General features: G+C 44.3%; 1 protein-coding gene across 1 annotated transcript; it reads left to right on the top strand.

Moving 5' to 3' along the window:
• Nucleotides 1–44,143: 44,143 nt before the first annotated feature.
• LOC144173393 (uncharacterized) lies at nt 44,144–45,143 on the top strand. Its single transcript, XM_077701842.1, has one exon. The coding sequence runs from the start codon at nt 44,282–44,284 to the stop codon at nt 44,954–44,956; it is 675 nt and encodes a 224-aa protein (XP_077557968.1). The 5' UTR covers nt 44,144–44,281; the 3' UTR covers nt 44,957–45,143.
• Nucleotides 45,144–72,089: the final 26,946 nt, after the last annotated feature.

Below are 72,089 nucleotides of genomic sequence, written 5' to 3'. Positions count from 1 at the left end.
AGAATGCGAAACAATGGAAGTTAGATCTGTTTCGGGTTTTTCATTTTTATAACTTGCTTCCTTTACTGCAAGCATCGTGGCATATTGCGATATTTTCTATATTGTCCGGGTGTAGTTTTGTATTTCTGGAATATTTGCATGAAATACCACTTTCATTGTATGCGGAAAAAGGTCCTGATAAGAATGCTTGGCGTCTGAGTGGAGTCCGTGCTATTGTTGATTTCGCATTGTTTACTGAACCGGTGTTCGGACCTTGCATCAGTCTCTCATCTGTGACACTGCTTAAGAAGGAATTTGTTTTCTTTTAAAAAGCGATCACTTAGGTCGTTGGAAGTTTTTGAGTGTGAGTATGTTTATCTGATGTCTAGCACACCACAATGGCAACGTTACTCCCTGGGCCCGTGCATATTGTCGTAATATTTGTTTGTGTTTATACATTATAAAAATTAGTTGCAAGCATCATTCTGGATGTCTGCTTCTACCGTCGTTGCCCTCAAGTGTTGTTTAGTATGGTTCAGATTGACCAAGGCGTTTTGTGCACAGGTAATGATGTTTTTCCCAGTGCCATATGCCATGCCCCGGGTTATTCCCCTATCGACCTTCCCCGAGGAAGATGCTGACTGATACACGCATGAGTAAATTAGGGGTGACTGTTCAATTCCAGATGAATCTGGCGAGCAAAGACTGTCATGTTGGTCAGCGTGTGCTGGACAGGGCTGCTGGGCGTAGGGGGCTGCTTCTTTTGCAGATCTGATGTCGCTGGCTTCCCAGGCAAGCTGAGCCGGCAATCTAGTTTGGCCGTAGGGACCACGAAGGCCATCCGTTCTATCTGTTACTGTATTTATTTGGCGTGATTCCGCATAGCCCGTGCTGTTCGGTTGGAGATGTTATACGAGCCCTATACGCCCACTGTTCAACGCAGGAAGATAACCACACCCTTCATCATTCAGTCCAAGTAGTATGTGCACAGCAAATACGATTATGTTATCCAGCGTTCGCTGGATTGTGCTAATAAGCGGACAGTTTTCTCCCGGTGGATTTCTATTGCCCCCATCTTTACTGCTGACTGCATGGTAATCGCAGTGATTCTTTTCATATAAACCCATGAACTCAAGTACAGTTATGTCTAGTGACCGTGAAGGCCGGGCTTCAGGTTCATGGCGCCCAATCGTATGTTCTTTGAAATCTCGTCAAGCCATCCTAGAAACTCATTAAAGCCGTGAGTGTGGTCATCATTGTATCGCAACTACATGTGACGGAGATTCGCAAGTGCAATGGTGTAAGACGCGTCATTCGCTGGGTGACGGATGATCTCATTTACGTGACGCTGCCTCAATGGTATATAGATCATTGGGGCCAAAGATGTTTTTGTCAAAAGAACAGCAGCATACAATAAATTTCCATAGAAATCACCTCGTGATTGCTATAGCCAGAGGGTATGCATTACTCGGATAATGCAGAAGGTAAGATTAACTTCCCTGTTTTCCGGATAAATTCGCTTCGTCCTTTCATAGCAAGTGGTGCAAAACTCCGGTTACGATTTGATACATTTACTGCCTAGAGGTTTGGTTGTTGCTTTTCTATCATGTGGACGAGGCTTTTAATTTTTAAATTGTTATATGCACGCTACTGCAATTGTGCCTTATAACCACTCAAACACAATGAAAATAGGGTAAATAACTCATCGACCGTGTGAGAAATACAACAGTATTGTGCACAGGGATAAGTGTAAGGAGACATAAAAATAGCGCGCTGAAGAATTTGTGGAGAATTTTTTTACCTGTTCTGTCATTGCTTGGCTTCTTGCAGCAATGTCAGTGACGTCCACAGACATAGAAGTGGCGTAAATTGCCACCATAACTTGTTCTGACACTGGTACGTCTTTATCAAACGCTGTGTAGATGGTCATGCAGACAACACCGATCACAAGCGAAATCGACATCGTGATGCCACGCTGCCAGAGTTCATTCAGACTGTTCTTCAAACATCTGATAGTCCATAGGTTGATGGTTATCTGGTGAATTGTCTTTAGTCGGGCTGAGGATGCTGCGTGCACGCTGGTTTCCAGGCTACGTCGAAGTAACTGGTGCTGATGCCGAATGTACATAAGCAGTACCTCTAGAGAGGGCCTGAGGACAACAATGTGTACCATGTCGTACACGTAGACCAGAATATTTGCCCCTACAAAAGCCAGTTTGAAGAGGAGGCGGACGACACTGGTGAAATTTTGGCTGCTCAGAAATGTAAAAGAAACTTTTGACCCTGCCCAAACATTTGCAATAAAAGCTAAAAATATACCACGGCAAAGAATACACTGAACGAACGTTTGCTTGCAGCGTCTTTGCGGCCGAAAAGAAACTAATTTCTCGTATTTCAGTGATTCCTTGAAAAAGTCTAGCAGTAAGGTTGATCTAGTCAGGAAAATGTAAATGTTTAGAAACAACCTAATGTGAACAAGAGCATAGGTAATAGCATATACATATGTGGTAAAAGTTTGAACTTGATAAAGAGCTCCTACGGGTGTCGACAAAAAGTAGAGCGTTTCACTTGATAAAAAAAGGATGATGCAGAAAGCCGAATACAGGCCATAAAACGTCAGCCATTTGACGTTCATATCTTCCTCCTCCTGACTGTAAAGGCCTTGAATGAACATCAGACCACATAATTTGCACATGAAGCCGTACCATTTGAAATGTGCAGCCATAACGGATGGCATGATTCTTGCTTATCTGTTTGAAGTAATAAAATACCTGCTGCAGTAATATTATGTCCACTGTAAGTGCTTCAAAATTTTTAAGGTTTTGCCACCTGCAAAGAGTAAAGGTCACTTTAGGCACAGCTCTTAAAATCTGCAACATTTTGTTAAATGTCAGGGTTTGTGCAACATTCCATTCAGCGCAACTATAAAATCATGAAAATAGATGTGAAGCACACAAGCCGACAAGGCTTGTTTGCGGTGCGGAAACAATTTTCAGTGATGCCTTTTAATTCTACTCAGCAATATGCCACAGCCTATTTCTGAAAATGCAGCTTAACAGTCGTAATCTTTCTGAATTGTATGTAAAAGAAAATTCAAGCACATTTTTTATGCATCTGTACTTTTATAGCGCAATTTTTTAAGTGGCAATACATGTGTAATTTTACACAAACATTTCCGATCAAAATGACATTCCTTTTAAGGAACATTCACAACTGCGAGGTATCGACTGATACCAATTTGTTGCAACTGCAAAATACCGCATGTAATTACGCCGTGCCATGCACCCTGCTATCTAGGGTATAAGGTGTTGGCGTATTTCAAAGGCCAAATAAAGCCGAATGCAGAAACATTTCGTATAGGGGAATTCTTTAACTATATGCCATGCTTCCAAAATAGCGTAATTGCACGCAAAAAGGCGATATATTCCTCCTAGCCTGGAAGCAGGGTGCAGTTGTTTACCGCTTTTTTATTTGTTTTTTTTTTTTGTTTCGCGGCAGTCCTCTGGAATTCAGGGGAAAGGCATATGCAGAGGTTGCTGTTTTGCACAAACAGTTTTGAACGTTTTTTGATACATATCGCAGGTATAAGTGATCTGCAACTTACCGGTTTACAGATGTCTTAGCAGAGATTGATGCATAATTTGTTCCTAGGGGTTTGTAATACGCCACGGGTATGTCATTTTTTGGGCAGCCTACTGTTCATTTGATGAGCCTGTAATAAAGCATCCTGCTGTAAACGACATTTCCGAGCATTGTCTAGTCTGTTCCAAAAGTAATCAATGGCGTGAGGCATCTGTAATTCCCAAACCTGGCTTTTAAACTAGTTCGTTCTTTGAATGCTTCTTGTGGGTGCATACAGACGGTTTTCTTTCAAAGCGATATTTTGACAACATTATTGATTTACAATCATAGCCCTTCTGAGAGAATACACACAACTCTTGCAGGGGTTTCTCACCCTTGATAAACGGGTAAAGTGCGTTCACTGTCAGGATGAAACTCTTTCGCGAATTTTAGACGTGTTGATTTACACTTTCTTTACTGGCTTCTAACAGCATTCTAGTCTATTTTAGCAATTTCTTGAGACAAAAAAAGTTGTAACACATTTTCTATAGTTGCGTTACCAACTAAATACGGAAGTATAACCACAACTTATTCTCACTCATCTTGCAAATAAATAGTACCGGCTTAAATTAATGGTGACAATTTCGGTAACATCAGTAACGAGGAGTATGTACAAAAAGGTGATACAAATGTACCTTGCTCTGCGTATCGTAAAAAATCGATCGATATATTCGAACTTGAATGTATTCATGTGGATAAATCAAAACTTGGGTATATTCATACAGAAAGTAGCACAAAAAAATGACGTATTTTAAAACTACATCTGCAATGACCAAATAGAGAAGAAACATGTTACTTACTGATTTGAGATCGGGTCCTATGCTAATGAAAATTGTTCCTGTTCTTGCCGTAGGCAAGGTGGGTTGCTTCAGTGGTGCCGCAGCAGCAACACAAAAACTTTTCAAGCCATGCAACGAATTATGCCTGTGGCGTTTCCTTGAGCCATATTGTTGACGTGTATTGTTTCGAGAAAACTCTTTATCGCCAAAACGACTAATCATGGTTCCGTTATGATAGCGTGATTTATGTCAGTTGTCTCCAGGAAACTTGATGCACCCATTTTATTCTCGGTAATGGGGTGTTTTCAAATGGGCGGGATGGGTAAGTAGCGACTAAATTCATGCGATCGTGGTATCGATTTTTAGAAAATGGACACTGGAGCACAAAAAAGTGGCAATCGTTTAAATGATACAGAAGGGTTTGGCACGGTACCCAGTGCTACGTTTATAGCTACCGTACCCCTTTTGGACATTCTTACTGTTCTAAATAGAATTAATTTTATTATCGCAGATTTGTGTGGTTGAGTTGTGGGTGGGGTTGGCAAAATATTGTAAAATCGCATCCTAAATCGACTAATTCTCTTCACGAATTTTTATTTGAGGTGCAGGTGTAAGAAATGGCAAGTTATTACTATCTGAATAGTGGCAACTTTAGATTTCAAGTTGGGTGCCCTAACGCTTTCCTAAAACAGCTCGCAGTTGGCATGTGGATGGTAATGCACGACAACGAAATTGAATACTTCTCTAGGAAATTGAATCTCTGGGCTTTATGAATAAACCAGCGTGAAACTTTTCCTTGCTAGTGATTTCCAAACAACCTGTGCCCAGAAACAAGAGACCGCTGCAGTGACAGTGCATTTCATGACTTGCTAGTAGATGTTGGCTGACCATAAGCTTCCTTCTCGGAAATGTGTTCAGCACCGTGTTAATCCTCCGCGTCTACTGTTTACTCTACTACCTTCTAAATAACGTGTACATTTACGCAAGAGGAAGTATTTACTGGCTGTTAGGTAACGTGGCCGCAGCACAGACTCAACAAAAAGGTCGTGAAGAAGCTGTGGACTGTTATGCTGTTAGTGGCCACCCCCAAGCATTTGACTACACTTTAGTGTCGCCCAGAGGAGACGTTACCCTTTTGACCTCGTTACTAATAAAATAATTTGGAACAACAACTAAGAGAATCGCCAAAAAGATCTAAAACATGTTTTATTTTTAAAAGGACAAATCTAATACACGTGATTTTAACGCGCATAAGCATCACCCTCATCCAGTGGCCATCAGATCATTATCCGGGATTTTATATCCACTGCAGGACGAGCTAACCTCGCCCCAGCGCTTTGAATCGCTGCCCAAATTTATTGTGCTACCAAAATGGTTTACCTACCACCGCAGGTGTCAGCAGTCTTTATCAGTCTTCCCATACATCCACTATAGTCTCTTTGTAGCCATGCCGTTAGCTGGATGGTTCACCGGCTGTCTCTTTTCCCCATTATATGCCTGATGAAAATCTACAGCCTCTTGTATTAGCTACAATATCTCCCTCCATGAGTCGGCTGCCCAGTGGAATACACTTGTTTCTCCTTTGTGAGCGCCGCTCCTACCACCTCTGACTTTCATTGGTCATTTGTCTGTGCTGGGATTTTCATTAGGTATTTATGAACTCTGAAATTTTCTGTTGCCTAAGTCCTTAACAGAAGTACGTACAGGTCTTAACCATTAGTTTTGTTGATAGAAATCGTGCATTTGTATTGAAAATGTTTGTCGAGTGCACTGCGGCCCGAAGTACGCGTGTAATTGTACAAGATTGATAAAAAGCGCGCTCGCAATAATTGACATCTTCTATTATTTTTATTTAAACCAAGGCCGAGGCGATGGGTGTGTCTGCTTAAAACCTTTCGTTTCCTGATGTTTATGAACCGTAGTGCGGAGCTGAAAGGATTCAGTTCCCCAAGCGTTCTCTGTAGGTCTGCTCTCAAGTCACTGAAGATGCTGCGGTCATGCGGAAATCTCGGTCGGGCCAAACCTTTTCTATTTACCCTAATTTCTCACTCCTATTAACCTACGTTTTCAAATAGGGATTTCCTAAGGGCAGGAAACTAATTTTAAAATAATGATGTCTGGTTGTAGGGCGTCATTTCTGCGAAAATTATCACACACGTGTAGTTGCCGTCTAACAGTATTGTTTATACTAGTGTCACTAGATAAAGTTCAGAATATCGGCACTCTTTTCTCGTATTGTTCCGTGCCACCGCCATGATAATTGGTCATTCGCGGGCGACGTCATCTTGTTGTTTTTGCGTTTTTGTCGATCAACTCTGGTAGACTTACCCTGTCGTTCCTGCTCTGCGGCTGCGCGTGACTGACGCCATTACGAATGCGCCTAAAAGATAACGCGTGTAAAAAGATTTCAGCAGCAGAAGTATGTCCAAAGATACGTTTTTGCTGCATCTTTTGTAGTGTTGTTTACAAACGACCCGGTCGAAGTTAGCGCCGAGGCCTTAGAAGCGGCAATCTCGCAATCCCACCTGTTCACTCGCATGTGTAAATCTCAGGTGTACCTACCGTCATTAATCATCACCTTGGTGAACAGTGTTTATGTTCAACCTAGAAGAACCAGATGTATATAACCGTTCTGTCACTCCGATATCTTTACGGTACGCTTGCGCATTTTTACCGCGTATTCAGAGCCATGTTTTTACACATGTCGCAGCCTGATTGAGAAACAGCCATAAAACTTTAGTAGACGCAAGTGTTCGTCAACTCCGTTAAAGGAAATGAAACTGCTCTCTGCTATCAGAGTAATAGCGGGACACAAGTCTTGCTCGTTCTCATGGTGTGTCTGTTGTGCAAAGATCCACATTTTCCCACGTTTCCTGTCTGAACAGCAAATGTGTAGTTTTGTGGAGTTGTTCTCTAGTACCACCTGCACACGAGCTGCTGGTCTACCTTCCGGCTTGTCCTCTGTTTCTTCCGACACGTGGCGCTGCAATAGCAAGAGTTGTACGAGACAGTTCATGTTGCTGACACGTTAAAATTGCCTTAGTAATAACGCAGTTCTCTTCATGTCCGTTTCGGGACGGATAACCAGGGATGGAAGGCAAAACCCACTAAAAATCTGAATATTTATTGTAGTATTAAGATATCCTAGCACTCTTCGCGAACGTCCCCACAAAGTGGCGTCCTCTAATGCGCCCCAGAAGTAATTTACAAAAGGCGCCAAACGTGCCCCCGATGTGGCCCCACACAATCACTGGAAGTTTCGTGTTACACACAGTGGTATTTACGCTGCTAATATTTCTTAAAAAACGCGCATAATGTTTATTTCTGTAGTTACTTACCGCATATTTGATTGCCTTTTTCTGTGGTTGAGTATATGACACAATGGCGCTGCGTGAGTTTTTATTTTTATATTTATGATCCCTTCAGGGCCCGAAGGCATTACAAAGAGGAGTGGGTAATACACATACAACAAAAAATGACAGTAATGAGGAAAATTAGGAGCAATATAAACAAGAAACATTTTCTAAATATGCAATGTTAGCTGCCAACTCTAAGGTGAAAAACAAAGAACTTTATTAAGCAATTATTAGAGGCCGGTAAATTACAAAACATTCTTAGTGTACAATGGTAGCTAAAGTGTTTTTGAACTATACGGGGTTTTCTATTCAGGTTCTAGAGTCGGGACGGCGATTCCACTTCCAAAATGACAGAGAGAAGGTGTTAGCATGTACAGTCTTTGTCAACATTTTGTGGGCCAAGCCGGAAACGCGCAGGCTGCAAAAAATGCAATGTACAAGCTTACGCCCCGAGCGAGGCTGAAACATTTTACTGAGAAAAGCTTGAGAAAAGACCTTCCATTCTTACTACCTTAAAATATTTTTTGTCAAATTTAAAGGCAAAGCCGATTCTTTAAATTCTTAGGTGGTCAAGAAGGCTTAGGATTGGCCCACAGAATTTCGACAAAGGGTGTACATGGGTATCCTGACTTTATTTGCGTGGTCTGAGCGTCAAGAAATGTAATGAGGTGCGGGGATGAGTTCGCTGCGTTGCTCAGGGTAATAGAATATTTTATGAGAAAGACATGGACGAACAACTTTACGACGAGACGCCATGAATGATAGGTTAAGACTAGATTACGCACGCATGGCGAAATGTTCATTAAACTCAGGTCGACCTTCTAGCATTTTCTTTCCGCGCGCGTATTTGGGTTTTGTTTCTGAAATGTCCCAGTGATATTTGACGCCTGAAGTCCACTGTGTAAGTAGCATTGCCTCTCTTTTCTCAGAAACCACGCAAGAAGCGATAATTAAAAAAAATGAAACAAAAACTTGGAAGTGGTAACCGCGGTGACCCTGGTTAATAAGCAATCAGATTGTCCCTTTTTTGCTAGTCAGACTCAAGCCGACCTGCGCTTCGGTTTCAAAGGGCACCAAGGCGACCAAATTGTGAAATTTATTTTCATTTTTGACGTACATGATGTCCCTTCGCAAACATATGTTTACCAGAAGATTTATTTCTTGCGGTTTTAGGTAACACATAAAACCTGCTCATTCCCATGTCGTTCTTCGAAGGTGGAGAAAATGCAAATCATTATAGAAAGAAAATTTAGGGTAGCAATAAATGAACAGAAGGCGTGGCGAGAAATCTGTCACCCAGGTACGATGTTTGTGTCCACTGTTCAGCATTTCCCTTCTCCCTTCATAGGAGCAGAAAGAACAGTTGTGGCTGTTACTGCTGACAGCTATCTTTAAACACGATATGAGAAGCGTTAAAACCAATAAAATACCGAAAAAATGTTTTTAGGCCCCTAAATCTAGCCTAAAGTACATTACTTCATCTTATTCACTCCTAATCATTTTTCCATTGTTGATTTCGCCTTAAACCACTCAAACATGTGATAAATATTAATTCATAGTATTAAAAACCTGCCCTAATTCTTTTCAGTGTGTGCTAATCCACGTTAACCCATCATAATCTCCCTTGTTTCATCCCACGGACTCAACCTCTGGCAGACGGTACTGCGCATAATTACACGTGAGATGTTTTAGGGGTGAAGCATACTTCTTATACTCGGAAGTTTCTCGGGTTTGTATGAACTAATCGGCAGAAATTTTGGAACGTTGTTAAAATGCGTATTTTGAAGTCAGTGCCCTTGAAAACCAGAAATTGCGTTTTAGTTACGGAAGGTCAAACGGGAGATCTTTTAAACAACACCACCACTGTATCATTTACCAAAATTAACCGACTTTGTTTCTGTTCATTTCTTTTTAGCCCGATGCTAATTTTCAACAAATGGAGCCCATATTAACCGACTGTACGCGAATCTGCAAATGAATACACTACTCAGAGATTTCACATCTGTCCGGACTTGATGGTATCAAGTACAAATTTCTGACCAGCAGCAACAGTGAGGAGTTGTTTTCGAAATAAGCCAACTCCACCTAAAGTGAATTTGAGAAAAGGACGGTTGTTATTTGCCGGACCAAACTTCAACTCTGTCGAAGCTAATATATGCAATGTTTTATATGTCAGCTGGGGAAAGTTTACAGCCACAAGTGAATAAAAATTACGCAGTGAATTTGAGCGCTATTTAGATGATAAGTTCTGATTCGGCTAATATCGAAACAGAACACTCAACAACGTGTGGGTACGGGTGAGTTGGTAGTGCATTATAACTTTGTTGAGCGCAGTAAAGAAAACACAGGACGAGCGATACCAGTACGAGGGCTATACTTGCAAACAGCGATGGCGGTGAGCTTTATAAGAAAAGAAGGTTGTACAGAAGAACACGGAAAAGGGCTCGTAAACTTGGAAATATAGTTTAACAACGTGTGGGTAAGAGCGAGTTTACGGCGCCAAGAATACGCTTATGCACTGCATCATTCACCCCCCCCCCCCCCTACCCCGGGTTTCATGTTTGGGAAATGGCCAGGGATTTCTTGTTATACTACTTACCCAGTGAGCCGAAGGTTCTTGGCTCTATTATTGAACCACGTAAACAGGACTTCCTCCAACTCCTCGTGCAAGGTGGTCCTAAGGTTATATTTCTTCGATGGAATTTCATAAGAAGTGCCATGAATGATGGCGTTGTTTCCTTTAGGACTGTGGCAAACATACTGGTCTGGACACCGTGGTCTGTTTCCACGGGACTCCTGATGTTATCTAGTCGAGCTCCGCAAAAACTAAACTACATGCCCCATTTTTTTTTCTCACAAGGCGCAATAGTCTTCGTGGCATCCTGACAAAACAGTTAAAAAGTCGCTTCATTTTAATTGTGATTGTGTCTGCAGATAAGAATAGGCGCTGAGTCGGTTTCGTTAGTTCTAGTTCATATACTCATTCAGACGTATGGGCACCTGCGAGGGAATCCGAGTTTGTTCTTTACACCTGATAAATCGTAAGATCGAGTTCCGTTAGATTGAGTTTTTAATGTATTGCAACTAACAAACTCTGCCATTAATTTAAACTTGCCCGTATATTCTCCTGATCGTACTCCGTCTGGCTCCGTTACAAGCTATAAGCAGCTCGGCATTCATATATCTGGTTAGCTTTCTTGGCCACAAATATAGAATACGTTATTAATCCAGATCACGGCTCGGGTTTATTCGCCAGTACTTTTCTCGGCACCTGTGTGCTAAACGTTCTACTGCGAAAACCCTCTCCGCATTGAAAGTAGAGTATGCTTCTTCGGTATGCTGACTACATGTTAATTACCTTATCCATAACAGGTTAAACAGAATCGCTCTTAAAACGACGATAACCTTAATAGGTTAGAAACAACTGAAACGAAACCAATGCCGGGGCATCGGGGAGAATTAAAGGCGCTAAACAAGCCAAAGTAAATCTGTAGTAAGGGGTCCTTCAGCATTGGCAGTTGGTTATCTTTACGACGTGCTGCGTCTGGCTCTGCGAAATTCCAAAATACGTCAGCTCAGGACTCCGCTTTTGGATGCAATCACTAATCGCCGCGTGGCAGGAGAAGCCTGATATTCCTGGAACGACCGTCTATATAGGGTCTTCAGTAATGAATACGGTCTTCATGATTACAACTGCCCTTACTGCGATAGCTCACGTGTCGTTTGAGCATTTTTGGTAAATCAGGAGATATCGAAAAACTACCAGTAAGTACACTGTTCCGGGAATTTGCCGGAAATTATCGGGTAAAGCGGAATTGGCCCGAAACAGCTCATATTATGAGGGCTGTGCATGGTTTCTAAAGGAACAGCCAAATATTTCTTTTTGTATTCAGCTTTACACTGGCCGAAGAAAGGCTGCATATTCTTTGATATTTCTTCCTTTAAAATCTTCGGTGATGTTAGCGCGTGCTGGAAATGATTTCAGACGAACTGCACTGTAAGGCAGACGTCCCGCCAAATACTTAAGAGTCTATCTCTCTAGAACTTCATGTCTGACCTCCGTCTGATTTCTCAAGGCGGGTCTAGTGGTACGGCTGGTTCGAAGTGATTGAAGTGCCTTGCCTTCGTCTTTGTCCCCGATCTGAGGTTTCATGTTGATGATATTGCTAAAACAATTTACGTATCTGGGGAATATGATTCGTGCAGCTCAGGAAACACGCAAATATGGGGCTGTTCTGGAGTATTTTTTTTCTTGGTGTAAGATGTAGGCCCACATTCTTCTAGTGACGCCGGGGTTATGTGCTACGTAACAAGGCGGAAATCTTACTAGTGCTACGGCTTTTGAGAAAAAAGAGAGGAAGTAATCTTAAGGATCAAACCTCTACCTCCCAGAATTTTTTGCGTCATTGAACGTCATTCCTGTCTGATTAAACCAGGACGTTTAGGTACAGAGAAGATAACCAGAAGTCGAACGCGTTGGAAGCCATGCATACACTCACCGACATAGTAAAATATTCCCAAAGGAAAACCTACATGCGGTTTGGCTGTGGCAACCACACAATATCATGCAAAAGCAGCATACGTTCATGCCTTTAAATCATTGTTCTTTACGTGATTGTGGGTATGCGATGCCTGATGATGTGTAACACATCGAGAGGGTTGACAGGGGGCATATTAGATTCAAATCAGGCGGTGTCTGAAGTGTCGTGCTTCATGAGCATGCTTCATGACCTTCGTGCCATGGCCTTCGCGGCATGGTTCGTGCTTCATGGCCATGCTTCAATGCGCAACGGGCAATATTGGAAAGCCTGTTTACAAAAACCAAACGACACCGATGATGTCGGCTTCATTTCTGAACAGAAATACATTGCTCCGAATACATTTCTTCAGGGGCAATATGTCGCATTATATCAACATATAATGCGACCCGGGACGTTTTTCTATATTCCTAATGCGTTTTTCTATACACTGAATGTGTGGCGCACAGTTTTACGATCCTGATTCTTTCAGGGGCCGGCGCACGGTGGCGCTAGGGTCGGGGACGATTCTTATACGCTGCATCCCAGCCATAGCAAGCTTGGCTGTAAACACTTCGGTTTACGTCGACGCCCAACCATGCGTGGTATCCGGTAGTTTTTATTGTATGATTGAGCAATAGGACTCAATTGAGTTTGTTGCACCTAAAGAAGAAAGGCTATGAGGACCGGGGCCTATAGGTTGATGCCTTGCTCTTTTATCCTCTTCACATAGTGAAAGATTTCTTCCTTTAACCTTAATAGATCCTCTAGGTTGCCGCCATTAAAATTTAGTGCGTGCTTCTTTTTAGGCATTATTGATGAAACGTCTACAAATCTGGTTGCAATAAATAATCCTCATTTTCACTATTCAAGAAACAAAGCTGTCTGATTACCCGGGATGTCTGCCAGTGGCCACGAGCTATCCATTTAGGAGGCCCCGCCCATTTTTTTGAAAGGCGACCTATCCATTAAGACGTGCGTTCTTTTGTTCAAAAGATGAGAAAGTGGGGCAAAAATCTGTATCTATCAAAGAGCAATGATGGCCGCCTTAAGGAAAAGCTAAGGAAAGAAATTTTTCGCCTCCATTCTAAAAAACATTTCACGGTTTTGTGCACCCCAGAATGGAATTTTATGAAGAGTACTGTACAGGGTACAGCGCAGTCTGTGCTGATTGCACCACGCAATTTGGCAGGTTGGTTCTTTGCTGATACTGCCGTCTGTTTTCCCGAAATAAGAAGGCCTGTTTCTTGTGTTTTTTAGACCACTTTTATAAAGTACCGTGGCACTTTGGTTCCCGCACTTTTAGAACAGATTTGCTCGTCCGGAGGGTAACTTTGCTCCTCTGGTGCTCGGAAATATAACGATAAATGTGAGATGCGGTTACATTGAAGCAAACTCCTTCATTTGGCTTTTTAAATAAGTTGGGATATTCTATATGCGTTGTGGAAGATGCAGAGCTGCGAATACCGAACTGTACGCTAGTTCGAACGTAGCACTGGCAAGCGTCTCTTTTATATTTATGACAGGTTCATCCTTACGACTTTTCATTTTCGAGCTGTATATAAAGTTCGAATGGGCCACTTCAGAGATTTTGGATGGAGTAAGGTATTATTTAAAAAATATGAAACCAGACGGCTTAGTGCCAGGGCGTGAAGATGCGCCGAAAATACTCCACGTTGGTCTACAAACGGCGGTGGTTATGCTTTCTCTGGTTTGGACCAGAATAACAGAATATGTGATGACTGATGCAGACAGCTGAAAAGAATAACAAAATATAAATTTTTTGTTAGACGCCCTTTTCGTAATTTAGTAACAATTTCTAAATAACACAGTTACCGTGTAATTTGGCTGTATGAATATTCGAGGCGTAATTATTAGCAATTCAGAAAGACGGTGGTTTTCGACATACAAATACAACGCATTGATATTAACACTGAGTATTCGTCATTCAACAATAGCCCTAAATGTTTTGGTAGTCTACGATATCGGGTCGTCGATAGCTCGGGGTTTCTACTTGAGAAGGAGGCAAGTGTATGTCATCCGTAGGCACACACGTCTTGCAGAGTAAACTCCACGAAGATGAAACTTCAAATTAAATCCGTGCATCAAACTGGAAATCCATAGCGTAAGACGGAAAAATTTTAAACGCGAAGTAGCTTCAGGCACCGCAGCTGCAGGTCTACTAATAGCGCAGTACTGAAAAGGAATATGGCGGCAGCTTGTGATTGCTCTCCCTTTAGAAAACTCCGTCGTGTGAAAACGGTGAAATATTCTTGGGAGCCTGAAATTGATTGTGATTTGTGCTGTTTAGATGGGCCACTCTAAAAAGGTGATTTTTTTTACTTCAAAAGGAAACAGCGGTCACAGCCCCAAGAAAAGAAGTACGAGCTAGCGGAAGCACCCAGGGAATGAGAATACAACAAAAGCACTGCGTTTGTTACTTTTTATAATATAATTATTCTCTTGCCGTATTCAGCACCCTAGCATACAAAATGCCCGCAGAAACCCTAGATATTGCTCCGTTATGGCAGACGTCCAACGTATGGTTTTCGAGGGGTTGGCATCTTTCGAAAAAAAATTGCTTGAGTGTGCAACGTAACCTTTATATTTTTTTACTCATTTTTTAAGTGAAGGTAATGCTCTTTCTATACCATCCTATCTGATAACGTAAATGATCATGTTATACGGAAAGAGACCGCGGTCTTCGATGTGCTTGGAGATGCGGTTGTTAATAACATGTGTTGCCACTTTGCCTATGAACGATGTGAGCGAGATCGGTCTGAGATTAGTCATGACTGGAGCGCGCCCTGGCCTCGGGATCAGGATGACCGACGCCAGCTTCCACGACTCTGGAACCGCGCCCCGTTCCCATATGCGATTTATCTCCTCCGTAAGAAATGTGATCGACTCGTCATCCAAGTTGCGTAGAAGTCTGTTCGAAATTCCGTCCGGACCCGCAGCAGAAAGTCCGTTGAGGGCCGCGAGGGCCTCCCTTTCCGCGGGGACGCTAGAGGGCTAGTCCAGAGCGGCCATTGGGGGACCTCTGTAAGGCAGGTAGTCCGCATCATCCGAAGTGTCTACAGGTAGATATCTGTTGGCTAGCGACTCTAGTATTTCCGAATCGAAATTGGCCTGGCAGGCTGCGTGTAGTATCTTATTGACTCTTATTTTCTTCCTCTGTTGCAGTTCCTGTTTGGTCTTCTCTAATAACGGAATCGGAACGCGTCGGGGAGAGCGCAACGCAAATGGCTTAGCTCTGTTTTGAAGACGAATGAGGTGTTTACAATAGATTGCTCTGAGACCATTGAAGACGGACGGGAATTCCTGCTTAGGCTTGATGGCACGCTGAACGTTGTTGATGCAGGTAATTAGGTGCAGTTCTTCAATAGCAAGCTTTCAAAGAAGTGGACGACGCACTTCGCCAAGAACGTAGGTATCTTGAGTTCTCTGGTGACGTTGATGCGATAGTTGTAATCTAGCGACTGCCTGTATTGTCAATGGTCTCCCATCGGGCCCGTGGAGCTGTCGGCGTGGTTTAGATAGAACCGGCCTTCGCTCGAGTTGTCTACACGTTTCAGGCGGTATCACCGTCTCGTCAGTGCCCGCGTAAACCTTGAACTTCAGGGGACGACCTTGGACTATTACTGTTGCTTCCAAATTTTTTGTCGACAAATAGCTCACCGTGCCCAGGAATGCACTTTCGGTTCTAACACTGGGAGATTGAACTGCGTCTCCACGTAAGGAATGACAAACAGTTGCATAGTGGAACTTCTTGACTTGCATTTCTCATTCCGTGCTGCGAAAGCAGATCCTTGGTGACTTTCTCGCCCGCAGCAACGGCAAAACTTGTTCACGTGCGGAGAGGATGATCTAGTATTCTTACTACTAGAGCCAGAGAAGGGCTGGCGAGAGCCCTGTGACTTCTCCTGGTGGGCAAAGCCCACATTTTGGACGCTTGGTAGAACAGGATTCAGCTCTGCCCGTTGCTGTCACCCCGTTTTGCCTTGCGGCGTTGCGTCTAGGGATTTCTGTAACGTCAGATCTCGGTCAAGTTGCAACTTCGCTGACAGCTGTCTGTCTCTGATGCCGATGACTAACCCATCACGGATAAACTCTTCCTGCAGGCTGCCGTACTCGCAGTGTTTGGAAATAGCGTGAAGGGCTGTTACGAATTCTCTTACAGACTATGTCTCCTGTTGTACCCGAGTGTTGAAGCGCGCTCTTTAGAACATGACGTTGCGACGTGGAATGAAGTATTTGTCAAATTGTTCCATCACAGGGCTGAACGTTTTGGGGTCCTCAGTTGTGACGTTGAAGGTGCCAAAGATGTCCTCAGCCTGGTCACCCATGATGCACAGCAGGGCGTCGACTTGGTGTTCTTCAGGCTGTGCACTGAGTTCAGAAGAGCTACGATAACGTTCGAAGCGCTTCTTCCATTCGGGCCACTCGTTTGGCGACGAGAAGCATAAGGCTTCCGGGGGTTGTATCGTGAAGGAAGCCGTCGGCGCTGCGGAGGTGGGTGGCGTGGTTGTCTGAATGCCGGCCGTTTTGTTTGCTGTGTTGTCCAGGTTTGATGCCGTTCCAGGAGGATTCTTCCAAGCAACTTTGCTTCCGGATGATCGCGCACAACTTCGGACACCATGTTAAATACGACTTTGACTGGAGTACGCAGAGGCGACGAGAAGGGTGACGCCTCGTACAGCGAACACGGTTTATTACCACTGAGCGTTCTAGTCTTCTTCTTTCTCAAGGCGCGCGGTTGCAGCTCCGCGGCGGCCGGCCGTACAACATCTACAACAGCTCAGCGAGAGAGGGTGCAGTGGTCTCGCAAGTGCGTCTTCTTCTCTCTCCCGCTACGGGAGATGAAGGGGAAGAAGGCTTCTGCTGTGGCGTTTATCTGCTGATGTGTTTGCGCGAACCGCAGAACTTGCGTGGCGACGGCAGTACCGTTCTCTGCGAGCCCCGTTGACGTTCGGTACTTCACAAGAGAACCACTGCTCCGCTGTTGCAGCAGATTTTACACTAGGTGGCACTGAGATTCTTTTTGCTGCGGTGGCAGTGGGCTGTTGCATTCATGACCCAGAAGGTCATGAAAGTCTGCGCTACGATGGCACGGCAGTATCGCGTGTAAGAATCGAGTTCAACTGGTATAAATCCAGTCCAACCGGTCATTGTTTCTGGGTAAATAATGCTGGGTGTAGAAAATACGCTGCGGCCATGGACATCCAAACATGCGTAGAGGCACGCATGGAGGCTTTGATGAGTATAGCGAGCATTCCATGTACAGGAGTAGCAAAGCACGATTACATTAAAGGGGTCATGCAGATAAAATACAAGTTTGTTTTATTCGAACGATCTCGTGTTTTGTGGCGCCCTTAGAACATTTCCTACACCAAGCGATGCTTTATGCCCTAAGAAATTGTACACGTTCCTCTAAAAGTTTCACTCTCCCGCCTAATCATGTGTTTTGTGACGTCTTCTGCGATGGCGTAACAAGACCGGGTCTGCAAGCGAACGTTAGTGTGCCGTTAATCTCTGCCGCATACTGCGACATGGACGGGCTACAGCGGTGTCGCGGGCGTGTTAGGGTGAGCCTAGTTTACCGTCCGCCCTTTTAGATGACGCCACCCTTCTGCTTGAGAGCCCTGTTAGCCTTTGGTTTTGTCCGAATGTCCACCTGGATTTTTTTGTTACGGTAGGTAGTAAATCGTTTCGGGAAACATGAGGTATGCTCGACAGACAGGGTCACGTACGACAATGTCACTGATGCCAATTCGCCTGTGTCATGCCAGACAACCAAACATGGCTTAACTGCTGTGCAGCTATAACAAGCATAGTGCGCGCAGTACCAACGCAAGCACTAACTCGTATTTTTATGTTGTCTTCTTCTTTCATCCCGTCCACTTCTTACCCCGCCATTCTCACTGCTATGAAATGAATATACATTAAAGTTGAGCGAAAATACATCGAACTGAAAGCTTTTAAGGTATGCCTAATTTGCGCATGCTTTTGCCGGCCTCAGCCAATCGCATAGCTGAGAATATGACATCATTGGCTCTGTTATGGCAAATGAGCTAGTTAGTCGCATGGCCATTGCCTTTTTTTCTAATTATATAGCTTGTTTGAGCAAATTTTACGTTGAAAGAGGTGTCAGTATGATTCTAACGAGGCAATTCTTTGAATGAACAAAACTTGTGTTTTGTCTCCATGACCCCTTCAAAGGCTTATATGTAGGGCTTGTACGTGAGGATAAAAGAAGAGTAGGGAAATATTACAACGGAAGAAAAGAACCTTACACTTACAATCCACGGAGACAATCCCACAATTGGACGCTAGAGGAATAATTCGAGTACGCCAATTACAAATCTGACAAATCTCGTACGGTTGACAACAGAGACTTGCCTAGGCTCTTAGTCATAGAAGGAAAACAATGCAATCAAAAAGGGACTGTTGCATTGTATTATGTCGGACAAGGCACAGATACCAAAATGAAGGATAGGACTTGTCACAGGGGGCAACCTGGGGCTGCAACTGAGGAAAAAAAGGGAAGTGAATCACGGACGCCATTTTATAGCATTCAAATTCAGCCTAATATAAAATACAATTAACCATTTTTTTCTGGCGTTGGACTCATTTCTCCAACAAAGACCTATCTGTTTGGTAATGATAGGATTCGATCTTACCTTGGGCAACGTTACCGCGACCGACGTTGTCTCTATGCTGTCACGGATATATAGCACACGTTGATCTGCACCCGTCTTTATTTTCCGAACACGCCAGCAATGCCTCTGCTGCTTGTCTCCTGCCCAATAACTTTTTTGCAATACTTTGCGACGCGTTTTGGTTTTAAAACTTGTGGCTATTAAGTGGTGATGATGAAATCCCTGTGCAGCGGATGGTGTCCACAATGATAATTAGGCTGCTAATAATGTCTTCTCTTTCTTGACATTGATGACCACAAAAATTGAAAACAATGATTTGGAGTTGAATTCATTGCCTAATAAAGTTAAAGAAATTCAATGGAAATTAGAGGATAGTAGCCGCCATTATAGTAAGGCTAATGGCTGTGGAAGAAAATATTGCTGAGTCCGATAGCTATTCTGTGATTCACACCTGTCGTTCAGTGTCTGATGTTGTGTGCAACAAAAACCACTCTCTAAATCATGCTCTATAGGAATTCAAGGGAATATCTCGGCTCGAACATTTCGTTCATTATGGCGTGCCCTATAGCAAGTCCTAATGTGGGATTGAATCTGACATCACGTTTCGTGACGTGTTATCTACCGCACTGAAAATTCAGTTTCGGGTGACGCAATTTAATGTGCTCATTTCCTTGGAAATATCGTTCGGAATAAGCGCCGGCATGTGCTTGCCAAATTTTCACATTTCAAAACGAAGGATTCAATAGTTTCTTCCCAGTCGCAATTAAACGTTGTGGAGTGTGCGTTAGTGAAGACTTCAGCATGTCAGCTTAAACTACGCGGAAGATGCTATTTGAGTTTCGTAAAGCTGCCGTCTACCAGTTCCTTGCTCACCATCACAAATTAATACTTTAAAAAATGGTATGTTTTATTTCGTCCGCTGACAGCGTGTGTGAAAGTAACGTTCATGAAGATGAAGCCTCCACGCAATGCACTAATTCTGGTACTCAAACTGGCCTGACCAATAAGACGTCTTAATATATAAATGTTGGTAATCCCGTCGAGCCAGTTCCGTTTTTATTTTCGATATTCGCTGTGTTGTAAATAAGCGAGACGAACGATCCATTATTTTTATGCTTTTAATGCCAATGAAGTGATTTTAACTAAAACGTAGCTATCTGCCACAATATTGAGAAACAAAATTTTTAATGAGAAATTGTTTTTTTTTATGTGATAGCGGCAAAAGGTTGGAAGGAGGTGTCCCAATTGCTGCCGCTGATCATCTTCAGTCGTTCCATATTTCGCATGCAATTGCGTTGGAAGTAAATTCTTCACGTATCTGCATTAAGAACCAAACTCCAACCTTCTGTATCTGTTATCGACCGCCTAACACTACCTCATCATTTTGAAGTGACATTTGCAGCGTATTGAACTCCATTGCCGTAAGATTAATCGAATCTGTCATCTTTCTTTTAGGTGACTTGAATTACCAACAAATAATTTGGTTCGGAAGCAGCCTGAGTGCTTCTGGTTTCTTCCGCGAAGCAACTGATTTTTTTAGCCCGTGTAGCATTCTTCATTTTTCACAGCTATTGCCCCAAGCGACACGCATCCCTTTAGCCAGAGCTAACGTACTCGACCCTATTTCAACCAGCTCGGCAGATCTTCTCCACTCACTTGACTTTACTAGCGATCACCTTTTATCCACTTTTTGGTAAGCACAGATGTCAATCCAACTATAAGCAAGGCTACATGCCTTACAGATTACGGCAAGGGCGATTTTCGGTTATTAACACTGAGCTGAAAGCCTTGATTATTGATTTTGTGGTGCAATTTTATGAACGTACTGTAAGTGCTTACTGGGTCCTTATAAGTTCACTCTTTCACATAAAGATCAATCTTTCATAAAAATTACATACCCTTGAGCATGATTCTTTGCAAGCAACAAACCCATGGTTCAATAATTCCCTGAAGCGTCATTCAAATAGTAGGAAGCGACAGTTTCGTAAAACACAAAAGTGCTTCGTAAAACACCAGTAATGATGCACAGTTTAGTAAAACACAAGTATTCATGCACTCAACAATGCAGTGAATAGGGCAAAACATCGTCTAAGGCACTGAAACTTTATCGAGTGTCAGTGGTGGAGAGCGCGTTTTTGACGACGCGGAGCTACGAAGACGACAGCAATGACCAAAGAGCCCTGCGGGTGGCGCGAGGAGGATAATTCGTGAAATGACAGGTGCTGGAGAACACTGATGCTACTGAGCGGAACCTCGCATCAGGCCACAGTTTTGGTCGCTTAATTTCTGAGCAAGTTCACCGCAGTAAATCTTGGTGTCCGTTTTTATCACCCTTGCCTGTCATCTCGCGAAACGCAATGCTGAGGGAGGTGCGCGGTGCGTAGCCGTATGTGTACAGCTCCCGCTGGCAGTAGGCCGGGCTAGAGCGGCGGCGCGCGCTCTGTTGATACGGCCTTCGCAGTGGCAGCGAGAACAATGCAGACCAGTCTCTACGTACAGTTTCGCCGGTCTCCGCGTGGGGTTGCTGGAGCCTACCCACGCCTGGCCCGTGCGCGTTTACAATTGCAGGCTGTTTCACGCACGCTCGAGCTGTTTTCGCCGCGTTCGTGCTAATGTGATTTAACAGCGATCCTATTGGAGCCACATTTCGTAGCTCTGTTGGAATATTGCGGGCAAAACTGCATGCTTCGATGCTTCGACGAAATGTTTGTCTGGGTTTGCAAACCTAGACACCGATGTTAACCAGTTAATCGACATCAGGGGCGGATTTTCGGGTGCGCCTTTGATGGGGGAGTGGTAAGAGGCTTTTATTGGAATTATGATGATATTCCCCTAGGCGATAATACAAATAATTATACTAAAAACATATACATAATATTCAATCGCACTTTCATGCCCCTACAGGGACTCCCGGTGGGCTCTTTTGGCCGCCGCCAGAAAAATAATAATTGATAATACTTGCTATTATTATAACCATTTCATGCATTATTGTATTACTACAATGTAATAAATAGGGCTTATCATGAATCTTATCATGAACGAATTATTCGGGCGTGTTCATTCAGAAAGAAATGCCGTAAATAGGAGCCATGTTTTAACGTTTGTTTCTATCAGGTTATCGATGCCAATGAATACACGTCATTTTATGCGATAAATGGCAGCTCGTCCAGTTACGGAGGTCAAGAAGTTCGTTCAAGATATCCCGCAGCAGGGAGTTTCTTTTCCTGTTTACAGTCCTCCAGGCTGTTCTCAAGACACGTTCGCATTGAGGACAGGACGTAAATGAGATTAAAACTGGCGTTGAGATCAGCGGGACGCACAGCAGAATTTGTACATTCGGTGCTGGTTCCAGAGAGGAGATATTTTTGTTCAGGCCACCCTCCCAAGGGATCCAGATCGTCGTTGGCAAGTGGGATGGCACGCCGGGGTTTCAACCAATTAACTGAATAACAAATTGAATAGTGGCTATACATTAATAGAATATTCGGAGGGTTAACTGAGCGATCGCTCACCTCTAGTAATAAAAAAAGACTTTGCTAAGTCTTGTAATTTAAAATTCACTGCAATAATGTAGCGAATAGGGTGCATTGGAGTACGTTTTTGATGGTCAGCGAAGACGAAAACAGAATAAGAAGGGATTTGACGACACAAGCGTTATCTATCAACTGAAAGTTTATTAGGAAACACGTGTTATATAAGCAAGAAAAGAGGGATTAAAAAACACAAAAAAACCCCGAACCGCTCAAAAGCTTTTTTCAGGCAATCACTTATGCACACAACTTGTCTAAGACAACCTCATCATATGGTGGCGAAATTGTCGGTTGGCTTCAGCACGTGCTTCCGCTTTCGATAATCTCATAAGCTTCGGCAATTTCCCTCTTGCGCTGACTTTTGTTTCGCATAATCACCACTGTCCTTTTGAACTGCGGAGCACAGCCGCATTCCTTGCAGTGGCGGGACAACTGCCAGGATGATACTCCCTTCAGAGGCGCGAGATGTTCTAGTAAACGGACGTTTAGGAATCGTCCCGTTTGGCGTTCACTACGCTTCTCTGGGGTTGTGTACCTCATTCCACTGCATCCCTGCGGTATATCGGCCAAACAATACGATGCGTAAACGTATGATTAAGAGAACATGCGGCGTCTAGTACCGTCCTCGCACTACTCCCGCCACTGCAAGAAATGCGGCTGTGCTCCACAGTTCAATCGGACAGTAGTGATGATGCGTAACAAGACCCAGCGCAAGAGGTAAATTGCCGAATCTTATGAGATTGTCAGAAGCAGAGACACGTGCGGGAGCACGTGCATTGGAGTGCACCAGCGGTTAAATCTCCAAATCTCTAAATCTCCGGCATCTTCACAGGCCTGAAGAACTGTACTTATAGCGGATGTTGGGGCTGAAGCACTGAAAATGTGTAGGTACTGTTCGCAAAATATTACCTTGTGGTGTGAAAGCAACGCCTCTGAAGCCATGTTTGTACCGGTGTCGAGTGCTTCGTGCATCGTGCATTTTGGGCCGTGGAGTCCGCATGAATAACATCGGTTCTGAGCCCTTGTTTTTGTTCTTATGGACAGATAGGAGCGTGATTTGGTAGTGTTGGCTTCCAGCTACTCTAGCACTCCTGTTTGTTTCGGTCGTGGACGTGTATAATAAACGCGGCTGTGGGAGCGGTTAAGGGTTGGACGCATAAATTCCCACGTGAACTCAAAGGATGTTGTAGAGTTCTATAACACTAGCGTTTTCGGCCACCGACCCTTGGGTCCAGGACAATACTTCTGCTAGTCTGGCACCGCAATAGCAATGTCTTAAAGGGCACAAAAGGGGCCCCAAATGAATTGTGATTAGCCCTGTGGAGGAATTGAAAGGGACTGTTTCGAACCCGGCATGCATGAAACACCAGATTGAGTGAGAAAGTATTTTTGAAAAAGTATTTAAAAAATTCCCCCGCATTTCCCCGAGGGGGAGAATGTTAAAGTGCGAATGCACGGTTGTCGGCCCGCTTGCGGCGCTTGCGCTCGGCCCCCGCAGCCCACCGCCTCGCCGCCTTCTCTTCCATCTCTTCTATCGGGTTTGTAGTATCACGTGTACACCACGCAGTTATCAAGCCGCTATAACGCCGCTGAGTCGCCAACGCACGCCGCTGACGACGTAGTTTGAATGCGTTAAAGATATAAGGCGCGTCACTAACACTGATATCAGCGTCGCGTCCGTGGCTTGGTCGGTAGAGCGTCGCGCTGCGGCCGCAAAGTCCTCGGACCGAAACCTGGCGCCGGATGCTGTTTCTTTTTTAAATATAGAGGAGCACTGCGGACGCCGCCGCCGCCGCCGCCGCCGCCGGCGGTGGATGGTTTGGGGTCGCTTATAAAGTGCATTCGCACTTAAAAATCCCGCGCCGTCTCCACTAACGTGAAACCTCATGACGGGCGAAGCCGGCAGTGTATAAGTGTATTCTTGGTCCTTTGGCGTTTTTGCCAACAGAGATGAAACCGTTGGGGAGTAGAAGTATACAGCTTCGCAGTAAAAGTCTCTTGTCTTTGGAGTAAAAAGCTCTCTAGCGCGAGACATAAACGAGTGTCCCGGTGTTTTTAGTGCGCGTTACGTTCTAGCGCGAGGCGTAAACGTGTTTCCCGTTGTTTTAGTACCGTATCTACATGACACGAATGATGATTACGACGACGACGACGACGACGACAGGAGACGCCCGCAAACCCAGCCTCTAAGGGGCTTTGCCAATAATACCTGTTCTGTCCGAGGCCTAAAACTACCGCTCATCTTGACTGGACGTGCCCCACCAAACCTCCACCACCCATATCCCACACCCTTGAGCACTGGGAGTGCGCGTTGCAGAGCCGCCAGGTCGCATACGAGAACGCCCTGGTCTCTCGGGCGAGGATGGTAGTCGTAGCACGCGGCCTAACGGAATGGGATGGCCACCCGTTGCTCATAGCTTTTTCTCCCCTTACCCTTTCCATATTGTATTTATAAACATTGTATCTCTCTCTGAACGCATACTCTACCAAAATAAATGATTGTTAGTGATAGCCTTGTTTTCTTATTTTGATATGAACATTCGCCAAAAAATGTTACCAAACAGTGGTCTTGAATGGATTAAACTCTTTTGTAATTCAAAGATGTAACATCTTTTAAAGAGGACAATGTTGATGCACTAAGTAAAGGGGAATATTTTTGTCGTTCGGTGTGTTTAAATCGACTCTACCAACCCGCCAAGAAAAAAGGCCATGTATTTTAGTGCTTGTCTCCAGAATCTGCCGACAGGCGATACTGTTATAAGAGCCAGTCACGCGACACTATATGTTTAAACACCTTTGCTAGGCTCTCCGTCTCGCTTCACTCTCCCCTGAGGATGAACGGTATGAAAATTCTCATTTTAATCCATTTTTTTGTGTTCATACTGCTCGCGCGCCATCTCTTGGAACATATGCTTCGGTTGTACTAAGAACATCTCGTGTCGGTCCTTTCTCCTAGTGTTTCCTTCCATCTATAATCTTTTCCACACCATCGCTAGCGGCTTGCCCGTTGCGCTTGTGGTATGATGAGGAGAAAAAAAGGACGCATAGGTCGGGAAGGTAACCAGGACTAGAGCCCGGTTTTCTGCCTTGCATTGGGAACCAAGAACCGTAACCCAGGGGCGGGACATTTCAACGTGGACGCCTCGCGGCCCGAAGTGACCTCATCGCTGTCCTCCATGGGCCATCGGTTTGAGTTGGCCTGCTGCACAGACAGTAAGATGCTTACTACACATAAGGGAAACGGAAAGCCCCATGTTTGTTCACGAGAATAAAACTCTAGTCCTTCCAAATTTTATTGCACTAATTACCTAGGAAGTACGCTGAATCGCAAGTTACAAACAAACGTGTTTGTGTTTTGCTTAGGGACGTTCTTGGACGGCTCTTAACTTCGCTGGTAAACCCTGCTCACAGAGGGAAAGGGTGGTCTACTTGTTGTGGTGCTTGGAGAATCTATATCCCCCACTATTTGTTTGAGTGTTTTCGTTCCCCTCACGTGCCTTCGACCCTGCTTTTATCGTGCACCCTCTTTGCTATCGTGAGTATCATTCTAACACACATTTAAAATTAAGCAAAACGATGGTATTCCCCGTTAAACACTGTCCTTTGCCTTACTTTTTGTGCAGTGGTTGCCTTTCTCTGAATTATGTGGACATAAATAAGCCATTCTAGATGCTCTAAAAGGTTTACATGATCATGCGTCAGTACACTTTGTGTTCAAATGTTCTGCGACTTTTGCTGAGTGGCTAAATCTAGTTACAGATAGACACACCAAAATCTTTGCGTTTTCGTCCGAAAACGCAAAGCCTCCAGTCTCCAGCTTCTTCTTTACGAGGAATTGTGCCAGGGTGAACGCAGAAGTATATGAGATATAAATATCGACTCAATTACTACGAAATAAAAATGAGAGCTAAGGTCATTTTGTTTTTCGTCAACCTAGCTAACATTGAGCACAAAGGCTTCACCCCCAGAATCAGGGTGTGTGGTTTCATTGAAGGTGTGCAGTTTCTTATACGAAAATGACAGCTGACGCTTCTGCAAAAAAAAAAAAACTGCTCATGAACGCTGAATTACAAGAATTGGAAAGTACATATATGCACTAGGTGAAGGTTTGTTTGCAAGTTGCTTTAGTAGTTTGTTCTTTATTCATCGGAATAAGTCTGGCTTGATTTTTGTGCAACTGAAGGTGTCCCATGATTCTCTGTAGTGTACTTTTCTTGGCAATAAAGGGACCTGAAACTAACTTAGCCACTCTCTTTCATCATTCCGGAGGGCTGGTGGGGCAAGGGGCGTTACCATCATGGGGCTGACGTTCTGGTGATGCTTTCTCTTGTTTGAAGAAGAATCACAGAGTAGGTGATTATCGAACCAGTGAGCTGAAAGAAATCATCAGAATAAACGTATGGTTTACTCGTTTTTGCTCTATCTGTCTTCATTACAAGAAAACAAGAATATTGCTGCAACAAAATGCAGCCGTTAGCTTGATTCAAGGAAGTTATTACATTTGTAGGAAAAACCTAATAGTTCAACTGTTAAGCATATCATAAAAATTATTACTGTAAAGTTCCAAAACAACGCCCACCCGAATTACCGAGATATAAAGTGAAAAATACGGGATTGGAGTTCTTTCGGGTGAGGTGACAGAAACCAGAAAAAAGTGGCCGCCCCGCCAACCAAAACTGTGGAGATATCAAGAAAAAATACCAGATCGGCGAGCTTTTGGCTCAAGTGCGGAAAGGACAAATAAATGACCCCATCAACACATGAATAGATGATTAGCGTGTGTTTTGCTCACTGATGGGCGCGAAGCCATTGAGTTTAGCGGCTGGGCGATCTTAGGGGTCTTTTAGAAAATTGAATATTTCGCCCGTAATGAGGAGGAAGGGTGGGCGTTCGATCGGCACTTTACCTTAGTGGCGGCTGGTTCAATCATGTCACTAACATGAAAGATTCCAATGCAGTCACCCACAAAATGGGATAGGGCCTTCTAAGCGCTTTTTTCTAGGATTCAGATGGTGTACAAAGTTTATCCCCTGCGCTTTTTAGCACTAAATATACCAACTTAGAGGCGTGAAATATTACACCAAAGATGTTAAAGCGTTGCAAAAATGAGAAATTTGATGCGGGCAGCCGTAAAATATTGCACAAAAGGTTTTAGTGGGGAAAAAATTGGAAATTTGATTGGGCGTTTATTGGACGGAAATCACATTCGCGAAAGCGCGTAGTAATAACGCGCCACATTTAATCAATTTAACCTCTCGTGGTTCCTTAAACGAACCATTATTCATAAACCATTATTAACCGAGAAATATGAAGGCTCGTGTCTGTTGCTCACTTGGAGGATGTACATACGGCCTTCTGTTTTACTTCTGGCTTGTTTGGCAAAGACCTTAATAGTAGCCAATAATAAAAGAGACTGCCTGTGGGCCAGTTGGCCCATGTTAATTTTGAAAACATTGCGCTGACTGGGCTTGAAGCAAGGTAGACAGAGAGTGACAAATGAGTGACAAACATACGGCCGCATTTGTTTACAGGCCTTTTCGCACAACGTAGAATGATAAAAAATACGAACAAGATAAACCGAGTCATTAGAACGTAGTTTTGGTTCAGTACTTTATAATTTAAAATTTCACATTGTGCTCGAAGTAGATGGTCTGCACTTCTTTACGTACACTTCACATACCCTGAGAAACTGCCAAGAATTTCAAGAAATGTTCGGGCGAACCACATTTTTAAAGTACAGCAGTTATGGCACACTCGATTGGGAGAAAACCAGAGAATTGTTCGAAGATTTTGTTATGGCACCGGGCAGTCACTGCGCATGTGTCTGTTATCCACCTGTGCTTCGCAACAACGAAATTTAACTCATGCACGTAGGTAGGCGTCATGTGTTTGTAAGAGGGTGTGTGCGAGTGCTTGTAACGAGGCCTGAGCACGAACACAAGTGCGCAATGTGGCGATTTAAGTTATTATGCCCTGAACACAATTCATGTTCGAATCAATCTGTCTTTTTGTTTGTTTTTCTGATTTCTACGGTTCCCCCTCTAACCTGCGTTTGCGCTTCATAGGTGTTTTTTTCTCCTCATCGTATTAGCAAACCAACTTCGCATGCGCAATTCTTACCCACATCTCTTTTTAGCACCACCCTCCTCCCAGTTATGCGACACACACGTGACCTATGCTTCGGCCGCTTGTTTGTCACCGGCGGGTATTAGTAATTTGTAAACAATGAGACACTGTCACGTGACTCATCTGTGTGACTTACGTCCCACGGTGAGTCACGTGACAGTGTGACTCATGACTCATGACAGTGTCATGACTCAAGACAGTGTGACTCTCGCAATAACTATATCGATTTATTCGAAATCTGCCTTTGTCCAACTGTATCGTGAACCGTCTGCAGTGCATTGATGGCAAATAAAATCCCCTTTTAATGAATCACCATTTCTAACAAAAGCAGTTTTCGGTGCTGAGTGTTTTGTTTTAATGGAGGTTAACTGTACTTCGATACAACCATCATTGACTGACCACCCTTTCGCGGTAACCAGGAACCAGCCATCTGCAGTTCTTCAGGACACATCTACTGGCACACCGTTCAGAAATATTACTACGTTATTTAGGTTCAAACAAGATAAGAAAAAAGGACTCAGACAGACCGACTAAAGTTTTTGTGTTTTCTTCACGAAGACAGGCAATCATCGTGTAAGACTCCTGCTCCGGACAACGTTCGGATCCTCCTCATTTTTTTTAATGGTAACGCTCCGAGCATTGATGCGTTTTATGGATGATGTTGTTTTAAAGATGTTTGAACGGAAATGCAATTTTTCTATCGGTAGGATGATCTAAAATTTCTCAATGTTTATTTTATGATGGTCGTTTGTAGCTGGTTGAAGCAAAATAATTGCAATGCTGTACGTATAATTCAGTGGGTAAGATGAGGCATACAAAATCTAGTTAAGATGGCTGCCAAGTTGCCTGTCAGATGAAAGCTCCCAACTCCGCATGTGGGGCCGCATAATCAAAAAAGCGTTCTTCCCACCAATTTGTTTTTGCCTGCATTGGCGCTCACCTCTGCTGCATTTGCCGTTGTACACAACCATTACAGCAATTGCATAATAAACACGGTGTTTTTTATTCCGAATAATAATAATCCTTACCGAAATTACAAGAGAAAGATCCATGGAGAAAAATCCGCAGCCTGAGAGGGTCTGATCTTTTGGAGCTGTCACCTCGTGCAGACATATTATCTGCAGGAATACAGGCATATGTTTAAATATGACATGCTCAGACACTCCGAATGCATTTTATCGTGACAAACAGATTTCGTTTTAAGAAATCTGCGATGGTCAAGGTGATCTCCTGATGAACACTTGTCGAAGCGGGTTGACTGAAACAGGAAAAGTGCACATAACATCCAAGAAAACGGTACCTGATGGAAATAGGCATCACCTCCTGAGATGATAGGAGCTTTGTACAATGTATGATGTATGCCTCGCATCTGAAAGTGTGCACAAATAACTTTCTCTGTATATAAAAAATGCGATTAGTGCAAGAAGCTCTGCACAGGCAACATATATCAGCACTACAATGCAAAAAAGCACAACAAACCCTCGCGGGCAGTTCAATAGAAGACTGCCACTACTTCATAGATCGAGCTGGTTCGTCACAATACATTGTAACAGTGAAATACCGCTACCAGTTTATTATATTGTTGTTATTATCATCACTATTATTATTATCATGATAACTCTAGGTCCACTGCAGGACGAGTGCTTATCTCATTAATCTCTAACTACCACAGCTATGGTCTGTCCGAGTCGATTGTTCGCCTTCGAATGTTCTTACTTCTTCACTCCATAGCGTAATTGCCTTCCCCTTTGCTGAGTGTCTCCTCTTGAAAACCACTCTGTTACCCTGGTGCTCAATCTGTGGTCATTCCATCCCACTACATCCCCAGACCAGACACATCCGTTTTCCTTAATCCCACCAATGATGTCTTCCACTCGACTTCGCTTTTGTATCCAGGGCTGTCATTTGTCTTTAAGTGTTACCGCTATCGTCATGCGTTCTATGGCTCGTTCGAGTGGCCTAAGTTTTCTTTACAAAAGTTTTGCTACAAGACTGACTGCCTGCCCCATATTTTGTCACCGGAAATTCGCATAGACTGCACATAATGCTTTTCGGGATGTCCGCCTCTTACTGATTATTTTAGAGTCTGTGCTGTGCGCCTACCAGCCCATGCCTATTCTGCGCAGGGTTTCCTTATCCTGATAAGAAGGGGCCGATAACCCGAGGCCACACCAAAAAGGAGGATGTCACACGAAAAGTCGAAGATTAAAAATCCACTGCTGCGTCCATGGCGTAACCATGGAAGCACATTTACTAGAAGGACGAATGAAGACTTGCCGTGATAGGCCGAAAGAGATTAGTTAAGGGGATCACTATGAGAAGAAAGGAAGAAAAACAAGGAAGGAGCGAAAAGAGACATGAAGGCATATGCTCTCCCGCCATACGCAGCACAGGTTACAATAAATCCAGTCCTCTTTTATTACGTTCAGTGGCAGTAAATCAATGGTCCTAGTGAAAGCAGAACTTAGCCATTGTGAAAATAAATATGTATACCTGCCGCGGCATTATCTTTAGTCAAAGTACCTCAAAACATTAAAAAGAAGCATACATGGACCCTCATCAATCTCATCAATGATAAACAAAACTTGCACAGAGATCATGTGAATCAGCATCAGTGTAGATTTTCTTACCTCCTCTGCCATCTCTTGACTGATAGCAGAGATGTCCACGATGTCTCCGATTACCGAAGCGGCGTAAATTGTTACTAGGGCACGCTCTGACGTAGGGACCTCTTTGTCAAACGCCGTGTAGATGGTAGTGCAGGCAACAGCGATGGTGATAGAGATGGTGATCCAGATTGCGCCCTGCCAGATTTTATTCAGACTCTTTCTCAAGCCCCTTATCAACCACAGATTGATCGTCACCTGCTGAAGTTTCCTAAGTCGTACTGCGGGCAGCGTGTCAGCGGTGCCTTTCAAGGTATGTCGAAGGGACCTATGCTGATGCCGAATATACAGAACAAGCACTTCTAAACAAGGTCTGAGCAGGAGAAAGTGAACCATGTCGTATACATAGAAAAAAACACAGCACAGAAAGAAAAACGCTCTAAACAGCAAGCTAACGAGACTTCCGTATTCATGGCTATTCAGAAAACCAAAAGACACGTACGTGCCAATACACACGTTGCCAATGAATGCCAAGAGGAGAATACAACGAAGGACACAGCGAGTAAGCGTAGGCTTGCGGCGTCTTGGTGGTTGGAAAGATACTAGCTTCTCGTATCTCAATGATTGCTTGAAAAAATCTAACAATAAGTTTGACCTAGCGAGGAGGATGTAAATGTTTAGGAGCAGCCTAATACGAAGAATGCCATAAAACACTACATAGACATATTTGGTATAATCCTGAGCTTCATAAAGAGCTCCTAGTGGTGTGTTCCAGAAGTAGAGCGCCTCACCGGATATAAGTATGGTAATACAGAAGGATGAGTGAAAATAGTACAATTTTGGCCATGTAAGGTTCATGTCCCCTTCGTCATTGGAGTAGATTCCTTGAATAAATGCTAAACCACATATCTGACACATCCAGCCGCACCATTTAAAGTGTGCAGCCATAAAGGATGGCATGGTGCGACATCCGCTGTTTAAAGTACTGTACGCCTGCACAATTACTAACGGGTGTGACGTGTCGATCCGGAGATCAAGATTGTGTATGACCTGAAAAGAGGACCATGAGAATACGTCTTGTAATTCACATACCCACATTTTTATTTATTCGCAGTTGTTTCGTAAGTAACGATACCGATAAAATCTATAAAATCAAGAGTATCTATCCTAACTACAGGACTCGTTACCTCAAGAGGACAAGTTCCAGCGATTCCTTTCTCAAAATAAATGTCAAGATGATGCACCGTGTTTCTTTCTCAAACAAGGCTTATCAAGACAAGCGTTTCAGTCAACACCGTAACTTCAACGAACAGATATTTGTATTATTCTACCAATCATGGTTTATCCTTTTAATAATAATATGGGTATAATTGTAACATTGGCATCGCATAAAAAATGGTAAATATTTTAGTTGCCCAATTACTTTAACATACATGTATTTAACACGTATTTCTAAATCATCGGCGACACAACACATTCTATGAAACCACGTGTTGTGTTTTTGAGTCAGCGAGGGAGTTCTTCGGGGTGGATCCGCATTATATGCCGTATAGTTTTGAATAAAAATACACGTTGGAGGGCTTTAAGGATAGAAAAAAAAACACAACGCATTAAAAATGGCACAGAAAACCCTCAGAATGTGCGAGATGAAAGCCAGGAACAAAATGAACAGGGCGTCGGTTCGTACTAGTCTAGTCAGAACGATAATCAAAAGAAAAAGAAAAAGGTGCGCGCTATCGCAAAAACTAACGCACGAAGAGTGCGAAGGTGGGTAAATTGAAGTGCAATAAATAATCTTCAGTGAATTCAGCGCATTGAAAGCCAGATGGCAAACAAATAACGTGAATGGACGAAGGTTATCGTAATACGACGACATTTGCAGTGAAACAAGCCGACAGGCGGCCAATTATTTAGTCCTTGATTACTTTGAAAAACAAACATATCCTCTTGTAAAAGACATAAAATGGTCGTAGTATTTTCTTGAAAATTTTAATTGTTAACTGCTTTCACTTTCTCCTTGTGTGCCGCGCTTTCACTAGTTCCTTAGGTATGGTGTAACTTTTCCCTAGCCCGCCACTTGTTGCCCCGAATCAAATTTACCGAGTGCTGGCCCTAGGAACCCCACCTGGTTACTGTTGTATTTAATTGATAAATCCGCTCTAAATCCGCCTGCAGCCTCATTAAGGTCAGTTTAGGACATTAGTTTAAAAATGTTCGCTAACATACTGGATATACAGTCATTTAGGCAAGATGACTTTTGTTGTCTTGCCGCGTCACATTCTCCTGCATGCTATGTAGAATGCTGGAGGAGGTGACGAAAGCGCAGATGGTCTTGAGTAATGTCAAATCAAAATAAGTAACATGGCTACAGAATTTTCGCATGTCAGTTAAAAAACAATTGATCCAAGTCTTTTGCTTCTGCGTCAGCAAAGTTAAAACTGTGTGGAAGAATGTACTCACAGGTTCAATATTGAGTCGCGTGCTTCTTTTTTTAGGTAACAGTTTTTGCGTTTGGCAGGCCAGAATTTATGACAGGTAGAACAGAAGCATCACAAATGATCCCGACCTCGGGCAACAAGATATGACATCTGAATTCATGTAGTGTGTAGTCCCCCCATGCTTACTTTCTGCAGAAAGCCAGAGCACACCTATGTGCAACACCAATGCTATCGCAATTGCGTGATTTAGAACATTAGTCGGAAGGAAGTTCGATGAAGACATTTTGTGGCCGCCACTGACGTTTTTAACTCACATGGCTGGGAAAGTATAGATCACTCAAACGAGGTACGGATGGAAAACGATTACGAAAAGAGTAGCACGCGATGTAGGCCTTCACGGAATAATTCAGAAAGGCATGGCGCAGTCAGCGAGGGTATTCTTTAAAAGCACCGAGGTCATTCAGCAATGTTACTCTGATTGAATAGCCTTTTTCTCTTTTGAATTTTGGAGCATATACTTACATTACCAGATTGGGGCAAGATATGCAATCATCTTACTACAGTGGTACGTTTCAGCGTGCCACAAAGGTTAGCCTTAGTTTTTTTGTTCCTAATCTTCTCAACAAGTTACTTTGAAGTTTTTATCAACAACGAAGCTTTGTGCATACGACTTTGTATTTTATCGCAAAATACCCCGGTATAATGACATTGCTTGCCGTTACACAAACTTTACTAAAGGCTTAAGTTGGCGAAAGGATTTATTACATGAAAGCGTACATTTATGGGCATGCTTTCTGGTCCCGGCGCATTTTAAAATTGTTTTATCATTAGCAGCGTTCAGCATTCCGTCTCCTCTTGGTAATTTTTATATTGCTAAAAACCAAACTTGCAAACGTTAACTATGTCAGAGGTAAAAAAACGCCTCTCCAAAATTCATGATAAGGAAATGTTTTATGGTCCCTCTCAATCTAATGAAAGAAATTTTCGACCACCGACATGCGCCCGCATTTTGAATATTCGTCATCCAATTATTCTATTTTTGCAGTACCGCTGCCATGATAAAGCTGAAAACAATTCTTAACAGTTCACAGCTGATTACTTACCGTAAAATATCTCCCTGTGTTCCATTTTATCAAATATGCCGTAGCATATCCTTGTATATATAAATTTTATAACCTTACCATTACGCGTGTCCAGTCGCCCTGACCATGCACGAAAAGTTGTTTTTGATCACTGCAAGTCATCTAGATATTCGCAATCGCTCCTGCCTGCATATTGTCTGGACTAGAATCACCAAGCCCAATCAGTTGCCTCTATCACCGATTCTTGCAGTTTTAAAACGGCCCCTGATAATATCTTCAATGCTGAGAATGGAGCAGTTGCAGGTAGTTGTTTTATACTTATCACTTACACTGTGAAACATTTGCATTTTGATAATAGTTGCTTTCTAGTATTTAAAATGGTTTAGTTCCTTTTTTTACTGTTTTTGCTGAACATTGTTGGTCATTGCCCGCTTCGCTTTGCAGTACTGTAAATCAAGGAAGGTACAATAAAGGCAATAAATCCAACTATAGCAATGTACCAGTGATAACCAATGTACTCGGAAAATGTGAGAACACAGAGAACAAATCAGAGATATTTTTAAAACGCCCTTTGTCTGAAAGCTGCCATGACATCTACAAAATTGAAAATTTTATATAGGGTTTGAGTCAAAATTTTTATATGTGTAATAATTGTATTAAAATATTGCTAGATTTTTTTGCCATCCCTTTCGAACATATCACAATTGACGCTAACCGCATGCTCGTTTTTTTACGGCGATATTTTGCTCTTGCTTCAACAGATATAAAACTCGATTTATATAAAACTTTAGTTCCGCCAAAGCTCGAGTATGCGTCCGAGTACCCGCATATCAACTTGCTACTTCATGATATCGAAGCCATCCAAAATCGTTCCGCACGCTTCATATTATCTAACTATTTTCGTACGGCTAGCGTCACTTCCATTAAATCTACCCCTAACCTAGTTGATCTGTCTGTTCGCAGGGAAATATCACGACTTTGCCTTTTTCATAAAATTTATCACGCCAGTTTAGCGCTCAAAGACTCGATGCTTTTTCCTCCCACTTATCATTCGACAAGAAACGACCATCAGTTCAATGTTGGCGTAGCCAGCAGCCGGACAAACTGTTATTTAAACTCATTCTTTCCTAAAACCAGCTCTGACTGGAACCACCTCCCCACCTGCATTGCTTCAATAATTAATCCAGTCAATTTTAAGGTAGCTATTAGTGGCCATATTACCTGAATTTTCTTTTTCTAATACGGTTTTTTTATGAATTCCGCTGTCTTGTGTATATCCTGCTGTGTTGTTCCCGAGTATGGCGAAGGTATTATGAACCTTCTGATTTTTCCTTTCCTGTTATTGTTTATATTTCAAGTTGATGTGTATATTTGAAATATGTAAATATGTTTATTATGTGTAACCGAGCTCCTGCTGCACTGACTGCAGAGTGACCCCTACTCCTCTCTGTAATGCCCATGTGCCTTGAGAGTAAATAAGTAAATAAATAAATAGTTTCATCGCTGCTTCAATTATGATGCTGCAGAGTGATTGCGTGAATATAACTAAACCTTTCTCAACTTTAGAGGGTTGACGCACCGAGCTGGCAGGCGCCCAGTACGGAAGGGCTCCGTATCGACTTTGACCAGCTGGGAATCTGTAAGGTGCGCCAAAAAGTCGGCACACAGGAGTTTTGGCTTTTCACCTCCAGCAGAAAAGCAGCCGTCGTGGCCGCGATCAAACTCGCGTCCTTGGGCTCAGCAGCGCAACGCCTTAGCCTCTAAGCCACCGCCACTAATTATGTGAAAAAAGCCAAGCTGTAGGACATTGATTTGAAGTTGTACATTGGAACAATCTCACAGGAAAATGGACACAGCCTGTAGGTATACTTGCAGGATAATTTCAACATTATAGTTTCACGTAGAATTGCAATGACAATTGTGTAAAATTGCGTAAATGTGTTCCGTAAGAAATGCGCAACAGAGTTTAGGTATACAATGTTATCACTCGTTTGAAGCCTGTAGTTCTCTAAACTTAAAATTGTAATGAAATGCCGTCTACGACGTTTTCACCCATTTGAATTTTGCAGTTGTGCTTCAATACACTGCGGTTGTGTGTGGCCTACGGGGTCCTCAAGCTGTATTTCGCAGCTTTTAGGGGCGAAGCTCCTCTTGCTCGGGCCCTGTCCCGTCTCTCGTTGCTGCTGTATCCGGCACATAATGATTGTGGCAGGATGCCCCTAGGGATTGGCCAACCAAAGATTTGTCGAAGAGGTCAAAACGTTCAACGCGTTCGTTGCTACCCAACAAGGAGGAGAGGAAGAAGAAGCGGTTGTCGTTCGTCGCGTGCGAGGTCAAGACACATCCCGGGGGTACGCGACACAAGACGGTCTGCAGAAGGCGACGTCTAAGTTGGGTAAAATGTCACACACCGAATTCGCCAACTTACCCATGGAAATTCTCATTGTCCCAAACAAGCCCCACATAATCACCACAAACATCGACGTCGTCGACAGGCTTGTCAACGGAGTGGTGGTAAGCTTGACGGGTCAAGTCTTTATATGATGTGCGGGCGAGTGTTTCACGGTTTTACCGATAAGCATTTTAGCTTCGCCCCTATCATCATCATTCACTTCGTGGATATGTCGGGATTTTTTTACCTTATGTCTTCTTTCAGGCTGCAGATTGTTTGAGACACATCAAATCTATCTAAAAATATCTATCTATTCCCCTACAAAAATTATATGGTCGGCTCTATAAAGTTCACTTATAGTTGTTTTCAGCTATTTGGCTTAATACGGTATAGCCGTTTTTGGCTGTTTTTTGCTATTTCTATCCACGTCCCTATGGGTGTTTACTATGTAAAACCGTTTCTTAGTGTGTATAAATGTCTTTGGGTGTCTTTAACTGCTTTTATAGATATATCTATGGGTTTGATACAGCCGTTTCTATGGCTGTCTGTAAATTTTCTTATCAACGTGTCTGTGGGTGTATTTAGCTTCGTTTATGGTTATATCAGTTTACTAACTAAAGCCGCATTTATGCTCTCTTTTGCTCTTCTTATGCCTATGGGTGCCTGTAGCTTTTATGATCCTATTAGTGGCTCTGTGCAGGAATCTTTGGCTTTTTCTATACATACCTAAAGATCCAACCACTGCATTTCATTTCGTCGTCTTTGAGCAGTTCACAACCAGAACCATACGATTTTTTGGATCTCTAGAGGTCCTTCAGTGGCACTTCTGGGTTGCGTGCGTAGTTGCGGTCTGTAATGAATGTTTCGTTATTCCTTAGCAGAAAGGCCGGAGGGCAAGGTAAACATTTCTCCATCGGCAAAAACTGAACTTGAACGTCTGCTGGTGGGCACGCATTCGTAGTGACACGCAGCACAAAATGTATCGGGGCGTCTGTCTTTGTTGTTATTTCCTTGCAAAATTTTTCTCGAAATGTGTGTTATAGTGTGAGATCCTCTTCTTTTTGTTAAACATTGCTTTGGGCTGGTTCACAAGAGACCTAAACACAGGATGTCATGCAACGTAAAACCAAGAGGTTTAATAATTCATTTCGTTACATAAGAGAAACATTCTGCGCCACTCTGTTGCCAGTTCTCGTAAGATTATATAGATCGATCAAGACGCACAGAAGTAGCTAAGACGTGCATCACTCGCTCGACTCCTGCACTGCGCGACACACTCTTCGCGCACAACTGCAGGGACACAAATATAAGAAGGGCTGGATGGTCCGTAAACAGGGAAGCCTCTGTAGTCTCTCACTACCTTATATACTTAGTGCGCAAAGCGGCCGATGCGGGGGGTGGTAACCCAAGCGCACCCCTAATAAAACAATAAAGGCACTGTCGGCATAATTAGGTTCTTGTAAGTTCTCTCTGTTCGCAAAAAATTATCTTTGTCACATGGCTGAGGCCAAATCTTCAGTTGTGAACGCACTGCAGATTCCCATGCGGCGAGGGTATGGTTTAAAGCATGTTCTTAATGACAGAGAAGGGTCTAACACTCTTCAGTTCGTAGAATTGCAGGTAGCCATTTTAGAATTTTTTATGTTGCCGAAATCGAAACACACGCACCGTAAAAACAGGTTATTTTGCAGCGGTGGAGCTTGAAATTCTGAGCAGAACGCAACAACACGGGCCCACGGGGAGGCAAGGAGAGAAGTGGCTGAGTAGTCACCCATTGCTGTGATGTTGATTGTGTTGGAAAATATTTTGCAGTGCTACCTGCGCATGTTTCGAGCTTCCAAGAGCGTGTTCGATCGAAATGGTTTATATTTGCTGAATTTGCTGAATACAATATTTGCTGAATACAATGCGAAGAAACTTCACCTGTTCGTCGTATTGACCGAAAAGTTGTGTTATCGAACATTGTTGCTTTTCCCGCGAATACTAACGCTCGCAGGACATCGGCCACTCCGAATTCAAGAGAAGGTTTTACGTGACATCAAAAACGGTTTCTCGAACAAACACTTTTAAAAGAAAGAAGACCCGAAGTAAGGCTGCACACTCCGTCTTTTAGGAACCCTTTGTGTCAACATCGGTCGCTCTTGCCTGCCCGCTTCCTGCTACACCATGACTAATCCATAATTGTACTGTCTGAGAGGACGCAAGGGTGGTGGTATACACGCGGCAAACTTCTCCAGCTGCTTGTGCGAAAATTATTTCCAATTTGTTTAGAAGTGACGCGTGTCATTTTTTAGGTAAGCCCGCATTTTTGCCCGCACCAGTGTACCGACGGCAGCAATATTCCGCCGAAGCTTGTTCCAAATTGACGTCGCTGACTCGGCCTAGAATTGCAAACCCTGGGGAGGCGCTGTGTCGACAGTTGCAACCTAAATTTGAGTTTGGATAAGTAGATGCCTTCAATTGCACTTTTAATAACTTCCCGCAAGATCAATAATCAAGGATATTGAACGAACACCTTTTTATAATTGGCTCATCAACCATGTCATCGGCCAATGGATGTATATAAATCAGATTTATAAGGCTTCGCGTTATAGATTGCTTTTAAACCAGGTGAATGAACTTTTATGGATGCGGGCTTCGTAGCTCCAGGGACACGCACCTTTCTATAACGGGCTGGAGACTCGGAGCAATGTATCACTCTGTATCTAGCTGAAAAAGCTTTAATGGCTGGGGTCTGTAGGTTCTGAGCCAAACACTTTTCTAAAGCCGGCTATTGTTACTAAGTGGTCAGACGTGTAAAGCTGAACTGTCCTATATTGCTGTGCAACCAGCTGCAGTAGTTTTTATGGCTGCCTCTGTTTAACTTCAAAGCAAACACTTTCCTATAACCGGCGAAAGACAGTCTCAAGGCTTCAAGTCTATACACTTGGAGCTACAAATCTTTCTATAACCTGCGGAAAGTACTTTGTCGCGGTTGGTCTCTAGCAATAAGGACGTACGTAGTTCTTTAGGCTACTACAGTAGCCTGAATAGTTGTGGTTGTAGACCTTAAACGCAGTAGAGTCTTCGAATGCCATCTAAAAAGAATTTTACGGTTTAGATTTCCTTGCCGCCTATACATAAAAACTTCAACAGCTGGCTATAGCCGTTTTTACGTCCTTTCATGGGTGGCCATAGAGACCCACAGGCGGCAATACCTTTACATAATTTTTTTCATAGGTGCATGCTTCCACTACCCAGTGTTACATTCGGGAATGCGCCACCGAATCTGGCTTCGTCGCCTTCGTCATGCGTGGTAGAGTGGTGGTCGAGTGGCCAGCAAAAGTTGCTGTCTTGGTGATGACGGCAAAAGTAAAAGGCAAACTTTAACTGGTTTACTGCATGGCGAGAGGTGAACTGTGATAATACAGAAACAATACCCGGCCATGCGATGTTACAGCGGGACACCAGCAGAGCGGCAGCGTGAATTCGCTGCTGCAAAACGAATGAATCTATCTAACGAGAGAATGGGTTTTATACACAGAAGCCATAACAGGTGCGAATGCATCCCTGTCTCTCATTACATGGCGCTAGCAATCTTTCATTCTAGAGAATTATTTTATTCAGTACAGAGGTGACATAGAAAAGCCAGCCAGGCCATTTTGCACATTTCTATGTGTTTGTAAAACTTCTCGTGCTGTTGCTATATGGTCTTTAAGCCCGTGGGTCATGAAGTAGGCAGTCCAACAAAAATGTGATCAAATGAGGTCCCTTTAAGGCCCTTGCCTTAAACTCAGTGGACTTACGCTGCCCTCTCTTGTGAGCCTCCGCTAATGCTCAATCTCCACTATCTCTTTGTCACCCCGTTCCTGCTAGATGCGGCGGCACTATAATTAACAGAGCCTTTCGCAGCGAGGTCAGCGTTCTGGTTTCTCGGCAGTGGTTCGAAAATCAAACTTTCCTCGCGCATGAGGCAATCGGAGTTGATCGAGAATAGGTGTCTGTATTCAGGACAGACCTCCGATGCTGAATTTCGCAATCAGCAGGCGCACGTTCCACGCTGTTACGGCCTGTTTTACCCAAAACACTCTTTCCCGTCAGCTGAGTGGCCAGCAAATGTTGGTGCATTGGTAATGAGAGCAAAATCGAAAGGCAAACTAACTGGTTTACTGCATGGCGATGGCGAAAGGTTAACTGCTATGATACAGAATCAATATCTTTTTGGGTGAGATTACAGCGGTATTCTAACACCACGACAGCATGGATTCGCTGCTGCAAAACGAATAAATTTTTCAACCGAGTGGGCGGGTTTTATACACAGAAACCGTAACAGCTGCGGGTTTCTCCCTGTGCTTCTAGCAAATTGTAGACACACACCAACAGTCTTTCCCGGGTTCGTGAGACCCGGCACTAGCGCCTCTCGTTGAGTCTGAGAGAGGGGGAGAGGGGATATCAGTGAGCAGCCTCCGCTTTGCCGGTGCACACCTCAACATGAAGGACCGTATGCTTCTTGGTTTTGAGCCGCCGAGGTTGAATAACCGACAGCAATGCGCCCACATGCCGGCCGTTCTTCCGCAAGTTGTAACCTGTCCAAGGCAGGCTTTTGTAGACGTCACAGGGGCACTGCACAAAACTTGGGGTACGCGCATGCAGTGTAGCGGCGTGCTGAATTGTAATCCCTGCTTCATTGATTGATTGATTTTAGGGTTTAACGCGCCGACGCAACACAGGCGATCAGGCGCGCCGTAGTGGAGGGCTCCGGATTAATGTCGACCACCTGGGGATCTTTAGCATGCGCCGAAATCTCGTTTACAGGGGCCTTTTTTTCCTTTTGCCTGCATCAGAAAAGCGGTCGCCGCGGCCGGGAATTAAACCGCGACCATGTGCTCAGCAGCGCAACGCCTTAGCCACTGAGCCACCGCGGGGGGTCAACACCTTCTTCGTAAACTTGGGGTCTACACTACTGCTGAAGTATTGTAGACCCCTGAATCTAATACTGAATATAATACTAACCCTGGGCCCACTTCTTTTCACAGCGGGAACCCTTTGAGCACTCACCACAAGGTCGATAAATATTGAAGACGCAGAATATTCCTGTCTCAGACCTGGTGCAGGAGGCATGTCCCCTCCCGACGAATATCCGGTAGCGCAGCGGCATTCAGGAAAACGAAATCGCTCACCAGAATGCTGCTGAAGCAGCTCTCCGCAGCACCGTCGATGTACCCTATGTCCCATACCTCGACCTGAAACCATTGGTACTAAGGACTCTTCGTAAATCTTGGCAGGAAACATGGGATAAGCACACAGACAACCAGCTAAACACTGAAAAGCCACGTCTAGGCAAATACATAACGTACAGAGAAGACAGACACATGAAAGTAGCCTTAACAAGGCTACGGAGAGGCCACACTTACGTAACACATTCACACTTGCTCATGGGGTCTCCGAGACCCCTGTGCGACAGGTGTGCAGAGGCCCGGGCCGATCCGTAGTTCTCATACTAATAACATGCAAGGCATTCCACACCACAGGACGCAAACACTTCCCAGAAATCTACAAAGAACAAATCCCACTCTACCTATCCCAATTCTTAGGTGATGAACCAATGTTCGGTGCCATACGAGCTTTTAAGTATTTATCAGAAGCTAAAATTCTGAATATCATATCGTATCACGCATAACCGCAACCTGGCCATCTACACCAGCCATCTCCACTGTCTTTGCTTTTGCCTTTGTTGTTGATCAATTTTAGTATTTTACTTTTAATCTGCGCTAGCTAACCATCTGTTCTTGGCACTATTTGCGCTAGTTGGCCTTGCGCCATTAAAATGCAACCATCATCGTCAAAAATCCGGTAGCAGTATATCATTCGGCCTCAGCCCAAACATATGCCTTCGATTTACAACGCACCAAGATCACTCTCAAGTTCTTCTGCCTTTGACCGACAGATACCAATCCGGCATGCTATCGCCTACACAGATGCCGCAGAATACAGTCATCCAGGTGCACATGTCATGGCAGTTATCAACACAAACTGACACGCAGGAACAGGGACACCGTACACGCACAGTAGTAAAGTTAGGGTAAACGTCCACATGGTTTGTTTACGCCACAGTCACAGAGAAACGACACTAAGGCCCTTGTTTTCCGTGTTTGCGCGGCAGTTCAGTAGCAACGTCGCATTGGTGCATCAGAACGCCGTCCCAAAGTTCCCTTAAAGGTTAGCCGTAAGGGTGTCATAACGGGTACACACAAAGTACATGTTCTATTTCCTCACGAACAGTGGAAGCGTGACAGTGAGGGAAGGAAACTCGGAGCGTCCTATGAAAGTAGCGGTTGGTAAAAGCGACGTTAAGGCGAATGCGGTGAAGAATTGGTGGCAGCGGCAGCGACGAAGAAGCAGCATCTCAAGCCGCATTCACTGTTATTGCAGATACGCCACGACACCGACTGTCCGGGCACGTGCGCACTGCTGGCACTACGGAGCTGCGCGGACCATCCTGGACTGTACCTTTCTGCGCCGCCACGACTGACACGGAGCGCTGACTTCGACGGCGAATGCTACAAATACAGCGGAACTGAACTGGACGGTCACATTGGCGGCAGCGGCAGCGACGAAGAAGCAGCATCTCAAGCCGCATTCACTGTTATTGCAGATACGCCACGACACCGACTGTCCGGGCACGTGCGCACTGCTGGCACTACGGAGCTGCGCGGACCATCCTGGACTGTACCTTTCTGCGCCGCCACGACTGACACGGAAAGCTGACTTCGACGGCGAAGGCTACAAATACAGCGGAACTGAACTGGACGGTCACATTGGCGGCAGCGGCAGCGACGAAGAAGCAGCATCTCAAGCCGCATTCACTGTTATTGCAGGTTAGTGAAGTCAGATACACATGTCTGTGCTCTATGTGTAACTTTTCTACTGCTGCTGCTGCCGCCGCCGGTGTATGAACGACTGTGACAATGCTTCCAACTTTGAAATGTTCTTCGTGTTGCACAGATTGTAGTGAGCCAGGTTGTACTATTGACTGTAGTGAGTGTGGTTCCAAATATCACACCGGGAAATGCGCTGGAATTTCTGATGCCACGCTTAGGGCAAAGGGAGATGATTATCGAAAGGCCTGGCGCTGCAGCACTTGCAGAAGCTCGAAGACCCGCTCGCAGACTTTGCAACAAGCACAAAGCGGAAATCCCGCGGAGGATGAGAGTATGGACATAAAAGTCTGGATGAAGGCGATTAACGATAAACTCGACCAGCTACTGCCACTCATGGAAACAATTGACGGTATTGAGGATGCACTGCAGGTGTTAAGCGACCTATATGACAACGTGATCTCACGCACAGAGCAGAACGAACGTGAGGTAAAGGAACTCAAAAAGAGGGTGGAAAGGGTTGAGGCACGAGACAGTGAAGTAGCCCAATTAATAGATGACCTTGACAACCTCGAATGGAGGAACCGTTGCCTCAACCTTGAATTTCATGGCATCCCAGAGACTGTGAACGAAAACCTACTGGATAAGATAAATGCACTGACAGCCAAAAACAAACTTCCAGCGTTGACAGAAAGTGATGTAGTGACAGTTCACCGTTTGCCAGCGAAAAAAGATAAAACGGCAGGCATCATTTGCCGGTTCGCTCGGCAGGCTGATAGGGATGCATGGTGGCTAAACCGAAAGAAACTGCAAGAGACAGACGGCACAATCTTCATTCTTGAAAACCTAACAAAAAGAACTCGAGCGCTGCTGTTCGAAGTTAAAACCTGGGCAAAGGTCAAAAATTACAAATACGTCTGGCACAGCAATAACCGAGTTCTGGTGCGAAAGGCTGACGGTCTGAACAAGCAAGTTGTCAGAAGTGCTGACGACTTGGACAAGCTCGCGTAAAACAGTACACAAAACAGAAAAAAAACCCGGAAAACCGAAGGCAATGATGACCTACGTCCTGCCACAAAACTTTCAGAATCATATAGGCCAATCGTGTTTTCAGTCTTTTAAATGCTTCCACTTAAACATAAGATCGGTCCGCAACAAGAAACTCGGTCTGGATCTGCTCCTCGAGGAAATGAACGAGCCACTAGACTCTGTGCTTCTTACCGAAACATGGTCAAGAGACAGCACAGATGTGTATCAGCTTGCTGGATATAAAACGTACTACTTAAATCGTTCTGTTGTACGGGGTGGCGGAGTAAGTATTTTGGTCAAACATATGTACGATTGTGAATTACTCGAAGATTTTTCGATTCTAAACCAAGACTTCGAAATTTTAACTGTTCGCATGCAAAGCTACTTGTTGGTTGTGTGTTATCGGCCTCCAAACGGAAAGATAGCACCTTTTATGGACTACCTAGAAACGCTTTTCTCGTTCGTAAATTTGAATCATTATAATATTATACTAGGTGGGGACATTAACATTGATATGATGAATTCTTCTTTGCAAACAAACAACCTATGTGTTCTAATGAATACTTATGGTGTCAGAAACACAATTGACACACCGACGAGAGTGACAGAAGGTTCATCCTCATTGATTGACGTCTTCCTTACCAATATTGATGCAAGTAAAATTAAATCAGGTGTGCTGATCTCAGATCTCAGTGACCATTTTCCTATATTTCTATGCACCAAAGGTCAGTTAAGCAAACGGAAGTCACGGCGTACATATTTTGTTCAACACATGACGCAACACAGCCTTTCCGGATTTTATGATAAAATTGCCAAATCATCGTGGGATCAAGTTCTTTTAAGCGTAGATGCAAACCTTGCTTACGACAAGTTTATGAAAATTCTAAAACCACTTTATCAGGAGAGTTTTCCGCTAGTAGAAGTTAAGCAAAGTAAAAAAATTCGAAAACCGTGGGTAAGTGCGGAGCTTGCCGCGAGAATTCGAGAAAAAAATAACTTGTTCCAGAAGTTCATCAAAACAAAAGATAGGAAAATACTACTACAATACAAAGCCTATCGTAATCGTCTAGATAAAGATGTAAAGAAAGCGCGACGTGAATATTTAGATAATGTATTTAGTGTTACAGCAGGACGGACGGATGTAGTTTGGCGCAAACTAAACATGATGTTGAACGACAAGATAGCGCCTGAAAAAGTCTCTACAATAAAGATAAACAATATAGAGCTAACGGGAAAACCCCTTGCGGATGCTTTCAATGAATATTTCACTACAGTTGGCTACACCACCACTACTAACGACCTAGCAAACTTTCCACGAAACAGTAACTCGATGTTCCTGACTCCAGTAAGTGAAACAGAGATCATAAATATAATTTTAAATTTAAGGAACAGTAGCGCCAAAGATATCGATGGTATTCAAATAAAACCAATCAAGCATGTTGCGCCCCTGCTTGCTCCTTGTTTAGTGCATATATTTAATCTATGTTTGGAGCAGGCTGTATTTCCTACTAAAATGCAGGTCGCTCGAGTAAGCATTCTGCATAAAAAAGGTGACAAAAATGACATGGGAAATTACCGTCCCATATCAATCCTCCCGGTCTTTTCGAAAGCCTTGGAAAAAGCTATTTTACAGAAAATGTCCGTCTTTGAAGGAAAACATAAGTTGCTGTCTGACTCCCAGTTCGGTTTTCGCAAGGGGTTCAGTACTAAACTTGCGCTTTTAACACAAAAAGAACATATCTTAAGCCAACTGGAAGATGAAAAGTTAGTCTTGGGCCTATATATTGATTTCTAGAAGGCTTTCGACACTATCAACCATGAGCTGCTGATTAGGAAGCTAGAACATTATGGGATTCGGGGAAAAGCCGGCGCTCTTATGGAATACTACCTAAAACATCGTACTCAAATTGTAGCCCTAGATGACTGTCTCTCCGATCCACTTCAGGTTTCACATGGCGTGCCACAAGGTAGCATCCTAGGCCCTTTTCTCTTTAATATGTACGTGAACGATGTTTACAGTAATGCCCCGTCGGCTCTATTTATAAATTATGCGGATGATACCAGTATTTTCTTTTCCGGGCAATCAAGCGATGAGTTAATAGCTGCAGCAAATGTAGCACTAATTAAACTTGACGAATGGACCCAGAAAAATAGCTTAAGAATAAACGTTCAGAAAACGAAAGCAGTCATATTTCGTACTAAAAACAAAAACATACTTGCACAAACCCAAATTTTACTGCGGTCGACTCCTGTTGAATTTGTACCTAGCTTTAAGATTCTCGGCGTTATTTTTCAAGAAACCATGTCGTGGGATGCCCACATCGACTTAATTTCAAAAAAGTTATCGCAGTTATTAGGCATAGTCTCTCGCAACCGCCATGTATTCCCTCGCCATATTCTGATGTTGATTTACAATAGCCTTTTCTCTTCTAGACTCAACTACTGTCACTTGGTATGGGCGTCAACAACTAAATATAATGTAGACAGACTACTCATTCTACAAAAAAAGTTTTTACGAGCTGTTGAAAATGTACCGATGCACCATCATACAAGCGACTTATTCACAAAATACAATATTGTCCCAGCCACGAAATGTTACGACTATCGACTTTGGAAGGTATTTAAACAAGAAAGTAAACGCGGTGATGGTTCCATTCAGAAAATAGCTAAACTGGAAAAAAATGTAGAAACATATAAGACGCGTCATTTTGAACCATGGAAAATTACGACTACTAGAACTACATGCGGTCTACAAATGTTAAAAAACAGACTACCTCGGCGATTAAACAGTTTGGATGCTAGAAACGTCAAGCTTCAGAACATCAGTTTTAAGGCATTGCGAGAGAATTTCAAAATGTAGTACATGCCTTTTGTTGCCTGTCTCAAATTTGTTATTCGCTAATTCGTCACCTTTGGCTATAGTGGTGTTAGTTTGTACGTTGTGTTAATTTGTTTGATATGTGTCAATATGCTAATTTGTGTGCGCGCTGTCAGGCGCAGATATGTAATAAAAGAAATGTCGTAGTTATCATTTAGTGTTAGGCAGCGTGCCTAACACTAATGATAGTGATCTCTCGTGGTTTTATTTTCTTTCATTCTGAAAAAAAGGCTGTTTTATTGCTCTGTTTGTCTATCATGCCTTTTTTTTATCATGCCCATGTATGCCAATTTTATATATCATGTGATCGCGAATTTTATGTGTCATGCCAATGAGGCGGCCTGCGGCCTTGTCAAGCTGATTTCTTTCAGCTTTTTCCGCAGGTCTCCTACATCATGCAACTGATGTGAAATAAAGTCCTATTCTAATTGCTTAGTCGCACTTTCCCAGGCCGCACAATATTCGGAAAGCGCAGGCGGGATCAGTTCCGTACAGTGGCTCATAACATTTTGATCCGTCCGTCCATACTAAGAGTTGTAACTGCCGCGCCACAGGGTACACAAGCGTCGCGGCGTCAAGACGAGAGAAAGGAATTGGGATGATGACGCTAGATTGGTTGGGGGCCATGCAAGCTGCCTCGTCGGCCACCACATTCCTATTCTTCCCACATGTCCAGGTAGGCACTATAGCACTACGTCGTAAAGCAAGTTGGCGGCCTGGGCATGCAGAGTACATATTTCTGGGGCAGTTGTTCCCACAGAAATGAGGCTAGTTGCACAAGCATCACCACTTGAAAAATTACCGACACAAAGGAGCGTCTTGTCCAAACACTTACCGCAAAGCAGAGCGAAAACCAGGAGGTTGTGATGCCGTCGACATTTTTTTTGTGGCTTAACCTGGCCGCAATTGTGGTCCGCGTAAATGATAGAGCCCAGATTTCGATTGTAGATGAGGTGGCCGTCACTGATGCATCAAGTAAATTACACAACAACTATTCCCGCTTCTACGTTGTACATGATGTCCCCTTAAGTTCTATGACTATGGGACCTCTTTCTGTATATCTTATATATGTGATGTGTATTTCACACAAATAGGCCATTTCTAATTCTGAAAAAAAAATATGTGCTTGTTGTTAGGGTAGCAATTCCAAATGTGCTCTAGAGTAAAGTACTTTAGGGCTGGAATAGGCAAAAAGGGTTTACTCTGAACGCTTTACTCGACAGGAATAAACGGTTTAAGTTAATAATTCTGCGTCCTTACAGGGAAGCTTTTCCAATGTTTCGTCACATTCTTTCCTCTGCACTAAAAGGAACTTCAGTCATTGTCTCATTCACTCACTCATTAGGTTATTTTTGTCAGTTGCGCGACGAAGGTACCTTCCGACATTGTACATTTACGCCGAATACTACCCTGCGGCTCCAAACGTGCGTTCTGATGAGAGTCTGCTTATTTTAAGTGCAGCGCACTTGGTGGGCTCACCTTGTCGTCGTCGTAGCTCCCTAAAATTGTTTGTGGCTGCCGGAATTTGGCGGCGACGCGAGATAGCGGACCCAAGTAGAGCCTGATGTACCGTCGTCAGGGGGTCCCGCTGAGGCCTCAAGAACTACGCGGTTTAAATAGGCATAACCATTCGAAACTCGTGAACCGCTGGCGCATGTCATACATCTCCTCGTTGTTGAGCGCAAAAAAAAACTGCAGGTACATTGCAGGCAAAATCTGTGTATATAACGGGCAGCCCCCGCGTTCATTTAGTCAGGAACGCTTGTTGGGTCGGTTTTTACGATAGTAAGCGAAAAAAGCAGCCGCGTAAGAAAATAATGGTGCTTTCGGAATGCCGCAAAAGGCTGCACCCACACAAGAAAAAAATTACGGGTTCAAAATGACGCAAAACAGCTCAGCATACGAAATTAAAGTAAGCTCAAATAATTAAAGCTGTTCCACTCAATGTGAAAGCTGTCGGAAGTGCGGAGCAGTGATTCGCCATAATCAGCTGTACAGCCGTTATCCGCTTACTGCAACCACCCCATGCAATTCAAATTTCCCACCTCCGCAGTGATCGCTCGCCCCCTATCTGAAACGCCAGCGGGAGTTCTGTTTTTTTGTGCTTTTCTTCCCGCGCGTGCCGGAGTGCACTGCCATATTTTGCGTTTACTATCGTAAAAACCAACCCAACGGGCGTTCCTAACTTAATGAACGCGGGTGCTGCTGGTTAATTATGTCTGTGTTGCCTCAAATGTACATACAGTTGTCTTTGCGCTAACAATGGGGAGATGTATGACACGCGCCAGCGGTTCGCGAGTTCTGAATTCTTATGACTATATAAACCGCTTGGCTTTCGAAGCCTCTAGCTTACGCCGCGGTGACAGCGGCTACTACGGAACCCTGTGGCTCTACTTGGGGTGTGGCCCGAAACAACCCATTCCCGTTTGAACCCGTCCCGCTTGAGCCCATTTCCGAAACGCCCTTCCCGTTTGGCCCGCCCCGTGTGCGCCCGTTCCCAAAACGCCCTTCCCGTCTGACCGCTTTCTGTTTCAACCCGTTCCTAAAACGCCCTTCCTGTTTAACCCGCTCCCAGAACGCCCGCTTCAAATAGTTCAGATAGGTTTCTGAGCTCACAGTGTGCGTTTAGGCCTCCAAAAATGTGCTAGGCAAGGTAGTGTACGTGACGGAGTAATGACTACAGCATGTTTTACTCATTTCTTGCCTGAATATTTAGCGCGGGGGCAAATTCTATTTTACCTTGATTCTAACTCTACTCGGTAGATGGCGCCACCAACACGTTTTCTTTTTAAAGCTCTATAGGTGATGCCTACAGTATACTCAAACAACTACAATTATCGTGAGCACTTCCCCTGAAAAGTGCAATATTCAAGCTACTTTAAGAGAAATCAAATACATAGGAGGAACAAAATTATGCGTGATTTGCTTTGAGACTAATTCATCAGATGTCGCTACTTGCGCCGCGGCGTCCGGAATACGCAAACCGCAAACGCTGTGCTAAAACGGGTCCTACCGTTTTCAGTAGCAAACGGAAACTCCGGCTCCCGGTAACATGGTAAACGGTGACGCAAACACGTAAAAATATGCTAAAACTGTCTGCTATAGACGGATAACTACCTCAATGTTTTCTTTTGCTTTTCCACGTACTGCGTGCCCACCTATGTATTATCCGTGAAAAGTACGCGCTAGAGAATATAGCTTGGGGTGCTATTAACGCCCAAATGAAAAATGTGTGCGAACTATTTCCTCCAAGCAAAAAGTTCATCTTTAGACGTAAATGGCCATTGTTTTACCTACATTTACATATAAAGTAACCATTAGCTACACATTAAAAGTGATCGTACTAATTGCTTGGCCCATAATAGTTACCGCTCTCATAAAACACGTTTTCTTCTGTAGTTATCTAAATTTGGTACTTATATTCCGCCAGGTGTTTTTCCTGCGCAGAAATAAAACAGTAGCCCTGTACTACCCCTAATAAATTAATATTTGCGTTTGTTAAAACACCGAACTTCATTCTCGGCAAGGGCTACATACGGACGCTACAAACTGGCACTGCGACCGCGGAAATGTTTTTTTCTTAATTATCGTCCTTTCTTTTTTGCGTGTGCTGCATTTAAGTGCATGTGCTTTCGTATATGCAACCGTAAGGACTGGAACCATCACCGCTGCCGCGGAGTACGCATGCGAGCAACACGTTCCAGACAGCTCGACCAACGCAGAAGCAGACGGAAGGGTGTGGTTTCAGCTGTAACTCGCCAACGCTGTACCGGGTCGGACGTAACGCAGCAACATACATGTTGTTTTTTAACTGGCCGCCGCTTATCGTAAAACGGACAATTGCAAAAAAGGTTGCAGGTTAATAGGACGTATGAAACTTGGGCTCCGCCAGCCGTGTCGTTTTTTTCGCTGTGAAATACGTTTGACATAACTTGAATTTAATTTTCAGGTTACGGCGGACGCAAATAATTTTTTTACTTTTTGTTGTATCGGACGTAACTCAAACAATGATGTTAAAATACGGTCGGATGCAACTTTAATTTCAAAAATCGCACGCCTCGGTTCGAGTTACCCTAGTCGGAACTGGGTTCGTTATTTTGTGAAGGGGCTAAATGGGAAAATACGAAACGAGAAGGTTTAAATGGGAACGGGTTCAAATGGGAACAGGTTAAATGGGAAAGGGAGAAAAGCGAAGGTAATTTTGCGGGGTGTTGAAACGGGAGGGAACAAGCGGGAAGGATGAAATGAGAATGTGTTCAAACGGGAACCTGCGTCTACTTGAGCTCAGCGATCGAGCTACGACGACAAGGCGCGGCCCTAAGGTGCTCTGCACTTAAAAACTTCCTCGGAGTGCCTCAGTCTGCTTAAGCGCTTTAAATCCGAATGTATTAAAGCTTGTCCTGGCGATACTTTACGGATATATCTTCTGCGTGTTTGTTTCGTGCTGATTTTATGAAACTATCTGAATATTTAGTGGTAGCTTTTTGTTCATAGTTCTGAACAGCCAACGGTGTCGTTGCGGCTCAACACAAAGCAAGGAAACAAAAGAAAGGGCCCACAAACACTGTATTTGTTAACATCTCTTTGATTAATATCGCCAGGTGAAGACATACTGCTGTCGTCTTGAAATCACGGCATCAGACTTCAGTCGCGAAAAGAAAGTTACATTGAAACGGTAATATCGTGGATTGAGGAATAATGTGACCTGCAATTAAACTTAAGCGAGCTTCTTCATTTGACCTTTAAAATAGTTTCGTATATTTCATGTGCATTGTGGAAGATGCAGATGCGGGAATACCAAACGATGGCAGGAATTCAAACTAAGGGCTGGCAAACGAAAGCTTTATTTAGAAACCGTTCATACATATGATCACCTTTTTTGCGCTGAGTGTTATGGTTTAATGGACAAATTAATACATTTTCGACACAGTAAGCTCTTATTGGTAACCTACAGGAGGACACAGCTTTGTGCCAGCGCGTTAGGATGCACCGAAAATATTTCACGATGTTCTTCAAGTGGCTGTTGCAATACTTTCCCGAGTTTGTACCAAGATTACAGAATATGTGATGACTGATCCCGACAGCTGAAACAAATAACAAAAAAGTTGGTTAGACGCCTTTTTCGCAATTTATTGATGATTTCTGAATGTGACAAAGTGATTGCTTAATACGGCAGCACAACGATTCAAGGCGTAATAGCTGTTATTAAAAACATCATGATTTTCGACACACGAATACGATGCATTGAGATATATACCGAGATAGTGAATGCAGTTTAACGATGCTGGTGAGGTTGGTCCAGCAGAGCAACTAATATGCTACGTCAGGTAAAATTCGATTTGTGAGAAAAAAAAACAGAGTTCCGGTATGGAGAGTAGCGTAAATTGGTTTAAAAGTGCTAAAATATGCACGCGAGCATGTGCGCTTTGCATTTGAGACGAGTTAATACCCTGGAATAAGCACACATAACGTTCAACGCTCGCATATGAGATATGCTAAACACGTACAAGAAATGTCTACTTTAACACCCTGCAGCCTTTGAAAGTAGAACGATGAGAACAACGCTTTTTTGGCACCCGTAGCATCCATATACAGCGCTGTTACAGAAATCTGCACTGAGCCCGAATTGCTGAGAGAGCTCAGAAAGGCTTTCGTCGCGCGTGAAGCTATGTTTTGCACATTACCAGGGGACAACCACATCATGCAAAATAAGCAATGACGGTGTCCTGACCAAAATCCAATTCAAGAAGAGCCTATATTCGACATATCGTTTGCACACACATATGACATCTTCGATGTATTTAGGAGAGTCGCACTCTTGACAAAGGGGTGAAGTAGTATGCTAAAGCTTGAAACAGAAAGGGTGTCCGTTGGCGACATTCAGGCGTATGCAGTTTAAAACAGCTTCGGCATGTTCGTAGAGACCAGCCGACAATGAGAAAGTACACTCAGGAGCGACAAAGTAGAGTGGGGCGTAGCGACGTCACGGATCATCCCATGTGGAAAGCTGGATCTGCCACGCACAACAGAACGCAAGTGCGGCCGCGTCTTGTCTGGAGAACGGTGTAATGTCCCAGACTAGCTGTTCATTATGAAGAGACCCAAGGCATTTAATGGCAGGCCGAGAATTTAAAAAACGCCCCGTGTGCTGGCTGTCTGCTTGGCAATGTATTCGATAACAGCACGCCGGGTGGCCAGGTCAATCACTATAGATAACATCCTGGGAATCAGTTTTTTTGTGATCGTAGTGCACGAAGCATGCATCTAAAGGTCAATCGTGGAAATCTTTTTGGGGACCGAATCTTCAGTATCTTTAAATGGGTATGATTGACATAAATATTCTGTACGCACAAGTTCACGAGGAAAAAAATATCAGGCCATCTCCCATAACGTGAAACCTGGGGAGGGGCGAAGTATGTAGTGTGTAATCATCATCAGCCTATCTACGCCCAACGAAGGGCAAAGGCCTCTCACATGGAACTCCAATTATAAAGCTACTGTGCTAACTGCGGACAATTTTACCCACAAACTTCTCGATCTCATCTGCTCATCTAACGTTCTGCCGCCATCTTTCAGGCTTACCTTCTCTAGGCATTCACTCAGTTACACTTAATCACAGCGGTTGTCTTCCCTTCGCACTACATGCCCTGCCCACGCCCATATATTCTTAATGTATACTAATATGCCCTCAATATACGTTTGTTCCCTGACCAACTCCGCTTTCTTTTTTCCTTAACTTTACACCTATCGTCTTCCGTTGCATTGCTCAATGAGTTTTCCTCAATTTCAGTTGAACCCTTTTAGTGAGCCTTCAAGTATCTCCCCGTATGCGAGTACCGGTAATATGCAGATGCCATACACTTTATTCTTCATGGAGAATGGTAGACTGCCATTCATTATCTGAGAATGCCTACCGGATGCTCTCCACCCAATTCTTATCCTACTAGTTACCTCTTCCTCATGGTTGGGATTCGGGTCACTTGTTGGGCCAAGTAGATAAATGTGCTTAACACTTCTGCTTCCTCGCCACCTATATCCAACCGCTGTGCTCTCCCGAGGTTATTGAGCATTACTTTGGTTTTCTGCATATTAATTTTCCGGCCCACATTTCTACTCTGCTTGTCCACTGCGGTAAGCATGCTTTGCAATTCGTCCCCCTAGTTACTTAGCAAGGCAACGTCATCGGCAAATTTTGGGTTACTCATGTATTATTCATTAACCCTTACACTCACCTTTTCCCAATCCATTGTTATTAAAGCTCTTGTAAACTTGCTGTAAATAACGTTTGGAGAGATTGTATCTCCTTGTCAGAAGCCCTTCGTTATCGTTATTTTACTACCCCCTTATGGAGGACGATGGTAGCTGCGCACCCATTGTAGAAATACGATAGTATTCGCACGTAATGCTCGTCTACATTCTGATTCCACAATGCCTGAATGACTTCTGAGGTTTCGACCCAGTAAAATGCTTTCTCGTTATCAATTAAGGCTATATATAGGGGTTGGGTATAGTCCGACCATTTCTCTATCATCTGATGGATCGAGCGAATATGGTCCATTTTTAATAGCCTTTACGAAACCCTGCTTGTTGACTAGGTTTTCTGAAATCTAAGGTGGCAGAAATTCATTTAGCGATTACCGTTGTATGTACCTTGTAGACGGCTGAGAATAAGCTGATCAGCCTGTAATTTTAAAGTCCTTCATGTCAGCTTTCTTATGGATTATGAAGGTGCTTGCGTTCTTCCAAGATTCCGGTACACTGGCGAGAATTATGCACTGGGTAGGCAGGTTTGACAGATTTTTAGTGTCATTTGCCCGCCACCCTTCAAGAGGTCTGCGGTTATCTGCGGTACAGTATGACGTCGCCTTGTTTGTATTTAAGTGCATACAACTAATTTTTCCACATGCCCACACGGCGAGTCCCGCGGCACAGACTACTCCAGCCGTGAGTGCCGGCGTAGATGCATTTCCAGCAGCCCTGACTAACGCTGTCACCGATCGCACCCCCGACATTTCTGAATATCATGATGACATGGAATTCGACACAAACAGCGGCCGTACAATCTTTCCGCCAGGCCCCTGGCAACAAATTATCTCTGATCGAAAAGCTAAAAAAGCTCAACTGGCCCAAGCTCCGCAACACCGCAATGCAAAACCACCCAGCCTACCTCGACTGCCAGAAAACGACTATAAAATCGTCTACCGCCCACGAACCGGCTTGAACCTCTCTGCCTGGACCGATCGAGTCATCACGAACGGCCTACAAGCCGCTAGTGGCATTGAACCCACCACGTTCCAGCAATTTGTGATCGTACAAGTGCAGACCCGACAAAACCTCATGATCGCCAGCACAGCCGACGAAGCATGCGCCCTCGCGTTGAGCGCCACCACTCACATCCAACTCAACCACATTACTTACGACCTCCAGCCATACTTGAAACCTCCACCCGGCACCACTCGGGGTGTCATACATGGATTGGAACCGACAACAACCAACGCCGACCTGCCCAATGTTCTCGCCTCGGACGATGCACCAATCCTACATGCACGACTCCTAGGCTCCACCACGTCGGCTGTCATTACATTTGGCGGACAACGAGTGCCCTTCTACATACGCGCGTACGGCAATTTCACACGCTGCCGCCCTTTCCGTCACACCGTCCAGCTATGCACGCTTTGCGGCGACCTGGGTCATCGCCGTGACGTATGCCCAAACCCCGACACGCGCATCTGTTCAACTTGCCATGTTAAAAATCCCTCCGTCAACCACATCTGCAACCCACAATGCCAACTGTGTGGGCTCCCCCATCCTACTGCCAGCAAGGACTGCCGTCGCCGACTCCGCCCGCCACCGCCGCCAGTTCACGCTCGCACCATCCAGACGTACCGATCGCCTCCCCCGCCACCCACGAACGTGCAAACGTCACGGGCCAACACCGCCACTACAGCATTCAATTCCAGGGTGAGCTGGGCTAGCGTTGCCAAACAATTTCCCACTGCTCATGACCGCTTTCCCGCACAAACACCCATTGATCAAGACATCTTCCCCCCCCTACCCTCCAACTCCCCATCCCCCGCAGAACTCGCTCTTCTCAAGGAAAACGCAGACTTAAAAGAACGCATCCTGTCCCTTGAAAAAACCGTCCACGAACTGTTAGAACAAAATGTCCGCCCTCCCACACCCTTTACTCAACCGCCTCACCCCTCCTCCACATTATCTACGAACCCCCCGCGCCCAAATCTGCTACCGTCCAAACCAAACCTCTCCCACCTCTCTTACACCCCCTCCACACCGCCAACCGCCCTCCCGGAACCAGACCCTTTACCGTCAGCGTCAACACCTTCCCATACCGACTGCGACAAAAAATACCGCGACCTCGAAGAAAAACTGACTCAAACACAAGCGTCCTTCATGGCCACCATTCAATCCAACATCGTGACAACCGTTACCGAAACCGTTGCCCGCCTCCTTGAACCCCTGGCTGCCCGCCTAACCAACCTCGAGCACATCATTGCTGAACTAACACCAGCCACCCAGGAACAGGCCGAACGTATCGTACATTTGGAGAAAACCATGCCCGCTCCCCATAAAAAAGCCAAGGCGACTACTTCTCAGGTCACCCCACCATCCAGCCAGCCTGAGCCCCACATCTAACATGTCTACCAGGCCTCCAGCGTCCCACCCATCTCCCTCAGGACTGACTATTTGGCAGTGGAATTGTCGTACGTATAAAAACAAGCAGCCCTCCCTGACCCATCTAAGTCAACTTCACTCTCCCGATGTGATTGCTTTACAAGAAACGGAAACACCTCACGTATCACTTCGTAATTACATCACGTACACACATTCCCATCAACCTCGCACCGCCATACTCGTTCATAAATCACTCACTGCACAAGCACACACCCTTCCCATTAATTGGCAATATACCTTTATTGAACTCATCCCGCCTAAAAAAACTCTCACCAGTCTCTTTATTCTTAATATCTACAGTCCCCCGCAGCACTCCCTAGCTTCTATAAATTCCATCCTTCAGAAAGTTAAAGCTACGACGAAACATCACCGCCTAGTCCTTCTCGGCGACTTTAACGCCCCTCATACTGCATGGGGTTATCCCAAAACAAGTAAAAAAGGAGCGCAAATGCACGACGCCGCCCAACAAGCGCACCTCACGCTCTGGACCCACCCCTCATACCCCACCCGCATAGGCAACAGCGTGGCACGGGATTCCACCCCCGACCTCACATACACTCACAACATACCACGAGCCACTTGGACACGCCTCGACGAAACCTTAGGCAGTGATCATTATATCATTGAATTCACCATCAATCACACCCGCATTTCTCAAAAAATCGGCCATGCTAAACTCACAGACTGGAAATCTTTTCGTGACTCCCCTCTCCCCACCACAATTGAAGACATTGAAACCTGGACCCAAGATATCCTCAAAACTGTCGAAGCCCACACCCGTACCCTAACTATAACAGAAGATCACCCTTCTGTAGACATGCATCTTCTACATCTGTGGGATGCCCGCCGAGGGCTTATCCGCCGCTGGAAAAACAAAAACACAACAAAAAACTCAAAACACGCATCGCCAACATCACACAACAGGCAGCCGACTACGCTCGCACCTTACACAAACAAAACTGGACACAATTTTGCAACCGCCTTCAAGGAACTCTCAGCATTAAGTCCACATGGAACATCCTCCGCTCCATGCTGGGTACTAAGCCCAGCAAAGCAGACACCGGTCACACCATCCGTCGCCTGATCCACAATCACCACCTCACTGAAACTCAGCTCCACGCGCAACTCCTCACACAATACGCAGACCACGCAACACAACCACCAAACATTCCACCTCGCAATTACCAAGGCAAAGACAATCCCGACATTGACGCCCCCTTCACTCTCATTGAACTCACCTTCGCCATCAGCAACCTCACTCGTAACACCACACCAGGCAAAGACCGAATACACAACAAACTACTCCGTAACCTCAACCCCGAATGCACAGCCGCACTTCTCGACTACTTTAATCATTGCTGGACAACCAACTATCTGCCCCCTCAATGGAAACATGCCGAAATCACGCTCATACCGAAGCCCGGGAAGCCAGTCACCCTAGAAAATCTTCGTCCCATATCTTTAACATCTTGTGTAGGCAAGTTATACGAACACCTAGTTAATAATCGGCTGACAGCGTACCTCGAAAAAAACAGCTTACTTCCTCATACCATGTTTGGCTTCCGCGCACACCTATCCTCGCAAGACGTCCTGTTACAGCTAAAAGACGAAGTCCTTACACCGCTGAGCTCACAAACCAAACGCGCTATTCTAGCTCTGGACATTAAAGGCGCCTTTGACAATGTATCACATCAGGCTATACTCGAAGGACTCCAACTAACTAACTGCGGCACACGTACATACAATTACATACAAAATTTTCTTACCGATCGCACCGCCAACCTTAACCTCGGCCCCATCCGATCAGTCTGCTTTCGTGCCCGACCGCGTGGTACACCCCAGGGGTCAGTCATTTCCCCACTCCTCTTTAATCTTGCCCTGCTACAACTTCCGCCACTTCTACAACAAATTCCACACATACAACACGCACTTTATGCAGACGATCTGACTATTTGGACCACAGGGGGTTCGATTGGGGAACAGCAAGACGCCCTCCAAGAAGCCATTAACACGACCGACAACTACCTTACAGCCCGCGGCCTCAACTGTGCACCAGAAAAATCTGCCCTTCTCGTCCTCCAAAAACGCACGCAAGGCCGTAAACGACAGCCCCTCCCAGACCCACAATTGAGCCTACATGGCGCTCCAATCCTAACCACCCCTACAATTCGTGTTCTGGGACTTACTATCCAATCAGACGGCGCAGGCATTTCTACTATTCATAAATTACAAGGAACACTATTGCAAATCACGCACCTCATCAAACGCATTGCTAATCGTCGACAAGGACTGAAAGAAAATGACCTCGTGCGCCTAATTCAAGCCCTCCTAATTAGCCGCATCACATACGGAACTCCATATTTGGCTCTCAAAAATAGTGAAATACAAAAACTCGATATAATCATCCGGCAAGCCTATAAATTAGCACTAGGGCTACCACCGACAACTTCCACTGCCAAATTACTACAGATGGGACTTCATAATACCTGGGACGAACTTCGAGAGGCACATCATGTCAACCAGATCGAACGGCTCAAGCTTTCACACACTGGCTGTCACCTCCTCCGTCGCCTCGGCTACCCACTACCTGCCACCCATCACCCCCGCCAACGCATCCCTCTTGAAATACGCGATTGCATCTCCGTCGCCCCAATACCCAAGAATATGCACCCCCTTCATAACCAGGGTCGCCGACAAGCCCGGATTCGAATGCTTCGCAAGATGCTTCAAGTCAAGCCACGAGAAACCCGCTACGTTGACGCCGCCAAATATGCCGATAAACCAGCCTTCGCAATTTCAACAGTAGACCACCGAGGAATTGAATTGGCTTCCGCAACAGTAATTGGCAACGACTCCACAACTGCAGAAGAAATCGCAATAGCCCTCGCAGCCACTACATCTCAAGACATTATCACCATCGTCACAGATTCGCAAGCTGCCTGTCGCCATTACGCCGCCGGTCACATAGCTCCCTTAGCCCTCCGCATTCTACAGTCCATCCCTAACCCTCCTTACCTCTACATTCTCTGGACCCCGGGACATGAGTCTCTGGAGGGGAATGAGGCGGCTCATGCTGCCGCCCGCGCGCATATCTACCGGGCGTTCCCCTCCAACACTCCAGCATCACCGTCGGAAGTCCACCATTCTGTGCCTCAAAAATTCAACGACATCCTCGAACATTACCGCCTCGAACGCCGCATCTTTCCCCCACCCCACGACAAGTTGACTAAGGAAGAAGCCACCACGTACCGCCGCCTTCAAACCAACACCTACCCGCACGGCACCCTCCTCCACGCCATTCATCCCACCTCCTACTCCGCCACCTGCAAGTACTGTCCCCAACCCTGCACACTATACCATATGATTTGGGCGTGCTCCCACACACCATCCCTCCCCCCTACTCCCTCCCCCAACCATGAGCAGTGGGAAGGCATGCTAGCCAGCCCGGACCCCGGCGATCAGCTTCGGCTGGTTGAAAGGGCCCGCCTGGCAGCGACCGCCCAGGGACTTCTGGACTGAGAAGACCCCCCATTGCCACTACTACAAAGACTAATATTGAAATAAAGTTTATTCCTCCTCCCTCCTCCTGCCTAGACGCCTCTTCTTTCCTTTCAGGCTTCATCCATTCTTTACAGCATTTTCGATACTCTCCATATTATACTTGCGTATGTTCGCTGGCTTATGCTTACCGAGTTACTTCGAAAGCTCTACTACTTCAATTCTGTCAGATGGGGTGGAGATTGTCATGCTGTGTCCTTTCCCAATTAAATATTTCGTCTCCTGCGAAAGTTTACCACTATCCGGTTTCGTGATCGCACCTCCTACTTCTACTCAACACTCCTTGATAATGCGTGAGAGATTGTCGCTCTCTTCCCGTGCCATAAACTCTGCTTCCTCTGTTAGAGATGAATATTGTTTCTGCAGCGCAATCCTGGATTCTTCAACTTTCAGTCTTTGTGTTAGCCCAATAATCGGCTCATTTCGTACTAGCTTGTTACGATCCATTCTGAAATCTAGCCTAATTTTGAGATCTTACCCTAAGGTGGTCACTACACCTCACCTTTTGAACGCCATGGTTATCGCATAGTATGAAGTCAATTTCATTTTATGCTTCCCATTCGAGCTCCTCAACGTTCACTTCTGGCTCCCCAGTTTGCAGAAGAAGGTATCCATGATGTACAGATAATTCTGTTCGGAGAACTCGACTAGTAAGTCCCTTCTGTCATTTCTAACACCCAGACTATAGTGCCCAACTGCCTTGTCTTCAGCGTGCTTCTTGCCTACTTCAGCATTGAAGCCTCACATAACTAAGGTATACTGAGTTTTTACTTTAGCTATTGCTGCTTCCACATCTTCATAGAAGCGTTCAACTAGCTGGTCGTCGGGGCTGGGTGTGAGTGCTGTAGCCCTGTACCAACTTCAGTTTGTACCTCTTATTAAGTCTAATTACAAGACCGGCTACGCTTTCGTTAATGCTATAGTATTCGGCTATGTAGCCAGCTATGCTTTTATTGACAAGAAATCCCACTTCCAGTTCTATTCTGTCCACTACACCACAGTAACTTAAGACGTGTCAATTTTTAGCGCTGTAAATGCTTCTCCTGTCCTCCTAACTTCGCTAAGCCCTATTACACCCCATTTATAGCCCTGTAATTCTTCAAACAACACCTCCAGACTCGCCACGCTAGATAAGGTTCTTATGTTAACCGTCGGCAGGTACAGATTCCAATGGCGGCCTGTCCGGATCCAGGGATACTTAGCGCCCCCTGATGCGTCACATGTCTTACCACCGCCATCGTCAGTTACTTCGAAGCCACTGGCCGTTGGTTAATTTTCATATTCATGGGAGGTTGTGGCCATTACTACACCAGGGTGGCAAAGCCTGCTCTGGTGAGAGAGTGCTTACCGGTAATGGTCGCCAAAATAAGGCCGCACCCCCGGCCTCCTCCTCTAATTCCATCAACACGCGGATTTTGTTTAATCCGGTGAGAATTACGCGGCACAGGAATTCGAACTATGGCCCTCCTGCAAGCGAGGCGGACGCTCTACCTCTACGCCACCACTGCATCACCGCTGCAAGTGTATTTAAAAAAAGGAAAGTGTCTTTCTTGCCGCACAGCGTGCGCTGATTCGACGCCGGAGAAGCGCCGGTGGAAGGAGCAATCGCGCGGTTGCTGAGGCGTTGGCGCCCTCTCTCGTGTTGACCCTGATTTAAGTAATTAGAGGGGAGACAGGCTGGAGGTAAGTTGTCTTCGTTTCACACCCCTCATCATGCTAAGAGCATGCTTTACAGCATGAAACCTGGCGTTTGAAATCACTTTCGATACGGAAGTTAACAAACTTGTGTTAATACTGCTGTTAAATCCGGATTATTCTGCTATTTTAAAGTAGTTTATATTTTTAAACGGCATTATCTATTATATACTCCTTTTTTACCACTGTTTTAAACCGTGATTTCTCGTGCGACTTGGCACGACGACCGAAGACATCGATAGCCCGAGCTGCTTAGGTGCTTCACACCTAAAAACCTATGAGCTGGAGAGGGAACATTTACAATAGTTCCTGGCAAGGTTGTATATTTAGCTATAGGCGGGAGCAGCAGTAAAGAGTAGGAAGGCACAGGTGGGGTCTGGCATTATGGAGATAATTTCCTGCAAATCTGGAGTGTTTCGCAATGGAGGATATCGTTTGAGTAGCCACAACGCGTAAACGCGCACGAAGCTGTTCCCATTAGCGCAACGCGATTTGCTTCAAACGTCTGCATTCATTATTCTCCCAGTGAATGTCGTTTTCGGGACCCAGATACACACTCTCAGTATGCGCGAATGCAAGCATTCCAAAGCTTTCAGATTTTCTGCCGAGAAGGGAAACAAAGCAGAGTGGCTGTGGCGTTGTAGACGTTCGCTAAGAGCATCGTGTAGTGGAAGAAGCGCTAAACTGCGCTGCCACCACTGTTACTAGAAACGTTCAAAAGGTTTTGAAAATGGAGGAAAACTTTTCTTTCAAACTGCGGATGTGAGATGTCCATGTAAAAGAGTGATCAAATGTGAAGCCCCCAAATTGGCTACGTACGGCTACGTATTGGCTACGTACGGTATTGGGATACCCGTTTCGGCGAGCTGGTACCATGTGACGTCTCGCTGCGTGAAAGCGGTGGCAGGTGATTTTGTGGCAGATATTTCAACTGTGCGAGCCGCGAGGAACGCTGAGATCGAACGCCGACAATGATGGCTGAAGCCGCGTATGGTGTGCACGTCTATTGCGCCCAGTGCACCCAACCAGTGAACTCAACCAATCCTATTTTCCTTCCTAGGAAAGAAAATGCGCTTATTATTATATCCCATCTCAAATCGTAAATCTTATTCCCCCACTACCACTAAAAGGAAGGCATTCCTGGTAACTTGCTAACGGATCACCCGCCTGGTCTAATAAGATAACGTCCTCAGAAAAACCACTTTAGATGCAGAATGATATACGACCGTACTGGCAAGCCTACACGCCAAGATATCACATTGGTGTGCTTTTGTATCTCCGACACACCGCGACTCCAGTGTTAAAGGTCCTATACGACTGAGCATGGCTTTTTTGTGCGATAGCTAGATTATTCCAGGCACAAATCCAGAAAGCGGCTTATTCTAGCGTCAGTTCGACCGTAAAGTCAGTCAAGGCCGACCTACAGCCTTGTTGGGTTCCGCAGTGGAAGCGCCTGATCGCCCAGTCGTTACCATAGGAGGTGTTAGGGAGATAAATGGCAAGAATAAGAGCGCATGCCATCAGCAAATGATACAATGCAAATTGCTGCATGCAAGTTCACTGCTCGTTAGCGCCAACCCCACCGAAATCGCCGAGTAGCGTCTGTGCTTTGTCTTTAGGTTGAATTATGTGCGGTTTTACGATGCGGTCCCAGCGGGAAGAGCAGGTCTTCGCTCTAATAACTTGGTTTACCGCTTTCAACCACGGCAAAATGTTAAGGTTTACTTTGTGGCTTCGCTGGGGAGGAAGCCGAGTAAAAACGCTGGTTCCTGCATTTCGGCCAGCTCTGAAGTACCCCTTCAGGTATTTACTTATACGCGCACATGGACCAAGTTTTCTAATGCGACATGGCCTAGAATGAATGTTTTTTTAATAGATGGTTGATAGGTTAGGTTATAAAAATTATTCATTTTGCCCTCAATTCTTTTTACCAACACGAGTTTCACTAACGAGGCGCCCAATGCTTCTGTAGCACAAATGATTGTTTATCTAGCTAAGATATTTTTTGTAAATTTTACACCGCATCGATGATAAATGGGATTCAGTGTCTGCAGATTTTACATTGTTCTAATATTTCTGTTCCATGAATACATAGTAGTTTTTTAAGGCTGAGGAACGTTGTCAACATCAAAGCCAGACCCAATTTTTTGGCATTTCTACTCAAACATTAAAATGCTGGTGCCTCCTTGCTATGAACGGAACGGGTATTCTTGGTGTCGCTGCTATTTAAACTTCTTACCGAAACAAGAAGCGGAAGATCAAGTGAGAAGAATCCATTTCCCGATAACTGCATCCCCTTTGGGTCAATCGCATCGTGAAGAGAGCTTATCTGCAGAACACCGAGCAAATGTGTTACCACAGCTGTCTCAATGAAACACCATGGCACATACGTTTATCCTTAAGTATTGATCAAGAATGTTGTAGCTAACAACGAAGCAAAATGTATACATCGATGTTTCCAAATACATATCGCCTGGTACAACCTGCAGCGGCGACAGTACATAAAATAACTAATGAATACGGCCTCTTTTCGGTAATGTCAGTAATATTGTCGCTATGAAGCTCGTGGGAGAGATAATCTATGTCAAGGCGACCACGTGTGCGTAAATGAGGGATGCATCTACCTCAGTGCATGATATTCATTCCCTTGTGGCATGGAAAACTACACGCGTGTAGTATCCCGGACACTGGGAGTCACATTCAACACAGCTGCATGTATGTCCGAACGGTACTAGCGATCCTCGTGGATTTGTCTAAGGTATATATTGTCACAGGATGGGTATGCACCGTTGAAAGGAATATGGACACCGAGGGATTGGCCCCAGCCCTGGACAGCTGGTGTGGTGGACGGTTGACCGACGAGGAGGAAGAGGACGAAACATCTGGCTCTCTGGCTGCGCCCACTTGAGACTGTGTGCTGCTGTGTTCCCCACCGTGTGGCATATTTAATTACCCCTGGAATATACCATTTACCCCGCACCACCACCAAAAGATGTTACGTAGTATATTGCAGGTATATTATTGCAGGGGTAATTAAATATGCCACACAGTGGGGAATACAGCAGCACACAGTCTCAAGTGGGCGCAGCCAGAGAGTGAGATGTTTCGTCCTCTTCCTCCTCGTCGGTCAACCGTCCACCACACCAGCTGTCCGGGCTGGGGCCAATCCCTCGGTGTCCATATTCCTTTCAACGGTGCATACCCATCCAGTGACAGTATTGTGCAGTTGCCGGAGCCATTCTTTTGCGCGTTCAATAAACTCAGGTTTAAGACCACCTCCTATGATTTGTCCAGGAACTTCTTTACGCTCCCTACAGGGTTGTCTTCCTCGAATACCCGGTTAACCGCTCAAAATACTTCTCGGGGGGCGTCCCCGGGAACCATGATATAAGCGGGACAGGTTATCATTGCTCTAGAAGGTCTCCAAACTCGTCTTCCGAAATGTGGGCCGCCAGGTAAAATTGTTCATGTCGTCTGGTCTGGTCATATCTTCCACTATGTGTCATGATGGGAAATCAAATGCTCTGTGAGGTTAACCCTAAGCGCCCTGTCCTTTCTCCACATCCTCCTGGATACATGGCCACGGCTTCCCAAGACGGCGCCCTGGACTAAGGGTGCTCAGGAAAATAAAGTTTACTTCCTTCCTTCCTTTGGTTTTCCTTTCTATAATAAAAATAATTCTTTGTCCTCTTTCCCGGAGAGTGGCGCTGCCGTGCGCAATAAGAGTCACGGACTCGGCAAACTTCCTACGTGCTTTGTTTAGCCTAAGTTTGCAATTTAGTGTGTACGAGATGACTGGAACTTTTCTACCAAGAAAAAACAACATTGGCCACCTTGAAAGTACTGCCTTCGGCATCCACATGAGTACTTGCTTCCGTTGCCGCCGGCTGCGGTCCCAAGGTAGTTCGCCATGCGGTAACAATTTGACGTTCATGTGCATGGCATTACATGGCTAAGATTATTTATTAGCACGGACTGTGATAGTTCTTTAAGTAATTAAAAGTGCATCCTTTGAACACTTCTTGCGAGAGTTGCATGACTATACAATATGTACTGAGGGACATCAGAGAACTGAAGTCGAACTTCTCAACCTTGGTGACCGTAAAGAAGGGCGGGTAACCTTTCGACGAATTCAAAAAACACAAACAAGAACGGATCCCTTGCGCTGTGTAATCCTAATTTTGAGATTATGGTAACCAAATATTTTTAATAATTCAAGCTTCATTGAAACATTGAATCATTGGACGTTTGGCTGATAAAACTAATAATGAATTCGTTGCGATGGCTGGCATGCCTTATTTTCTGTCGGTATACCTGATCACTCTGTACCAGGGTAAAAATGGCGTTTATAGTCCGAATATTCAAGCATAACAGGTCAATTTTAAAATTTCCATAACTGAGTTTGCGTCCGCATTTTAAGAAGGGCGAATCATTGCCCCACCGCGAAATTTTGTGTTCAAGGGTGCTACGGTGCGATTACGTCACCGCTTGCGGCCACCACTTGCCCAGCTCTGAGTAACAAAAAAACCGCCCGGTGCTGAGCCCGCCACCTTGCTAGAAAGAGTGAACGGGATTGCACATTCTCCAGACAGTCTAAAAATGTTATATGGCCTACTTCGCCCCTATACGCACCCTTACATACCAAAGGAGCCGGTGGGCTCAGTTTTCCTGTTTGTTCATGAAAGCAACCGTGCGCCACAACACCTCCAAGATATTTTGCATAAAAAACTTTACCATCTCTTCCGAAAAAAAAAAAGCTGAGAGAAGCACGAAAGCGTCCTCACACAAAACTGCGTCACATGCGCGCCAAAACCTTCACTCAGAGTGCGTCTAAGCTTCGCTTAAAGTGTCTTCGATTGATCGTCATATTTTCGAAGAAGGTAATCGCAAACAAAAAACTAACCCATGCGACGAGTTTTGGCTCACTAAGTAAATGCATCTGCTAGCGGTCTCAATGGGATTTATGACAGGTATACTATTGTGCTTGTTCTTCATGATCGATTCGGGGATAGCCTTATCTAGAGCCGATCCTTTTTCGCGATTTTCAAATAACCGTTTTGACGCAATGGAAGCCCAGCTTCACGCATGCGCTGTGTCCAGAGCTATTATCAGAGCTTTTGGGTCGACAAACCGGCCTACACGGAAATACAATAGTTTTTCACAGGACGCCATGGGTCCAACAAAGAAAGCTTTCAGTTTAAAAAAGGTTTGCGTTTGGCCCTGCGCACAATTTATCACAACCTAGCTGCACTGAGCGGGAACAAAGAATAGTGTCATGGTACAGCTGAACTTTACAAGAAATTCCAGATTTATGCGCGAATATAGGCAGGAATGTTTCAGCTATATACTATCATACAATTGCCGACAAAGCCAATCAGCGCGATTTCACTGAGTGCTACTTCGGAACTAAAACCCCCCACAATATTATCCGAAATACGTACCTGGTTATAGTAGGCTTCCTCGCATGGCGAGAGTTTTGCTTTGTACAGAATATGTCTGATATTTCGGAGCTAAAATACAAAGTTGAAAATTATAGGCACAGTTCTCAAGTTTCTTGACGGGAAAACGGGAAGTCATGACGGGAAGTCACAAGACAGAAAAGCATCATACACAAAGACAGGCAGACTTAAACAAGGGCACATTTTTGTGGATGACAGCCTAGACGCACACTAGCGTGTGCTTAGAGAGAAAGACTACTAACTATTCCTTGCTGGTTGTGATCGCAGCACCCGCGCCGCTCACTCATGCAACACTTCCAAAAAACAAACAGGAAACAAAACCCGCAGGGCAAATAATTGCTCCCGCATGTACCTCCCTTGGCTTGAAATAACTGCGGTTTAACCGCAGCATAAGCTTCTTAAAGCAACACGTAATGAAGTCACGTCGTAGGGGTCGCATTTGGTGGCCACGTAAAGGTGCGTGCCTCTGATGTCAATAGGCTAATCAGACAATGAATAGATTTAGAAACCTTGCTCGTCCCTACCCCTACAATGGGTTCATAACTCATTGGTACAATTTTCTCCGTCGGCACCTCCTGAATTCATGTTGTCTAAACTCTATGTTGAGGGTCATAACCAACATGAGCCTCCCAGTATTCTTATATCTGTTGTTCGTCCAGCGTCAAGTCACTTTTAGAACCTTGTGAATGTGTAGTAATGCAGGCCGAATGAATATCGTAATTTGTCTGCTCACTCAGATAAATTAAATCAAAACAGGCATATTATTTATGTTTGTTAGGTACAAAAACATCTAAAAATGGGCCCGAAACTCTCAATTGTAATACTGCTATAAAGGGCGTAGCATTCATAGTCATGCCATACGAACAGTGCCGCTAAGTGGGGTAGCGGCCCTGGCAGAGGTCGGACATTACGAGCCTACCACTCATTTCAGCTTTTTTTAATTCAAAATAGTTTTTTCTTGAGAGGGCATAGTGGTTACTGAGTGATACTGTAGAAGGCAACTAAGCCAGCTCCTAATTCCTTTTTTGATGTGTCTGGCACTACATCCGATAGCGCGAGGGAATCTTTGGTTTATGTATTTTCAGTGGTTTACGTCTCCAGCTTTATTTATGATCGGGGGTCGAGCTACAAAGAACAGTAATCCTCTTGTGCCACCAAGAATTCGTCGAGATGAAATTTTTGGAGTGAGTGGAAGAAAAAAATGAAGGCGAGCAACCAATTACTTCTCCATAAGTCAAACAGCTACGAAGAAGAAATTTTTTGGCAAGCTATTTTTTTGGTTGCGAGTTACGTTTGCTGCATGTAAGAGACTACCATTTCTTCAATCAAGGACAGTGGTTTTTAATCACCACGCCAAAATCATTCATTACTTGCAGCTTTCATTAATAATGCCCGGAACGCTAGAAACGACACAATATATCTTAGTTACTGCGCACGCCAACTATAAGCTGCAAACCAATTCCGCATCTATTATCACGCTCTGTGTAACCACTGCGTTTGTACGAAGATTTTCGTTGAATGGGTTGAGCATAGCTTGCAGCAGAAAAGAACAGGCGTGGCTGCAAAGTTGTTGTTGGTAGGTAGCCCGGGAGACGAAGAAGTCGGACTGGGTCGCTTTCGCAAATGCGTACTGATAGATAGTGGTAGTAGGGTGTTTACACAGATGGTCGGTTAATAACATACAATAAGTGCGAGGCAAAATATCCGACCATACCTTCACAGGAAGGATTGGCAAATATCACAATATTTTGACCCCTTCTTGTTTACCTGTATTTTGATACACTGAGATCAATGCCGAATCACTATTTTGTTGCAGTTTACGTACCTCTTCACAAGATAAAAGCTTCAACAGGTAATACTCAACCTGAGCACCTTTTATTCCTTTTAAAAATTAGTGACATCATAGATCTTGAAGCATAACGTTAAATCCGTTAAATCCCTTGACGCCTAACAATAAAATCCCCAGTACACTTACTTTTGAAGGTACTGAATACAGTGGTGAGTCACTAGCAGATAAGTTTAATTCATATTTCTTGAGTTCTGGCGCATGCCCCCTATCACATGGACCAAGAAAAGAACTAGAACAGTACCTTTTTACACAGCCAGTTGGTTCTATCTTTCTTACTCCACTGACTGAGCTTGACATATTATCGTTCATTAAATCATTGAACAAAAATTGGGCTGCTGGAGATGATGACATAAAAGCGGTACCAGTTATAGCTGTTGCTGATCTCTTATGTGCTCCCTTACAGCATATCTGTAATAATGCATTTACTACAGGTATTTTTCCAGACAAAATGAAAATTGCGAGAGTTGTCGTTTTACATAAGGGTGGTTCTCTGGCTAACATAAATAATTTTAGACCAATATCTGTACTTCCTCTATTTTCTGAAGTTATGGAATATGCCACGAAAACACGACTTACAAAGTTTCTGGACGGCCAACAATTACTTGTAAAAGAACAATTCAGATTCAGGGAAAAAAGGTCGACGGAAATGGCACTATTGCGAATAAAAGATAAGATATGCTCAAATATTGACTCAAAGCAGTACACTATAGGGCTTTTCCTCGATTTTAGGAAAGCATTCGATTCTATTAAGCATGATGTATTGTTTCGCAAGCTTCCCTACTACAGAATCCGAGGTTTGACCCTAGATTTGATACGTAGCTACCTAACTGACAGATTACAATACTGTTGTCTAGATGGGCACAAGTCTCAACTACAACAGATAACATATGGGGTACACAGGGTTCAATCTTGGGACCGTTATTTTTTATCATTTATATAAATGATCTTGTTTTCATACCGGAAGCTTCTGAGGAAATACTATATGCTGATGATACCAGCCTATTTTTTTCAGGTGATAATCTCGGTACTCTTGAAGCGGCCGCTAATGAATGGTTGGTGCAGTTATCAAGGTGGTTGGATTTAAATGAGCTCCAATTAAATGTAGGGAAAACTAAATATGTTGTTTTCAAGAGCAGAAGCAAACCAGACAATTATCATGTCAACATTAAGTTTCAGAATAATACGATTGAGCAAGTATGTACATACAAGTTTCTTGGCGTTGTCTTTAATGAAAACTTAAGCTGGACACCCCATGTGAACAAGATCCACGCAAGCATATCGAGATCAATCGCTGTTCTGTACAGAATAAGAAATTTAGTGCCAAACTGGCAGAAAGTACAACTGTATTACTCTTTAGTTCGGTCACATCTCCATTACTGTTTATTAATATGGGGTACTACAACTAAGTACAATTTAGAAAGACTACTGGTTTTACAAAAGCGAGCTGTACGCTGCATAGAAAACATACAACGAATGGATCACACAGCGCCATTTTTCTACAAAGATAACCTGCTTACAGTTAGTCAGCTTTTTCACCTTAAACTTGCCATGCATATACGAAATGAGGCTATATTGAATCAAGCTACCAGTTTCGAATCATTAATTGTAGCCTACACCCAGTATGATTTACGACACAGCCGTTTTAGGACACCAGCCATTCGAACAAACTATGGAACACAGACACTACCCTACTTGATACCCGAATATTTAAATGCACATGCTGGTATATTCGATTGGATTAAAAATTGCCGTTCTGATTACAAATGTAAAAGTAACGTTAAAATGTACTTGTTATCACTCGCTAATAATTAATTTTAAAAAAGCGGACCGTGCAGCGTCTTCCGGTAACAAATATATGGTTCACTTATGTGCTCTTGTAACTTTTCTTTTTGTCCTAACATATGCTTGTGTGTGTTGTTAAACTTGTATGCCTTATGTATAAAACATTGGAAATGTTATAATTATCTGCTAAACATTATTTAA

The sequence above is a fragment of the Haemaphysalis longicornis genome, unplaced genomic scaffold (genome assembly GCF_048455015.1).
Source record: "Haemaphysalis longicornis isolate Haplotype H1 unplaced genomic scaffold, Haemaphysalis longicornis Haplotype H1 scaffold_3, whole genome shotgun sequence".
NCBI lineage: Eukaryota > Metazoa > Arthropoda > Arachnida > Ixodida > Ixodidae > Haemaphysalis > Haemaphysalis longicornis.
This window is presented reverse-complemented; position numbering and strand designations above follow the sequence as displayed.

What these genes read in the sequence shown, in the direction of transcription:
- LOC144173393 (XM_077701842.1), top strand. Translation starts at nt 44,282, where the DNA reads ATGGACATAAAAGTCTGGATGAAGGCGATTAACGATAAACTCGACCAG.